This window comes from Oncorhynchus masou, chromosome 31, assembly GCF_036934945.1.
Source record: "Oncorhynchus masou masou isolate Uvic2021 chromosome 31, UVic_Omas_1.1, whole genome shotgun sequence".
Classification (NCBI taxonomy): Eukaryota; Metazoa; Chordata; class Actinopteri; order Salmoniformes; family Salmonidae; genus Oncorhynchus; species Oncorhynchus masou.
This window is the reverse complement of record NC_088242.1, coordinates 11,747,457-11,802,215: the sequence shown is the minus strand read 5'-3', so window position 1 is coordinate 11,802,215 and position 54,759 is coordinate 11,747,457. Positions and strand designations below refer to the sequence as shown.

The 54,759-nt window shown below is 43.4% G+C and overlaps 1 protein-coding gene, 2 non-coding genes and 1 pseudogene across 3 annotated transcripts; all 4 read right to left on the bottom strand.

The window, feature by feature from the left end:
• Positions 1-2,224: 2,224 nt before the first annotated feature.
• On the bottom strand, positions 2,225-2,295 carry LOC135525368 (U5 spliceosomal RNA; annotated as a pseudogene).
• Positions 2,296-8,762: 6,467 nt separating this feature from the next.
• LOC135525363 (U5 spliceosomal RNA) lies at positions 8,763-8,878 on the bottom strand. The gene has a single exon (XR_010453134.1). It is a non-coding gene; the product is annotated as a U5 spliceosomal RNA (small nuclear RNA).
• A 4,274-nt stretch (positions 8,879-13,152) lies between these two features.
• LOC135523418 (alpha-N-acetylgalactosaminide alpha-2,6-sialyltransferase 1-like) lies at positions 13,153-51,745 on the bottom strand. Its single transcript, XM_064950077.1, has 9 exons — positions 51,513-51,745; positions 48,196-48,547; positions 47,754-47,919; positions 40,770-40,929; positions 17,622-17,760; positions 15,446-15,549; positions 15,231-15,314; positions 14,613-14,712; positions 13,153-14,286 (listed from the first exon to the last, which is right to left on the bottom strand). The coding sequence occupies exons 1-9, from the start codon at positions 51,686-51,688 to the stop codon at positions 14,074-14,076; spliced, it is 1,494 nt and encodes a 497-aa protein (XP_064806149.1). The 5' UTR covers positions 51,689-51,745; the 3' UTR covers positions 13,153-14,073.
• Positions 15,032-15,155, bottom strand: LOC135525396 (U6atac minor spliceosomal RNA). Its single transcript, XR_010453163.1, has one exon. It is a non-coding gene; the product is annotated as a U6atac minor spliceosomal RNA (small nuclear RNA).
• Positions 51,746-54,759: the final 3,014 nt, after the last annotated feature.

The window sequence follows — 54,759 nt, the reverse complement described above, 5'->3', positions numbered from 1 at the left end:
TGATTCGGGCTAGACCCCATAGATCCAGTGAAGGGAAATATTAACACTATAGCATATAGCATACATGTTAGATGATTTTGTGCTTCAACTTTGTGGCAACAGTTTGGGGAAGGCCCTTTCCTGTTTCAGCATGACAATGCCCCCGTTCACAAAGCAAGGTCCATACAGAAATTCTTTGTCAAAATTGGTGCGAAAGAACTTGACTGGTCTGCACAAAGCCCTGACCTCAACCCCATCGAACACCTTTGGGATGATTTGGAACCCCAACTGCGAGCCAGGCCTGATTGCCCAACATCAGTGCCCGACCTCACTAATGCTCTTGTGACTGAATGGAAGCAAGTCCCTGCAGCAGTGTTCCAACATCTAGTGGATGAGTGGATGCTGTTATAGCAGCAAAGGGGGACCAACTCCATATTAATGCCCATGATTTTGGGATGAGAGGTTCGACGAGAAGTTGTCCACATACTTTTGGTCATGTAGTGTATTTAGTATAGTCTTATCTAAAAAGGATAACTTTTTTCATGTTTTTTTATTTTATGAAATTCACTGAGGAGGACGGTCCTCGCCTTCCTCCTCTGAGGAGCTTCCACTGATATTGAAATAAATATTAAGATAAAGAGGCATATAGGAAGACATTTTTTTTTGCTGATACTCATAATGCTCCTCTCAGAGGAGGCTGGTGGGATGAGCTATAGGAGGACGGGCTCATTGGAATGGCTGGAATGGAATAGGTGGAACGGGGTAAAACGTGGTTTCAATATGTTTGATCTGTTTGATACTGTTTCATGGATTCCATTCCAGCCATTACATTGAGCCCATCAATCAATCACTCAATCAATCAATCACATTTATTTATATCAGCCGATGTCACAAAGTGTTGTACAGAAACCCAACCTAGAACCCCAAACAGCAAGCAATGCAGATGAAGAAGCACGGTGGCTCGGAAAAACTCCCTAGAAAGGCTGGAACCTAGGAAGACGCCTGGAGAGGGGTGGCCAGTCTTCTTCTGGCTGTGCCGGGTGGAGATTATAACAGAACATGGCCAAGATGTTCATAGATGACCTGCAGGGTCAGATAACAATAATCACAGTGGTTGTAGAGGGTGCAACAGGTCATAGCTGATCATTCAGAGTTAGAGACAGCAGGTGCGGTAGAGAGAGGGTCCAAAACAGCAGGTCTGGCACAAGGTAGCACGTCCAGTGAACAGGTCAGGGTTCCATAGCTGCAGGCAGAACAGTTGAAACTGGAGCAGCAGCATCACCAGGTGGACTGGGGACAGCAAGGAGTCATCAAGCCAGGTAGTCCTGAAGCATGGACCTAGGGCTCAGGTCCTCTGAAGGAAAGAGAGAGAGAGAGAAGTAGAAAGGGAAAGAGTGAGCGAGAGAAAAAGGGAGAGAATTAGAGGGAGCATACTTAAATTCACACAGGACACCAGATGAGACATGAGAAATACTCCAGATATAACAGACTGACCCTAGACTCCCGACACAAACTATTGCAGCATAAATACTGGAGGCTGAGACAGGAGGGGTCGGGACACACTGTGGCCCTGTCCTACGATACCCCCAGACAGGGCCAAACAGGCAGGATATAACCCCACCCACTTTGCCAAAGCACAGCCCCCACACCACTCGAGGGATATCTTCAACTACCAACTTAGACAAGGCCAAGTATAGCCCACAAAGATCTCCCCCACTGCACGAACCCGAGGGGGGCACCAACCCGGACAGGAAGATCACGTCAGTGACTCAACCCACTCAAGTGACGCACCACTCCTAGGGACGGCATGGAAGAGCACCAGTAAGCCAGTGACTCAGCCCCTCTAATAGGGTTAGAGGCAGAGAATCCCAGTGGAGAGAGGGGAACCGGCCAGGCAGAGACAGCAAGGGTGGTTCGTCGCTCCAGTGCCTTTCCGTTCCCCTTCACACCCCTGGGCCAGACTACACAGTCAATCATAGGACCTACTGAAGAGATGAGTCTTCAATAAAGACTTAAAGGTCGAGACCGACTCTGAGCTCTGTAGGAGGAAGCACTACCTCCAGCTGTTTGCTTAGAAATTCTCAGAACAGTAAGGAGGCCTGCATCTTGTGACCATAGCGTACGTGTAGGTATGTACTGAAGGACCAAAAAAAAGAAAAGATAGGTAGGAGCAAGCCCATGTAATGCTTTGTAGGTTAGCAGTAAAAGCTTGAAATCCCATCCTCCTATAGCGCCTCCCACCAGCCTCCAGTGGTTCCTGTTCATGGAAATCTTAAGTAAAAGGCGAAAGATTTATTCCATATGAAGAGAAACCAGATTGTTGGCACTGGCAGCACCAGGATTTCCAGGAGAGGGTAATATGTTGTGCTGATGTGTGTCTCTGCTGCCTAATCAGAGAAGGGCTATGAGAAGGGCTACACCTCACTACAACCACCCACTGGGCCCGGTGTCGTGGTAATTTCCTGTATTACTAAACATTGAGAGAGCAAACCACACACAAGTTAGAGTTATATTATAAAGTCCATCTTTAATTATATGAGCTTCACCATAGCCCTGTTTGACTCTCAGATCAATTCAGTGTCTATAAATGAATTCTCTGAGAGTGTTTACAAAATGGCAACTGAGATCTTTTATAGCAAAGATCCACCCCCTCGTCGACATGACAAACCACAGATAATAGGAACTTCACAAAGTGCCTTTTACTTAAAAGAGGAGTATCCCATAGCCAGATAGCATTAGCTATAAATTATCGTACAGTTTGGTCTCCTAAACAAAGTTCTTATCTCGTTCTTGGTACAACATAGTACCAAACCATTACCTCATCCAATGGCAAATATCAATTGTTAATTCTAGATACTCCCATGTCAAATACACCCCCTCCTGGACAAGATCAGAAAAGACAGTGAGCCTCTTAGGTTATATACGAAATCAAGATAAGGGCAACCTCAGAGGGGACATACAATAGTTACAGACACCTTCCCATAAGAAGACAAGCCTCCATTCTGTCCTCCTCCCATTCTGATATTCTTCATAGCATCACATGGTTTAACAGATACATTGACATATGAAGACAAGCCTGACCTCTCCCCTCTCTGGGCCCCAAGTGACTAAGCCCTAGCAGAGAAGGGATAACTGCAAACTGCCAACTGTATTATCCAAAAGAAGACATTCTAATGACATATCTCACATAAGCATTATTATGTTTTATTTACATCTTATTTATCAATGTTACCTAACTAATTCTGATTCAGCCATGACACCGGCCACAGTCCACACTCACCCTATAGCCGGTTCAAGAGTCCCACAGTCTAGAAGATTTGCATCAAAAAGTTTAAATACAATTTAGTAATTTATTTTGTTTGCTACATTTCCAATGTTCCAATGACTTTTTCATTACATTAAGATCAGTTTGCTTTGAAATGACCAATGCAGCTGCTTGTCTCCAACACCAGCTACAATGTATAAATAGTTTTGGGTCATTTGCAAATGAACGGCTATTTTTGAGCGGATCATTTAATTAACATCAGGAACCGAATCACATCGGGAGAAAGTGCCGTTTGTTTGGCTCCCAAATATGCACACGGCTAACTATGGCTTTATGGGCACAAAACGTTTTTCTGCAGATAAGTTACAAAATAATTATCTGAAGCAGGTGAATCCTCACTTTAGTAAACAGTGGTGACTTGTCATTCAGGGCAGGTGGGGCTGTTTGATACAGCCTGTGATCGAACCAGAGTCTGTAGTGACACCTCTAGCACTGAGCTGCAGTGCCTTAGACCACTGTGCCACTCAGGGGTTTGCAAACAATGTCAAAAATATACAGTTGAAGTCAGAAGTTTACATGCACTTAGGTTGGAGTCATTAAAACTCGTTTTTCCAACCACTCCACACATTTATTTTGAACAAACTACAGTTTTGGCAAGTCGGTTAGGACATCAACTTTGTGCATGACACAAGTAATTTTTCCAACAATTGTTTACAGACAGATTATTTCACTTATCATACACTGTATCACAATTCCAGTGGGTCAGAAGTTTACATACACTAAGTTGACTGTGCCTTTAAACAGCTTGGAAAATTACAGAAAAGGATGTCATGGCTTTAGAAGCTTCTGATAGGCTAATTGACATCATTTGAGTCAATTGGAGGTGTATCTGTGGATGTGTTTCAAGGTCTACCAAACTCAGTGCCTCTTTCCTTGACATCATGGGAAAATCAAAACAAATCAGCCAAGACCTCAGAAAAAAAAGGTAGACCTCCACAAGTCTGGTTCATCATTGGGAGCAATTTCCAAATGCCTGAAGGTACCATGTTCATCTGTGCAAACAATAGTACGCAAGTATAAACACCATGGGTCCACGCAGCCATCATACCGCTCAGGAAGGAGACGCGTTCTGTCTCCTAGAGATGAATGTACTTTGATGCGAAAAGTGCAAATCAATCCCAGAACAACAGCAAAGGACCTTGTGAAGATAGTGGAGGAAACAGGTACAAAAGTATCTATATCCACAGTAAAACCAGTCCTATATCAGCATAACCTGAAAGGCTGCTCAATAAGGAAGAAGCCACTGTTCCAAAACCGCCATAAAAAAGCCAGACTACGGTTATCAACTGAACATGGGGACAAAGATTGTACATTTTGGAGAAATGTCCTCTGGTCTGATGAAACAAAAATATAACTGTTTGGCCATAATGACCATCGTTATGTTTGGAGGAAAACGGGGGAAGAACACCATCCCAACCGTGAAGAACGGGGATGGCAGCATCATGTTGTGGGGGTGTTTTGCTGCAGGAGGGACTGGTGCACTTCACAAAATAGATGGCTTCATGAGAAAAGGAAAATGATCAAATCAATCAAATCAAATTTTATTTGTCACATACACATGGTTAGCAGATGTTAATGTGAGTGTAGCGAAATGCTTGTGCTTCTAGTTCCGACAATGCAGTAATAACCAACAAGTAATCTAACAATTCCTAAACTACTGTCTTATACACAGTGTAAGGGGATAAAGAATATGTACATAAGGATATATGAATGAGTGATGGTACAGAGCAGCATAGGCAAGATACAGTAGATGGTATCGAGTACAGTATATACATATGAGATGAGTATGTAAACAAAGTGGCATAGTTAATGTGGCTAGTGATACATGTATTACATAGGGATGCAGTCGATGATATAGAGTACAGTATATACGTATGCATATGAGATTAATAATGTAGGGTAAGTAACATTATATAAGGTAGCATTGTTTAAAGTGGCTAATGATATATTTATATCATTTCCCATCAATTCCCATTATTAAAGTGGCTGGAGTTGAGTCAGTGTCAGTAGCCACTCAATGTTAGTGGTGGCTGTTTAACAGTCTGATGGCCTTGAGATAGAAGCTGTTTTTCAGTCTCTCGGTCCCAGCTTTGATGCACCTGTATTGACCTCGCCTTCTGGATGATAGCGGGGTGAACAGGCAGTGGCTCGGGTGGTTGATGTCCTTGATGATCTTTATGGCCTTCCTGTAACATCGGGTGGTGTAGGTGTCCTGGAGGGCAGGTAGTTTGCCCCCGGTGATGCGTTGTGCAGACCTCACTACCCTCTGGAGAGCCTTACGGTTGAGGGCGGAGCAGTTGCCGTACCAGGCGGTGATACAGCCCGCCAGGATGCTCTCGATTGTGCATCTGTAGAAGTTTGTGAGTGCTTTTGGTGACAAGCCGAATTTCTTCAGCCTCCTGAGGTTGATGCTGTCTGTGTGAGTGGACCAATTCAGTTTGTCTGTGATGTGTATGCCGAGGAACTTAAAACTTGCTACTCTCTCTACTACTGTTCCATCGATGTGGATAGGGGGGTGTTCCCTCTGCTGTTTCCTGAAGTCCACAATCATCTCCTTAGTTTTGTTGACGTTGAGTGTGAGGTTATTTTCCTGACACCACACTCCGAGGGCCCTCACCTCCTCCCTGTAGGCCGTCTCGTCGTTGTTGGTAATCAAGCCTACCACTGTTGTGTAGATGTGGATATATTGAAGCAACGTCTCAAGACATCAGTTCAGGAAGTTAAAGCTTGGTCGCAAATGGGTCTTCCAAATGGACGTTGACCCCAAGCATGCTCCCAAAGTTGTGGCAAAATGGCTTAAGGACAGCAAAGTCAAAGTATTGGAGTGGCTATAACAAAGCCCTGACCTCAATCCTATAGAAAATCTGTAGGCAGAACTGAAAGAGTGTGTGCGAGCAAGGAGGCCTACAAATCTGACTCAGTTACACCAGCTCTGTCAGGCGGAATGGGTCAAAATTCATCCAACTTACTGTGCGAAGCTTGTGGAAGGTTACCCAAAACATTTGACCCAAATTAAACAATTTAAAGGCAATGCTACCAAATACTAATTGACTGCATGTAAACTTCTGACCCACTGGGAATGTGATGAAAGAAATAAAAGCTGAAATAAATCATTCTCTCTACTATTATTCTGACATTTCACATTCTTAAAATAAAATGGTGATCCTAACTGACCAAAGACAGGGACTGTTTACTAGGATTAAATGTCAGGAACTGTGAAAAACTGAGTTTAAATGTATTTGGCTAAGGTGTATGTAAACTTCCGACTTCAACTGTATATATCATTGAGTTGATTAAGCTACATACAAACATGGTCTCTTTTTTTGTTTTGTTGAGTAAGTCAGCTCCAAAATGCAGGCGTTTCAGCTTCGCTCATGGCTTTCTGTGGTGGTGGGGCAAGCCAGCAGCAAACACGGAGAATTGCATCATAATTGGCTCAGTGTTCTGTTTCTCATGGGGACACTATGTCACCACCAAGTCTAAGGGTAGAGATAGAAAATTCTAGCCCCTTGAGTGCTGCCATAGAGTTACATTAGAAGTGCCCATCCAAGAAGGCTCAAGGCCATTGGCCACAGTTAAAATGACATCAGATCACATTATATCTACAGTAGCTTTGATTGGACTGATCATGTCAACATCATACTTTCAAAATCTTAGCTAGCAGTCATCATGAATCAAGTCGACAATTTACTGGCAAATCATTTTTAATCCTTGCCATATGAAGATAAATAATTAAGAGAAATTATAGTTAAAACATATCGGTGCTCATCGGCCATTGGACATAAACATTACACAACAATTTGGAAATCGCAAATTCAACAATGAGTGGTTTGGAAGGAATCAGTGACAGTGGCTAACTGCAAGCATTGCAAAGCAATCACTAGCCTGCTATTCAGTAGAGTGGCTGTGTGGTCCCAAATCTGGGCTTAAGGAGCTTTTTTCCAAGTTTAAAATGATAAACATTCAACATTGGCCATGAAGTATGATTTGTGCCGCGCTCAAACTGACTTTAGTTAGTTCAAGACAACCGTGAAGTCGGGAATAAATTTGCTCTGACTGGGAAAATACGTTTTTAACTGTCATCCAACTCTGAATTGTAAATCAGGCCTCTTTCTAAAGCTATGAACGGAAGATCAATGACGTCATCATGATTCAACCTTGTTTTTTTTCCAGAGTTCCCAGTTGTTTTGAAAGCACCATAAATCCAGAGAAGGCCAGACATTGATGACAAAATTTGCCCTCGAAGGAACGCCGCGCCACCTATATTAAACATGCATAGGAAATAGAACGGGCCCAGGCATAAAAACAATGACAGAACGGGCCCAGGCATAATAACAATTGTTGACACTCGTAATGTTACTCTCCACGGAAATCCAAATGCATTCCAATTTAAAACGTTCAACAAGTAAAAAATGTAATCCATCGTTAATTTAAAATTCCAAATAATCAAACAGTATGAAATCAATTCAAATTAGGCAAACCAAATGGTCGTCCAGCCCCCCCCCCCAAAAAAGCAATCAATCGATCAATAATCAGATAAATCTGTCAGTCCATTCAGTCAGTCAACAAAAGGTCTGTGACTTTATGTTGGGAGATGGGTGGGGTCTAGACTAGTGCTGCAAGGGATTGGCAGTTGTGGTTGGTCTGTGCTGTATCCAGAGTTGGTGTTGGTGTTGGGGCTTGGACCGGGAAAACCTGGGTTGGTACATTTGCTGGGTCCGGGACTGAAGGTCAACGGTTGGTGTTGGGGACCAGGAAAAAAACAAGAACCGGGAACTAGGGCTGTTGCAGGTGCTGGGTCGGGATCTGGGTCTGTCGAAGGGAGGAAGGACAACTGGAGGAGCAAGCAGACACACAAGCGAGCCCTAGACCCAGAGGTCTAACCTTAAATTAAGACCCCAAAAATAATTTGGATTGTCATTCATTTTCATGATACAGACCATTTTCCCTTTGTGGCTATGGTAACTAGTGAAAACCGATATCCAGAGGACAGCAGCAAGACAGCGTTCCTCAATGCAGTGGTATTACCACAGAGTTTCTGAACCAGCTTTTGCCTTTTGGTGGGCCGTCATTGTAAAATAATTATTTGTTTGTAACTCACTTGCCTAGCTAAATAAAGGTTAAATAAATAAATGATGGTTATATGATTTTTTTTAAACAAATAAAACGCTGTGCCAATCAAGAGTGTGGCAGCACACGCTCATAGTGGGCTTAGCAATAAATATAGCAAGACATAACTTTCAGCAACTATATGTCTCTAGATTTCTGGCTACTTAATCAAGTGTTCCAAATCACATTTCTTTAGGTAGATAAACTCTGAATGAAACTGCACGTTGAACACATCTCCAATACAACGTATTGCATGTAGTGTCCAACGCCTCTAATTACAAGCATGACGAACTTCATGACGAACTTCTTAAGTCTCGTACATCACGATTATATTTAAACAAGTGTAGGAAGCCCAGCCGTGAAGCCGGGCATCAAAAAATTAGTTGATACTCATAATGTTCCTCTCCACGGAAATCTTTAGTAAAAGGCGAAAGATTTATGCGATCTGAAGAGAAACCAGAGTGTACTAGCGATGTTAAGGGGGTGAAACCATCTAGATTCGCGGCACTATCATTCCCGGTAACGGATTAATATTGTTGCGCACAACAATAACGTGTGGATATAGACGCATAAATAAGGCGTCCACTACCATGTTCATGTAACTCTATATGTAAATATTTTGGGTGAAATTACGATTAAAAAAAATCAAATACCGTTTCCTAATACACATGCGAAGGGGACTCTGGGTAATATAGCATTCACTACTTCCTGATTGTTACAGCGTTGACGTCTGGAATGGCGCTTCACTGTTTACAAATTTAAAAAACCTGCTGAACGAAATTAAACGTTTCTTTTTTTTTACTTTATAAGAGTAGTCTGCATTTCACAAAAACAGAGACCGATTTGGCAAATAGGCATGCGCAGTTTAGACCCACATACATTAACAGCTCAAAAACACTTTCCAAACTTGAAATATTACTTTGCCAAAGAGGAATGCACAACTTCAATACCGGCAGGTACATCACAATCATGGCTCAAACTGTGGTGGTGTATTACTCATTACTAGGAATAGGTAGAAAGAAACATACACGGGCATGAGAACAGCAGTTTAGCCTGGTCGCACCGACAGACTTGTACCAAAGACAGTACAGTATGTGCTTGTACTATGATGGAAAACCTGGAATTGAAAATATATTGGTTCCCTGCAAAACATTTTTTTTAAACAAATTATAACGGAACTTGAAAGGAGAAGAACCGCATACACGAAACGTGGAACGGGTGAACAATGGGACGTTCTTGACTTTTGATTCTCTTAACAATTTGTTTGGGGGGGGGGTTCAAATCAAACTTTATTTGCCACATGCGCCGAAAACAACAAGTGTAGACTTTACTGTGAAATAATTACATACAAGCCCTTAACCAACAGTGCAGTTCAAGAAGAATAAAATATTTACCAAGTAGGCTAAAATAAAAAGTAATAATGTAAATGTGATGTAATGTACAATGCATGATATTAACCCCCCCCTCCCCAAAAAAAACAGTAAAAAGTGAAATAATAATAAAGATATACAATTTTTAAAGCAAAGCATGGAAACACCTGAAAGCGACAACAGCGCTCGTGCAGGAAAATCGACTTTCATTAACACCTTTCTGTGTTTGCAAACATTGGCGCAGGAGGGCGATGCGGGCAAATTAGTGGCAGAACAAGGGGTGGTGCTTATAGAACGCCAGCAAAAAACATCCTAATTTCACACTCGTTTTGGAATGTAATTCAATTTTAAGGCACGTATGAATGTCCTGCTTAATTTAATGTTTGTATCATCATCGCAATTCAACTGCATTATACTTAAACCAGTGGCTAGCATTAGCTACAGCCTATAGCAATGAGCATTAGCATTCTACCTTACAACTGATGCATCCAAAATAGCTATTTTGCAAATATCACAACCAAATATATTCTTAGCGACTGTAAAAGCAAGAATAAAAACATCGGTGTAAGTGTATGAGAACCCCAAAAAGTGATTTTGTTTAAGTAATAAAAAAACGTAAATCGAGGCTATGTTGAATGGGCGGTGATGGATTTCTTACTGCCGCCAAGAGTCCGTTTTTCGTGTACTGGAAAAATCTGTAGAAAGAAACTTGACATTAAACCATGCCCAAATGCTACAGTACAGTACAGCTACCAACAGTGGCTCACGGAGAAAATTTACCATTGCGACACACAGTGGTAGTAGAAGCTAGCACAGCGAGGCAGTCGCGGGGCGTGTAACTGTCCACCGGCAATTACTGATGCTGCGTTCAAGACAACTGGGAACTCGGAACAAATCTCAGACTGGCAAATTTGTTTTGCCTAGCTGGAACTGTTTTATTGCTACAATTTCCAAAATAAAATCAAACATATTTACTTTTACAGACATGTAAAATGCCGTCATGTGCATTAGTAGCACAATTTCTAGCTTATTTGCATTCGTTTTTACTTACACTTGTATGTTGACGTCTCCGTTGATGTTGTTTAAGTTTTCGCAGACTTTTCTTAGCATATGTATAATCGTCGTGAATTGAATTATGGGGAATTTCAGCCCCGGGGTGAAGATGATTGTACACTCGCAAAGCCGACTAAATACGAGGGCTGAGGGGCTTACATTGCAAACTTCCCTTGCTTGGCTAATCATTTGGACCGCCCTCCAAGGTGGTGACGGGGATTCCCCAAAGGGCATACCGCGAGGGTAAATGGACGAGGGTGTGTCTTTTAAGTGTTTGGACCATAGCCTTGGAATTTCAAGTCGGGAACTCGGGCCACTTTCTGGAGCTCCGTCTTTCCTACCTGAAGATCACTAATGTCATGATTTGACCTCATATTTTTCAGAGTTCCCATTTGTCTTGAAAGCATCATTACTACGGATCCCGGGTGTTGATGGCGCATAAAGAGGCCCATAAAAACTACAAGTAACCTCTGTACTGTACATACAGTGCCTAGTTCCCCCTATCTGAGATACCTACTGCAGCCCTTATCCTCCACATACAACATCCGTTCTGCCATTCACATTCTGTTAAAGGTCTCCAAAGCACACACGTGAAATTTGATTTGATTTTTGATTTGATCCCTGTGTCTTTTCAGTTCGCTGCAGCTAGCGACTGGAACAAGCCGCAAAAAAACACTCAAACTGGACAGTTTTATCTCCATCTCTTCATTCAAAGATTCAATCATAGACTGACTTTCTTACTGACAGTTGTGGCTGCTTCACCTGATGTATTGTTGTCTCTACCTTCTTGCCCTTTGTGTTGTCTTTGCCCTATAATGTTTGTGCCATGTTTTGTGCTGCTACAATGTTGTTCTCCTGCCAAGTTGTGTTGCTACCATGTTGTATTGACAACAATGCTACAATGCTACCTTATATAATGTTACTTACCCTACACTATTCATCTCATATGCATACGTATATACTGTACTCTATATCATCGACTGCATCCTTATGTAATACATGTATCACTAGCCACTTTAACTATGCCACTTTGTTTACATACTCATCTCATATGTATATACTGTACTCGATACCATCTACTGTATCTTGCCTATGCTGCTCTGTACCATCACTCATTCATATATCCTTATGTACATATTCTTTATCCCCTTACACTGTGTATAAGACAGTAGTTTAGGAATTGTTAGTTAGATTACTTGTTGGTTATTACTGCATTGTCGGAACTAGAAGCACAAGCATTTCGCTACACTCGCATTAACATCTGCTAACCATGTGTATGTGACAAATAAAATTTGATTTGATTTGATTTGCTACTAGGCTGTGTTGTCATATGTTGTTGTTGTCTTAGGTCTCTATGTTTTTTTATTATTTTTATTTGTTGTTATTAGCCTTAGCCTATTTAGCTATCTCGAACCAGCTAATCTGCCATGATGGATATCAGAAATTGGCTTCACCAAAGTACCCAAACAAAGGAGACTGATGAGCAGCCGCAGCAGCATCACACCACGAGGCCGCCGCCAAGCTTCAGCTAGCTCCGTGTGCAGAGCCTACCCACCCTTCCACAAGTGCCGCCAGGATAATCGCTCCTCCTCCAACTTTTTCTGATCATCTTGGAACAGAGGAGCCAGCCCAGGTTAGCCTAGAATCCTACCCTAGCCGCCCGCAGGATTTTTTTGTCAAAAAACATTCATTTAATAGGCTGTTTTGGTTATTTGGATCCCCGGTTTTGTTCTGTTTGCATTCATTCGTTCCAATTCGTGGTTGTGTTGGTATTCTAAGCCAAACTGCAGTTCAGTATTTTTGTTTGCAAAAATAACTAGGCTACTACTTTCAGCATTTTATTTGCATTAGTTTGGTAAGACGGTTGTGTGTGCAACTGCATTCACATAGGTTGTTTGTAATAGGTGAATTTCCCAATCTATCTTGTAGCCTGTATGGATTACCAAAATGGCCTTGCTGTAGGGCGTTGTCCATTGTGCTGATACAGCGCAGCAGAGATAGGCTACAGATTTCAAAAGCACTCAATGATCTCTGAGTCTTGGCATTTGAACTTTGTTTATTGTCCCATCGCGCTCTTGCGACCCCTTGTGGCGGGCAGGGCGCCTGCAAGCTGACTTTAATTGCCAGCTGGACGGTGGTTCCTCCAACACATTGCTGCGGCTGGCTTCCTGGTTAAGCCAGCAGTGTGTCAAGAAGCAGTGTGGCTTGGCAGGGTCGTGTTTCGGAGGACGCATGGCTCTCGACCTTTGCCTTTCCCGAGTCCATAGAGAAGTGGCAGCGAAGGTCCAAGACTAACTACCATTTGGGGTAAAAAAAAATAAAAGATTGGTCCAGCCATGTCTCAGTCAGGCAGATGGCAAAGCATTCCCCGTAATCTCTTAGTTAATATCAAAAGCAGGAGTTCATAAATGTTGTGATCGGACATTCGATAGTAGCAAGGCAGGCAGAGGGGGCCAGCTCACCTTCCATGTCCGGGTGTATTCTCACCTATAGGCAGTGACCAGGTACGTTGTTAGTCAATTCCACAGGTAAAGAACGATGTTGTGGACCAGAAACACTAATACGATTTCTCCCTGATGCTTAGTAGTTCCAAACAACTGTATTTGTGTAAATATTTAGACCTCCGTACAAATAACACTGACAAAAGTGAGAGACATAGAATCAGCGCTTGTACCGTGGCAAGCCTCACGGCCACCATTTTCGATAGACAAGACTTGGAAGACCATAGAAATAGGAAATGGAAACAAAACGTAGTGGCTTTGCCAGGTGCTTCATAATCACAGTGTTTCACACAATACAATAATAATCAGTGTGTCTTGAGTCCTTGTACCTCCAGTCTGGCGTCAGTCACTATCAACAATTATTTGAGTTTTATTTGTATTTTTTTTTTTTACAAGGATAGTGCACATTAATAATCAACGTTTCTGTGAAAGTGCAGGTTTAGCCAGCCGGCTAATTTTCAACCACAGTCCCTGGGTTGACTATTATGAGTTTAAACCATAACATACAGCAACGAGTCTAGTAACCACCATCAACGCGAGATTCACAAACAGAACACTGGAAATCATGTATATTACAGAAAGGAACAATATATCAATTTGCTAACATTGTGTTAACCACACAACTAAATATGAACGTTATTGATCTTACATTTCCCCATTACAATTGTTCTTTAGGGTATTTTGTAACAGACACATTTTGATGTATCTTTGTCCACCTCTACAGACAGACAGGGTTTTATGGTTGTTTTGTTTTGCCTGTCTCTCCCTCTGGGTCCTCCTGTCTCTGATAAAGCCGGATGATCTTGGTGTCATGTAGTTTCTTCCAGGTCTTAATCTCTAGGTTGTAGTCGTGATTAGAGTAGAAGATGACTTTGGTTTTAGAGTTCCTCTCAACATAGTAGTTGGGATATTTATCGTGGTCCTCTGTGATAAATCCATACGCATCCACCTGAGAGGGGAAAGAGGGAGAGAGAAGAGGATCTCCGATGACACCATGTGACCTATATGTAGACTGTAGCCCCCAAGTTCAATAAAGAGCTAATGTACCTAGTCATTTCTATGGTACACTACCCCATGTTGTGTGTCTTCTTAAATATAATATATGCCATTTAAGCAGACAACTTTATCCAAACGATTTGCAGCCATGCGTGCGTGCACACACTTTCGTATGGGTGGTTCCAACTGGAATCGAACCCACATAAGGTCAGCAAATAATTCAATGGTGATCACATTAATGTCTCCTCCATTGTGTGTGTTCGTGGCGTACAGACTCACCATGTCACAGGTGTGCAGGGCCAGGAAGAGTGTGAATGCTCCGTTGGTAGGTCTGAATATAGACCACAATGAACTCTTCATCTCCTGGGACCACATGAACCTACAGATGAGGAGCACACACTCACAGTTTCATTTCAGAAGTCACTTGGTTGCGACTCCTGCTCTGCAAGCACTGAATGTGATCACAGGGTTCTGCGTAGCTAGCTTGGCGCTATGACCTTGCTAAGCTAACTTGACTAGTAATTTCTATGGGAAATGCCCCATGTGTGTCTTCTGAAATATAAAATATGCCATTTAGCAGACAACTTTATCCAAAGCCATTTACAGTCATGTGTGCATACACTTTCGTATGTGTGGTTCCAGCTGGATTCAAACCCACAATTATCGCGTTGCAAATACTGTGCTCTACCAACTATGCCAGAATGGACCACATTCAAGATGCCACGAAGTGCCTTAACCATGTGTGTGTTGAAGGCCAGTAGACTAGAGCTTTTTCCATCCTTGTCAAAGGGAGTGCTAACCTTCTCTCCTGTCATACAACACCTATTGGACAACACGTTAGGACAAATATTAGCACCCACCAAATGATTATTATTATTATTAGACACTTTGTTATACCTTTTGCGGATGTATCTGAGAAAGTCAGGGTGAAGAACATAGAAGCGGGTCTCATCAAACTGTCCTGAGTAGTCCTTCCACGGCCTGCAGATAAGACAGCAGAGACAACACTGAGCAGTGTAGAGGGAGTGAGTGTGTATGTGTGTGTGGGGGGGGGGGGCAAATAGTGTGTGTGTGTGTGTGTGTGTGTGAGACTATCCACGTCCCAGGCTTACTGTCTGTCCTTGTACGGTCCTTTAGAGACTAGTGTCTTCCCAAATAGACCCTGTAGCCACTGGAAATCCCTCAGCCCCTCTGGAATCATCACATACTTTATACCCTGCACAGAACAGAGACACTTAGCAGTCAGCAGAGTGTGTGTGTGTGTGTGGCTGCATGTGTGAGAACACAATGCCATCTGTCATGACTCTTACAGCCCACATGCAGTCTTTTATTATATTTTTAAATCATCACTTTGTCTAATAAATCACAGTTTATTTTTATATTAAAAAAAATTTAAAACATGTTTTTGATTTAATTCCCTTTTCCTCCTTGGGCCACTGAATTGCTCAGTCCGGCTGTGTGGGCGTAAGTATACAAATGTTTATATATTTACATACAGCCCTGATTGGGGCCCACCCCCTGCCTGCCATCTATTCAGGGCAGCATGGCATGATTATCTACAGGGCAGAGGCCCTAACCCGGAAGCCAGACGCATCAATGTGTCAGAGGAAACACTGTTGAAATGACGACTAATGTCAGCTTGCAGGTGCCCGGCCCGCCACAAGGAGTCGTTAGAGCATGATGAGAGAAGGACATCCTGTCCGGCCAAACCTAATCCGGGTGAAGCTGGGCCAATTGTACGCCGCCTCATGGGTCTGCTGGTCACAGCCGGCTATGACACGCCTGGGATCGAACCCGGGCTGCAGTGGCGCCTTAGCACTCATTGTTGAATTTGAGATTTCCAACTTGTTGTGTAATGTTCATGTACAATGGCCGATGAGCACAGATGCATTTAATCTATAATTTCTCTTCATATGACAAGGATTAAAAGGATTTGCCAGCAGATTGCCGACTTGATGCATGATGTCTAGCTTGCTAGCTAAGATTTTGAAAGTATCAGTCCAATCAAAGCTACTGTAGATAAAATGTGATTTGATGTCATTTTATCTGTGGCCAATGACCTTGAGCCTTCTTGGATGGGCACATCTAATGTAAGTCTAAGGCAGCACCCAAGGGGCTTGAATTTTCGAGCTCTACCCATAGATTTTGCGGTGACATAGTGTCCCCATGAGTGAGAGAACACTGAGCCAATCACGGCACAACTAGAAAACATTACCAACCCCGACACTCCGTATTTTCCCCTGGCTGCCCCACCACCACAGAAAGCACTGAGCTAGGCAGAAATGCATGCATTTTGGAGCTGCCTTACTCAAGAAAGCAAAAAACAGACCATTTGTATGCAGCTTTATTAACTCAATGGTAATAGGTTTTTACATTGTTAGCAAACTGATATGTGACACGCATTAATTCCAAATAACATGCAACGCAGGCACCACACAGGCTCTGCGCCACCTGCCCTGAATGACGCGTCAATTCAATAATTTATTTAGAATTTATCAGAATACATTTTCCAGAAATATTTTTACGAGCTCCCGTTTATTGTCAAATTGAAATATCATAATTTTTCCATGTCACTATAATGCACTTTGGAATAAATCTCCATCAGAAAGTTTATTCGGGCGGCAATCCTCAAGAGAACGTAAAACAAAATGTGAAGAAGCATCCAAACCATGAATAGCATGTCCTTTACTTATAATAGAAAAATAACTCGACATTTACTTCATGAATGGTTGCTGCTGATCGAAGCCAAATCAGATGACTGTCTTCCATCCAAACAATCTCTCTTGCTTTTGGGCGGGACCACTACCAGAACTAGGATATATGCAAATGAGCGTTCATTGGTCTACTATAATCAGATCACTTTGTGACTCCATGCGGCGTGCCAAACACTCCGTGGCAGGTAGCCTAGCGGCTATGAGTGTTGAGCCAGTAACTGAAAGGTCACTGGTTCGAATCCCCAAGCCATTCTACCCTTGTGCAAGGCAGTTAACCCCTAACAAGAACAACCCCCCCCCACCACACACATTTCGGTTGAATGCATTCAGTTATGCAACTGACTAGGTATCAAATTTCCATCCCACTTGAAAAGGCTGCAATTTAAGGCTCTTACACAAAAAAGGGCATTTTCATAATTTCCACAATTTCAGAGTGTTATTTCAAACCCATATAAATCATATAATCAATCATATAGATATCACCAAACGACCAGGACAATCTAGCTTTTTACTGCTCTGGGCCTTTAAAAATGTTGCTGTGGTCTAGTACAACAGAAGGACTGTGGTAACCTACCTCGTCATGAGGTGCATTGTTGTAGCCATATTCATGGAATAGATAAGGAGATGATGTGATGGCGTGGGCAGTGTGAATGTACACCGACGTTCTATTACCTACATCCTCCTCATAACCCTTGGTTACGGCACCATTCATCCTAACAGACACAGAGACCGAGACAGACACAGAGACAGGAAATGGGACAGATACAGCAAGAGAGACAGGGACGGGTACATAGACGAGGAAAGAGAGAGACAAAGTCATTCATCACTCTTCATGAGCAATCTCCATTACATTATCATGGTCACTGGTATGTACACTCGTTGAAAAAAGGGTGCTAAGTAGATCCATTTAGGGTTCTTCCATTTGTTCTCATATGAGAACCCTTTTTGGTGCTAGGTAGAACACTTTGGAGAGGGTTCTACCTAGAACCCTTTATGAAGGGTTGTTTCTAGAACCCTCCATGAATGATTCTACCAGCCTTATTTGCATATTTTTTATGACAGTACATTTCATATATCGTAAGAGCTTTCTTTCAGGGCCTAGTTATATCCCAACACAGTGGTAGGACACTCCTGGTTTACAGGCCACATCAGGACTGAAAGTCACATTTCAAAGCCTTGCAAAGTGATACATAATTCCTATTGAAACCCATGAGGCGGGGTTTCAATAAAGGATGTCCTTGTCTCATCGTGCTCTAACGACTCCTTGTGGCGGGCCGGGCACCTGAAAGCTGACACATTTCTTGTTAACAAATTATAGTTTTGACAAGTCGGTTAGGACATCTACTTTGTGCATGACACAAGTAATTTCTTCAACAATTGTTTACAGACAGATTATTTCTGTGAGAATGTTGCGTTAGGAGGTAGGTGAAGGAGTCAGGCGCAGGAGAGCAGAGAAGCGTACTTTAATTGTCAAGTCCACCAACACAGGTATGGCACAATCAAAAAGGTGAAACGCCCTCGACAACAGATAACAAACGCACGGAGGAACAAACAAAGCTCCGACAATAACACACTCTTATTAAATCCGTGAAAACAAGAAATTGGGCATAACCTCACAGAGTTACATCACAATAAAATAATAATCCCGCACAAACCTAGGCAGGCAACAAGGTAAATATATACACACATAAATTAAGGCAAATGAAACCTGGTGTGAAATGAACCAAAGACCAAAACAAACAGAAGAGGAAAAAAGGGAGCGCCGCCCGGAGAGGGAGAGGAACTACCTTCGGTGGAAGTCGTGACAATTTAACTTATAATTCACTGTATCACAATTCCAGTGGGTCAGAAGTTTACATACACTAAGTTGACTGTGCCTTTAAACAGCTTGGAAAATTCCAGAAAATGATGTAATGGCTTTAGAAGCTTCTGATAGGCTAACTGACATCATTTGAGTCAATTGGAGGTGTATCTGTGGATGTATTTCAAGGTCTACCTTCAAACTCAGTGCCGCTTTGCTTGACATCATGTGAAAATCAAAAGAAATCAGCCAAGACCTCAGAAAAAAAATTGTAGACCAATTTCCAAACATCTGAAGGTACCACCTTCATGTGTACAAACAATAGTATGCAAGTATAAACACCATGGGACCACGCAGCCGTCATCCCGCTCAGGAAGGAGACGCGTTCTGTCTCCTAGAGATGAACGTTACTTTGGTGCAAATCAATCCCAGAACAACAGCAAAGGACCTTGTGAAGATGCTGGAGGAAACAGGTACGAAAGTATATATATCCACAGTAAAACGAGTCCTATATCGATATAACATGAAAGGCCGCTCAGCAAGGGAGAAGCCACTGCTCCAAAACCGCCATAAAAAGCCAGACTACGGTTTGCAACTGCACATGGGGACAAAGATGGTACATTTTGGGGAAATGTCCTCTGGTCTGATGAAACAAAAATAGAACTGTTTGGCCATAATGACCATTGTTATGTTTGGAGGAAAAAGGGGGAGGCTTGCAAGCCGAAGAACACCATCCCAACCGTGAAGCACGGGGGTGGCAGCCTCATGTTGTGGTGGTGCTATGCTGCAGGAGGGACTGGTGCACATCACAAAATAGATGGCATAATGAGGAAAGGAAAATTATGTGGATATATTGAAGCAACATCTCAAGACATCAGTCAGGAAGTTAAAGCTTGGTCGCAAATGGGTCTTCCAAATGAACAATGACCCCAAGCATACTACCAAAGTTGTGGCAAAATGGCTTAAGGACAACAAAGTAAAAGGTATTGGAGTGGCCATCACAAAGCCCTGACCTCAATCCTATAGAAAATCTGTAGGCAGAACTGAAAAAGCGTGTGCGAGCAAGGAGGCCTACAAACCTGACTCAGTTACACCAGCTCTGTCAGGAGGAATGGGCCAAAATTCACCCAACTTATTGTGGGAAGCTTGTGGAAGGCTACCCGAAACATTTGACTCAAGTTAAACAATTTAAAGGCAATGCTACCAAATACCAATTGAGTGTATGTAAACCTCTGGCCCACTGGGAATGTGATGAAAGAAATACAAGCTGAAATAAATAATTCTCTCTACTAATATTCTGACATTTCACATTCTTAAAATTAAGTGGTAATCCTAACTGACTTAAAACAGGGAATTTTTACTAGGATTAAATGTCAGGAACTGTGAAAAACTGAGTTTAAATGTATTTGGCTGAGGTGTATGTAAACTTACGACTTCAACTGCATAAGCTCATAGTCGATTAGTCTATTCAGCCCTTTGAACAGGATCACAGACTTTAGCACACATCCTTTAATAACCCCTACAAAGTCCAACCAGGTGAACCAGAAAGGAACACTACTGTGTGGTTGGGGTTTATTTATTCTTAATACATCGTATCAGACTACAGTACATACAGAAATGAGGTGTCTCTCTCACATTCTCTATGTGGGTTGCTAAATGAATCCCATTGTATGGATCCACACCTTAAGACAATATTGTACAACAAATATTTGATGTTGAAAATGTCTGCGACACACTGGAGGAGCCAATTATGATGCCAAAGACGTTGTCACAAACAGTACTGCAGAGATCATACATGTACTTGGACTATCCTGTTGGTGTTATAATAATTCACCCTGCTTGGACTAAAACCTTACTGGGACAAACACATCCAGTACAGAGCTGGCCAAGAGTAAGGCAGCTTTACCTGGTAAGGTTAAAGGGACAGGGGCAATTCCATGGCAACGGAATTACGCTGAGACTCAGCCTTTCTCACTTTGAAAGGTATACCAACAAAAAAAACAATTCATCTCAAAATGTAACTATGCACGAGGACTACTTTTAACAATATCCACTGAACATTTTACAAAAACCCATTTACAGAAAGAAATGTGCAGATACAAAGTTTGGTAACTGAGGTAGATTTTACCGTGCTTCTGTTACCAAACTTTGCATTTGCACAGTTTTTGCAGTAAACGTTTTTTTTTTAAATGTAGTATGTAAATTGTTCAAAATAGTCATTGTGCATAAGTTGTATGGTTTGTTAACCTTTGAAATCCTTTTTTGTTGTTGTTTGGAATACATTTTAAAGTGAAATAATCAAAGTCTCAGCATCATTCTGTTTGACGTGGAATTGAGGTTAAACTCATATGGGAGTCTATCTCACACAATCCTGATCCAGAACCAAAAATAGGGTCCAGCCGAAACATCATTATGGTTGCTGCCGGTTTCAAGATCCATGCGTCACGACCTTGACGGAGCGGCTGGGAAATCCTCCTGTGTATCTAGTCTGATTTGCGGTCCGATGCGAAGTGTGCTGTGCATTAGCAGAGGTTCGGACTGAACTCTTCTGACACTTAATTATGAAAAATAAATCGAAGCCAAATAAGACAAAGTGATTGTTCGGATGGAAGACAGTGCAAAGACAGCCAGCCATAATGCACAATCTCTCTTGCTTTTGGGCGGGACCAGCACCAGAACTAGGAGGATATAAGCAAATAAACATTCATTGGTCTATTATAATCAGATTTTTCAATTTTATTTGTGACCGTTATTTAACTAGGCAAGTCAGTTAAGAACAAGTTCTTATTTACAATGACGGCCTACACCAGACAAACCCGGACAACGCTGGGCCAATTGTGCACCACCCTGCCACGGCTGGTTGTGATAAAGCCTGGAATTGAACCAGGGTGTCTGTAGCAGTGCCTTAGACTGCTGCGCCACTCGGGAGCCCACTCAGATCACCTATGTGGTGGGCCAAAAACTCTATCCCTGAAATTCTAGCCATTTTGTTTCTAAACAGCTCTTACACAAAAAGGGCATAATTATAATTTTTACAATTTCAGTTATTTTTGACCTCATATCAATCATATAATCAATCAACCAAGGGGTGCACATTTTTCCCCCCCCCCCCCTAACACTACACATCTGATTCAAATGATCAAAGCTGGATGATTAGTTGATTATTTGAATCAGCTGTGTACTGGTAGGGCAAAAAACTAAATGTGTACCCCTTGCAGTCCCGAGTTTGGGAAACCCTGCCATATAGGTACAGTTTTAAATATCCTCACACTTATCTTTTTAAATTGATCAGATTACTCAACCTCTGATGTTAAAATGTAAACACTAATGCTCAGGCACAATTTAAAAGAATGAACAAGACAATAAAAAAGCTTATTCAGAAAGGTTCTATGTAGAACCCTTCTTTCCTTCCAAAGAATAGTCAAAGAATCCTTTCTTGGAAAAACAGTTCTGAAGATGAAAAGGTTCTAGGAAGACCTCGATCCCTCAACAAAGGCCCCTTTTGGAACACTGTTTTCTAAGACTGTATGCATTGCACACATAACAGCTATTTTGTCATATTATATTGTTAGTAGGTCCTTGTCATCTCCCGTCTGGATTACTGCAACTCGCTGTTGGCTGGGCTCCCTGCCTGTGCCATTAAACCCCTACAACTCATCCAGAACGCCGCAGCCCGTCTGGTGTTCAACCTTCCCAAGTTCTCTCACGTCACCCCGCTCCTCCGCTCTCTCCACTGGCTTCCAGTTGAAGCTCGCATCCGCTACAAGACCATGGTGCTTGCCTATGGAGCTGTGAGGGGAACGGCACCGCAGTATCTCCAGGCTCTGATCAGGCCCTACACCCAAACAAGGGCACTGCGTTCATCCACCTCTGGCCCGCTCGCCTCCCTACCACTGAGGAAGTACAGTTCCCGCTCAGCCCAGTCAAAACTGTTCCTGCTCTGGCCCCCCAATGGTGGAACAAACGACGCCAGGACAGCGGAGTCAATCACCACCTTCCAGAGACACCTGAAACCCCACCTCTTCAAGGAATACCTAGGATAGGATAAGTAATCCTTCTCACCCCCCCCCCTTAAATTATTTAGATGCACTATTGTAAAGTGGCTGTTCCACTGGATGTCAGAAGGTGAATTCACCAATTTGTAAGTCGCTCTGGATAAGAGCGTCTGCTAAATGACTTAAATGTAATGTAATGTAGTAGAGGTCTATCCTATTTGGCAATATCAGCTTCTGACTGTCGATCCAATATGATTTCACCTACCAATCTACATATAAGCTCATAACCAAGCAGTAGCGGTGCGTGTGTAAAATGACTGGGGAAGCCGAGCAAGGAAACAAAAAAGTGATATTGCAACCTGTTGTGAAAATTGAATTGTTTGCTCTATAACCTGTTATTTCATATGCCGTGTGACCGTGATTTACAGGCCTAAGGCCAAGACAATAAAAAGACACAGTAGTAGAATAAATTCAACCACACCTTTGTTTCATCACAAAACCGGAAAGCCACTTCTGTCTGGTGAAGTCCACAAAGCATATTGCATGTAACAAACAGTTACTGTAAATGACCTACAGCATGGTCAAGCAAGTTAATGTTTTCAACATTTTTGGACTACTAAACAACTATTGATTTAGAAGCACGGAGATATCACAAAGAAAACGGGAGCTGCCTCCACTATTCCAGCACCATTTCAACATTTCATCATCCTCAAATCACGTATGCCTAGTCTAATACAGTGACAACTAAAATATACCAAAAACAATTAAATCCAATCAATGTAAACTAAATATGTGGCTGTCCGTGGCTCTCTTTTGTGGGTGGGTGCGTTCGTTCGTGCAAGTAGAAACAACATGTTGACTCACCCATCCTCCTCTCTATCATGTTGATGAAATGGTCTATGACTATCATACAGTACACGCTTTTCTTTTTTGTTGTCCTAAACTACCTGGCTAAAATGCTTGCTCGCTAGCCTGTCTTCCTTTCATGAGCAATGTTTGATAGTTAACATTAGCTTTCTACATCGAGCTACATATTGAACTTCCATCCTCTCAGGCCAGGGGCACCATTGGTTGGATCAGAATCTCTGTTATAATCATCGGCCAGTACAGAGAATTAAGCAAAAGTCCAAATCCCCATCTCCATCCATGGCTCATTTAGGAAAAGGCCATTTTAGCTAGCTAGCTAGCCACCGGAAGACAACAATACAACGAGATGTAACAATTTAAAGTTGTTTCTGTCAATGGTGTATTGCGCTCGATGTGATGTAATTGCAGTGAAGCCAAATCCAAACTGGCTTCCCTTGACACTTTTTGTTGGTGCGCCAGGACCAATCACAGCGAGTTCACTCAGTTTAGCTCAATGCTGATTAGCTATTATTTTATAGGTTTTTTTAATCAAAAGGAGGCCAAATGCTCGCTGGCTTCTCTTGAATTCGAGCTACAGGTGGTAACAATGTCATACTCTTTTGGACTAGACATCATCAGATAGATGGCCTACACATACAGAGACAGAGGGGCACTGTTTAGCACACTTGGATGTTTTCTCCAGTGAGATACATTGAAAGAAAATTATGAAACACAGAGAGACGAAGTATTCATAATTGTCTTTTTGTCATTTTTTCCTGGTACATTTTTTGGGGGAAGCCTGGTTTCCCTTGGCATCCATTAATACACAGTGCCTTCGGAAAGTAGACCCCTTGACTTTTTCCAAATTGTTTTAGGTTACAGCCTCATTCAAAAATGTATTAAATCGTTTTATTCTCTCATCAATCAACACACAATACCTCATAATGACAAAGCAAAAACAGTGTTTTAGACATTTTTGCAAATGTATAAAAAATAAAAAAACTGAAATATCACATTTACATAAGTGTTCAGACCCTTTACTCAGTACTTTGTTGAAGCACATTTGGCAGCGATTACAGACTTGAGTCTTCTTAGGTATGACGCTTCAAGCTAGGCACACCTGTATTTGGGGAGTTTCTCCCATTCTTCTCTGCAGATCTTCTCAAGCTCTGACAGGTTGGATGGGGAACATTGCTGCACAGCAATTTTTAGGTCTCTCCAGAAATGTTAGATTGGTTTCAAGTCCGGGCTCTGGCTGGGCCACCCAAGGGCATTCAGAGATTGTCCCAAAGCCCTTCCTGCGTTGTCTTGACTGTGTGCTTGGGGTCATTGTCCTGTTGGAATGTGCTTCATAGCCTATCATTAAGAGTATCTCTATCGCTCCTGCTGTCTCTAGAGAGTTGAAAATAGCAGGTCTGGGACAGGTAGCACGTCCGGTAGCACGACCGCAGATGACCGTCTTTAGGCCACCACTCATAGCCTGGTCCAAATGTGCTTCAACAAAGCTAGGGTCAGTCTGTTACATCTGGAGTATTTATCCTGTCTTATCCGGTGTCCTGTGTGAATTTAAGTATGCTCTCTCTTTCTCTCTCCCGAAGACCTGAACCCTAGGACCATGCCTCAGGACTACCTGGCATGATGACTCCTTGCTGTCCCCAGTCCACCTGGCCGTGCTGCTGCTCCAGTTTCAACTGCTCTGCCTGGGGCTAGGGAACCCTGACCTGTTCACCGGACGTGTTACCAGTCCCAGACCTGCTGTTTTGGACCCTCTCTCTACCGCACCTGCTGTCTCTAACTCTGAATGATCAGCTATGAAAAGCCAACTTATATTTACTCCTTAAGTGCTGACCTGTTGCACCCTCTACAACCACTGTGATTATCGTTATCTGACCCTGCAGGTCATCTATGAACGTTTGAACATCTTGGCCATGTTCTGTTATTATCTCCACCCGGCACAGCCAGAAGAAGACTGGCCACCCCTCATAGCCTGGTTCCTCTCTAGGTTTCTTCCTAGGTTTTGGCCTTTCTAGGGAGTTTTTCCAAGCCACCGTGCTTCTACAACAGCATTGCTTGCTGTTTGGGGTTTTAGGCTGGGTTTCTGTACAGCACTTTGAGATATCAGCTGATGTAAGAAGAGCTATATAAATAAACTTGATTTGGAAGGTGAAACTTCGCCCCAGTCTGAGGTCCTGAGCACTCTGGAGCAAGTTTTCATTAAGGATCTCTCTGTACTTTGCTCCATTCATCTTTGCCTCGATCCTGACTAGTCTCACAGTCCTTGCTGCTGAAAAACATCCCTTATGCTGTCACCACCATGCTTCACCATAGGCATGGCGCCAGGTTTCCTCCAGACGTGACGCTTGGCATTCAGGCCAAAGACTTCAATCTTGGTTTCATCAGACCAGAGAAACAAACTCCAAGCGGGCTGCCATGTGCCTTTTACTGAGGATTGGCTTCTGTCTGGCCACTCTACCATAAAAGCCTGATTTGTAAAGGCCTGATTTGTGGAGTTTTTAAAAACATTTTTGACATTTTATTTCACCTTTATTTAACCAGGTAGGCCAGTTGAGAACAGGTTCTCATTTACAACTGCGACCTGGCCAAGATAAAGAAAAGCAGTGCGACAAAAAACACATCTGATAAACAAAAGTACAGTCAAATCCAATTGGAGTAAGGAGGTAAGGCAATAAATAGACTATAGTAGCGAAGCTATTACAATTTAGAAAATTAACACTGAAGTGATAGATGTGCAGATGATGATGTGCAAGTAGAAATACTTGTGTGCAAAAGAGCAAAAAAGTAAATAAAAACAATATGGGGATGAGGTAGGTAGTTGGGTGGGCTATTTACAGATGGGCTATGTACAGCTGCAGAGATTGGTTAGCTGCTCAGATAGCTGATGCTTAAGGTTCGTGAGGGAGATATAAGTCTCCAACTTCAGTGATTTTTGCAATTCGTTCCAGTCATTAACAGCAGAGAACTGGAAGGAAAGGCAGCCAAAGTGGGTGTTGGCTTTGGGGATGACTAGTGAGATATATCTGCTGGAGCGTGTGCCATGGGTGGGTGATGCTACGGTGACTAGTGAGCTGAGATAAGGCGGAGCTTTACCTAGCAAAGACTTATAGATGACCTGGAGCCAGTGGGTCTGGCGACGAATATGTAGCAAGGGCCAGCAGACGAGAGCATACAGGTCGCAGTGGTGGGTGGTATATGAGGCTTTGGTGACAAAACGGATGGCACTGTGATAGACTGCTTCCAGTCTGCTGAGTAGAGTGTTGGAGGCTATTTTGTAAATGACATCGCCAAAGTCAAGGATTGGTAGAATAGTCAGTTTTACGAGGGTATGTTTGGCAACATGAGTGAAGGAGGCTTTTTTTGCGAAATAGGAAGCTGATTCTAGATTTAATTGTGGATTGGAGATGCTTAATATGAGTCTGGAATGAGAGTTTACAGTCTAACCAGACCCCTAGGTATTTGTAGTTGTCCACATATTCTAAGTCAGAACCGTCCAGAGTAGTGATGCTAGTCAGGCGAGGGGTACGGGCAGCGATCGGTTGAAGAGCATGTATTTCGTTTTACTAGCGTTTTAAGAGCAGTTGGAGGCCACGGAAGGAATGTTGTATGGCATTGAAGCTCATTTGGAGGTTTGTTAACAAAGAGCCAGATGTATACAGAATGGTGTCGTCTGCATAGAGGTGGATCAGAGAATCACCAGCAGCAAGAGCGGCATCATTGATGTATACAGAGAAAAGAGTCGGCTCGAGAATTGAACCCTGTGGCACCCCCATAGAAACTGCCAGAGGTCCGGACAACAGGCCATCCGATTTGACACATTGAACTCTGTCTGAGAAGTAGTTGGTGAACCAGGCGAGGCAGTCATTTGAGAAGCCAAGGCTGTTGCGTCTGCCAATAAGAATGTGGTGATTGACAGAGTCAAAAGCCTTGGCCAGTTCGATGAATACGGCTGCACAGTATTGTCTTTTATCGATGGAGGTTATGATATCATTTAGTGAACAGCTCGGAAACCGGATCGCACAGCGGAGAAGGTACGGTGGGATTCGAAATGGCCAGTGATCTGTTTGTTAACGTGCCTTTCGAAGACTTTGGAAAGGCAGGGCAGGATGGATATAGGTCTGTAACAGTTTGGGTCTAGAGTGTCTCCCCCTTTGAAGAGGTGGATGACCGTGGCAGCTTTCCTACCTTTAGGAATCTCAGACGATACAAAAGAGAGGTTGAACAGGCTAGTAATAGGGGTTGCAACAATTGTGGCGGATTATTTTAGAAAGAGAGGGTCCAGATTGTCTAGCCCAGCTGATTTGTACAGGTCCAGGTTTTGCAGCCCTTTCAGAACATCTGCTATCTGGATTTTGGTGAAGGAGAAGCTGGGGAGGCTTGGGCAAGTAGCTGTGGGAGGTGCTGAGCTGTTGGCCAGGGTTGGGGTAGCCAGGAGGAAAGCATGGCCAGCCGTAGAGAATGCTTATTGAAATTCTCGATTATTGTGTATTTATCGGTGGTGACAGTGTTTCTTAGCCTCAGTGCAGTTGGCAGCTGGGAGGAGGTGCTCTTATTCTCCATGGATTTTACAGTGTCCCAGAACTGTTTGGAGTTTGAGCTACAGGATGCAAATTTCTGTTTGATAAAGCTAGCCTTTGCTTTCCTAACTGACTGTGTGTATTGGTTCCTGACTTCCCAGAAAAGTTGCATATCGCGTGGACTATTCGATGCTATTGCAGTCCGCCACAGGATTTTTTTTGTGCTGGTCGAGGGCAGTCAGGTATGGAGTGAACCAAGGGCTATATCTGTTCTTAGTTCTACGTTTTTTTAAAGGGGGATGCTTATTTGACAGTGATGAGGGGTGGCCGTTTGACCGTGGACCCATAACGGATGCAGGCAATGAGGCTGTGATTGCTGATATAGTAGGTTGGTCAGTATAATATCTATGAGGGTGCCCATGTTTATGGATTTAGGGTTTACCTGGTGGGTTCCTTGATGATTTGTGTGAGATTGAGGGCATCTAGATAGATTGTAGGACGACCGGGGTGTTAAGCATATCCCAGTTTAGGTCACCTAACAGAACGAACTCTGAAAATAGATGTGGACAATCAATTCACATATGGTGTCCAGGGCACAGCTGGGAGCTGAGGGGGATCTATAACAGGCGGAAACAGTGAGAGACTTATTTCTGGAGAGATTCATTTTTTAAATTAGAAGCTCGAACTGTTTGGGGATAGACCTGGAAAGTGTGACAGAACTTTGCAGGCTATCTCTGCAGTAGATTGCAACTCCACCCCCTTTGGCAGTTCTATCTTGATGGAAAATGTTGAAGTTGGGGATGGAAATCTCTGAATTTTTGGTGGCCTTCCTAAGCCAGGATTCAGACACGGCAAGTACATTAGGGTTGGCAGAGTGTGCTAAAGCAGTGAGTAAAACAAACTTAGGGAGGAGACTTCTGATGTTAACATGCATGAAACCAAGGCTTTTACAGTTACAGTCAACAAATGAGAGTGCCTGGGGACACACAGGGCCTGGGTTAACCTCCGCATCACCCAAGGAACAGAGGAGGAGTAGGAGGGTATGGCTAAAGTCTATCAAAACTGGTCATGTCGTGCATTAGGGACAGAGAATACATGGAGCAGATTTATGGGCGTGGAAGAATAGATTCAGGGCATAATGTACAGACAGGGGTCGGTATGGTAGGGTGTGGGTACAGTGGAGGTAAACCTAAGCATTGAGTGATGATAAGAGAGATTGCATCTCTGGAGGTACTAGTTATGCTAGATGAGGTCACCCCATGTGTGGGAGGTGGGACAAAGGAGGTATCTGAGGCATGTTGAGTGGGGCTAGGGGCTCCGCAGTAAAATTAAACAATGATAACTACCCTAAACAACAGTATACAAGGCATATTGACATTAGAGAGAGACATAAAGCGAGGCATAAAGCAATCACAGGTGTTGATTGGGAGAGCTAGCTAAGACAATGGGTAAGACAGCAACAGCTGATCAGCTAAGACAACAACAACAACAACCGGTAAAATGGTGATGAATGGGCAGAGAGGGTCAGTTAACTACACACAGGGCATGAGTTCGAGGCTGGGGCCAAGATGGCGTAGCAGTAAGACGTGTCATGTCCCTTGTCCCGTGTATATATCGTCTTTTTTCGTTTTTACATATTTTTTCTTCGCATATCTTTTAAAACATTTTGCTAAACCTCAGCTTCCAAATACTCTCCTGCAACCCGCCTCACCCAGCTATTTTTTTTTTCCTAAAGTATTTATATTTACTTCGGAACCGGAACCCCTCAACTGAAGCTAGCCAGCTAACTACCAGCTATGCTAGCGGTCTTCAGCTAACCGGTCATCAGCTAACCTTTAGCGCGGAAAGCTCTCGCCAGTTCGAACAACGCGACTCTAACCAGAGCATAACGGACCTATTTATTTTTTATCCCCGGATTCCCACCGCAAACGGAACATCTTTCAGCTGGATCTTCACAACTAGTTATTTAGCTAAACCGCAACCCCGGACGATTACTGCTGGCTAGCGTTTCCACCCACTTAGCCTGAAGCTAGCCCCGCCAGAGCCCCTGTGCTACCACCGTAGCATACTCCTGGGCTACAATACCTACCACCGTAGCATACTCCTGGGCTACAATTACCCGGACCCACGACCGGTCTATCGATGTCACCGCATGAAGAGGAATAACCAGACTCACCCCATCGCGACGTCCCCCAAAGGCTAACTCTCTAGCCCCTGCTATCTCCTTGCTTGCTATTTCGGCCTGCTAACTGCCAGCTTGTTTAGCCCCGGTCCGCTAACTGCTACCTTGTTTAGCCCCGGCCTACTAACTGTTAGCTTGTTAGCACAGGCCTGCTAACCGTCTGAATCGCCTCGTCCCAAACACTCACTGGACCCATATTTACTCTCTTATCTCTTTTCGATTTTTAATTTGTTTATACCTTCCGGTAACCTGCCTCACCCAATGAGATACGGAATCGCTATTATTTTTAATTTTTAGAACACACTCAAGAACCTCCAGAAGCTAACCAGCTAACTAGCTACAAGCTATTTATTCATTGTTAGTTATTTTAACCTGGATAACACTCACTAATCCAGCTTCCCTGCCCCCTGGACACTGATCACTTGGCTACATAGCTGATGCACGCTGGACTATCCATTAATAACGGTACTCCATTCTGCTTGTTTATGTTTTATCTGTTGGCCCCGTTGCCTAGTCAACGCCATTTTACCTGCTGTTGTTGTGCTAGCTGATTAGCTGTTGTTGTCTCACCTACTGTTTTAGCTAGCTTTCCCAATTCAACACCTGTGATTACTGTATGCCTCGCTGTATGTCTCTCTCAAATGTCAATATGCCTTGTATACTGTTGTTCAGGTTAGTTATCATTGTTTTAGTTCACAATGGAGCCCCTAGTTCCACTCTTCATACCCCTGATACCTCCTTTGTCCCACCTCCCACACATGCGGTGACCTCACCCATTACAACTAGCATGTCCAGAGATACAACCGTTCTCATCATCACCCAGTGCCTGGGCTTACCTCCGCTGTACCCGCACCCCACCATACCCCTGTCTGCGCATTATGCCCTGAATATATTCTACCATGCCCAGAAACCTGCTCCTCTTATTCTCTGTCCCCAATGCTCTAGGTGACCAGTTTTGATAGCCTTTAGCCGCACCCTCATACTACTCCTTCTCTGTTCCGCGGGTGATGTGGAGGTAAACCCAGGCCCTGCATGTCCCCAGGCACCCTCATTTGTTGACTTCTGTGATCGAAAAAGCCTTGGTTTCATGCATGTCAACATCAGAAGCCTCCTCCCTAAGTTTGTTTTATTCACTGCTTTAGCACACTCTGCTAACCCTGATGTCCTTGCCGTGTCTGAGTCCTGGCTCAGGAAGGCCACCAAAAATTCAGAGATTTCCATACCCAACTATAACATCTTCCGTCAAGATAGAACTGCCAAAGGGGGAGGAGTTGCAGTCTACTGCAGAGATAGCCTGCAAAGTAATGTCATACTTTCCAGGTCCATACCCAAACAGTTCAAACTACTAATTTTGAAAATTACTCTCTCCAGAAATAAGTCTCTCACTGTTGCCGCCTGCTACCGACCCCCCTCAGCTCCCAGCTGTGCCCTGGACACCATTTGTGAATTGATCGCCCCCATCTAGCTTCAGAGTTTGTTCTTTTAGGTGACCTAAACTGGGATATGCTTAACACCCCGGCAGTCCTACAATCTAAGCTAGATGCCCTCAATCTCACACAAATCATCAAGGAACCTACCAGGTACAACCCTAATTCTGTAAACAAGGGCACCCTCATAGACGTCATCCTGACCAACTGGCCCTCCAGATACACCTCCGCTGTCTTCAACCAGGATCTCAGCGATCACTGCCTCATTGCCTGTATCCGCTACGGAGCCGCAGTCAAACGACCACCCCTCATCACTGTCAAACGCTCCCGAAAACACTTCTGTGAGCAGGTCTTCCTAATCAACCTGGCCCGGGTATCCTGGAAGGACATTAACCACATCCCGTCAGTTGAGGATGCCTGGTCATTCTTTAAAAGTAACTTCCTCACCATTTTAGATAAGCACGCTCCGTTCAAAAAATGCAGAACCAAGAACAGATACAGCCCTTGGTTCACTCCAGACCTGACTGCCCTCGACCAGCACAAAAACATCCTGTGGCGGACTGCAATAGCATCGAATAGTCCCCGCGATATGCAACTGTTCAGGGAAGTCAGGAACCAATACACGCAGTCAGTCAGGAAAGCTAAGGCCAGCTTCTTCAGGCAGAAGTTTGCATCCTGTAGCTCCAACTCCAAAAAGTTCTGGGACACTGTGAAGTCCATGGAGAACAAGAGCACCTCCTCCCAGCTGCCCACTGCACTGAGGCTAGGTAACACGGTCACCACCGATAAATCCATGATTATCGAATACTTCAACAAGCATTTCTCAACGGCTGGCCATGCCTTCCGCCTGGCTACTCCAACCTCGGCCAACAGCTCCGCCCCCACCGCAGCTTCTCGCCCAAGCCCTTCCAGGTTCTCCTTTACCCAAATCCAGATAGCAGATGTTCTGAAAGAGCTGCAAAACCTGGACCCGTACAAATCAGCTGGGCTTGACAATCTGGACCCTCTATTTCTGAAACTATCCGCCGCCATTGTCGCAACCCCTATTACCAGCCTGTTCAACCTCTCTTTCATATCGTCTGAGATCCCCAAGGATTGGAAAGCTGCCGCAGTCATCCCCCTCTTCGAAGGGGGAGACACCCTGGACCCAAACTGTTACAGACCTATATCCATCCTGCCTTGCCTATCTAAGGTCTTCGAAAGCCAAGTCAACAAACAGGTCACTGACCATCTCGAATCCCACCGTACCTTCTCCGCTGTGCAATCTGGTTTCCGAGCCGGTCACGGGTGCACCTCAGCCACACTCAAGGTACTAAACGATGTCATAACCGCCATCGATAAAAGACAGTACTGTGCAGCCGTCTTCATCGACCTTGCCAAGGCTTTCGACTCTGTCAATCACCATATTCTTATCGGCAGACTCAGTAGCCTCGGTTTTTCGGATGACTGCCTTGCCTGGTTCACCAATTACTTTGCAGACAGAGTTCAGTGTGTCAAATCGGAGGGCATGCTGTCCGGTCCTCTGGCAGTCTCTATGGGGGTGCCACAGGGTTCAATTCTCGGGCCGACTCTTTTCTCTGTATATATCAATGATGTTGCTCTTGCTGCGGGCGATTCCCTGATCCACCTCTACGCAGACGACACCATTCTATATACTTCCGGCCCGTCCTTGGACACTGTGCTATCTAACCTCCAAACGAGCTTCAATGCCATACAACACTCCTTCCGTGGCCTCCAACTGCTCTTAAACGCTAGTAAAACCAAATGCATGCTTTTCAACCGATCGCTGCCTGCACCCACTTGCCCGACGAGCATCACCACCCTGGATGGTTCCGACCTTGAATATGTGGACACCTATAAGTACCTAGGTGTCTGGCTAGACTGTAAACTCTCCTTCCAGACTCATATCAAACATCTCCAATCGAAAATCAAATCAAGAGTCGGCTTTCTATTCCACAACAAAGCCTCCTTCACTCACGCCGCCAAACTGACTATCCTACCGATCCTCGACTTCGGCGATGTCATCTACAAAATTGCCTCCAACACTCTACTCAGCAAACTGGATGCAGTTTATCACAGTGCCATCCGTTTTGTCACTAAAGCACCTTATACCACCCACCACTGCGACTTGTATGCTCTAGTCGGCTGGCCCTCGCTACATATTCGTCGCCAGACCCACTGGCTCCAGGTCATCTACAAGTCCATGCTAGGTAAAGCTCCGCCTTATCTCAGTTCACTGGTCACGATGGCAACACCCATCCGTAGCACGCGCTCCAGCAGGTGTATCTCACTGATCATCCCTAAAGCCAACACCTCATTTGGCCGCCTTTCGTTCTAGTACTCTGCTGCCTGTGACTGGAACGAATTGCAAAAATCCCTGAAGTTGGAGACTTTTATCTCCCTCACCAACTTCAAACATGTGCTATCTGAGCAGCTAACCGATCGCTGCAGCTGTACATAGTCTATTGGTAAATAGTCCACCCATTTTCACCTACCTCATCCCCACACTGTTTTTATTTATTTACTTTTCTGCTCTTTTGCACACCAATATCTCTACCTGTACATGACCATCTGATCATTTATCACTCCAGTGTTAATCTGCAAAATTGTAATTATTCGCCTACCTCCTCATGCCTTTTGCACACAATGTATATAGACTCCCCTTTTTTTCTACTGTGTTATTGACTTGTTAATTGTTTACTCCATGTGTAACTCTGTGTTGTCTGTTCACACTGCTATGCTTTATCTTGGCCAGGTCGCAGTTGCAAATGAGAACTTGTTCTCAACTAGCCTACCTGGTTAAATAAAGGTGAAATAAAAATAAATAAACAGAACAAACTAAATGGAGTACCGTGATTAATGAACAGTCCAGCAGGCATCAGCTATGTATCCAGGTGATCTTAGGGTCCAGTGAAAAGCAATAGATGAAACAGGGAAGTCGTTACCACGCTGGCAAGCGGGAGACACGGCGTTAACGAAGATAGCAGGCCGGGGCTAGCAGGAGCGTCTTCATCGACGTCTGACAAAGGCCGGTTGAGGGCACATCAGATGGAATTACGTCGGCAGACCAGTCGCGGTGGAGCTGCGGGGCTCGGTGTTGACAAAGGGTCCAGGCCAATTGGCAAAAAGGGTCATGTAGTAAGTAATATTGTTTGCTAGCCGGAAGATGCGCCTGTTAGCTCCAGGCTAACTGGTGCTAGCTTCGGGACAAGGCTACCGAGTGGCTCCACTATGGCCACTCGGTAGCGACTCGATAGTATCGATGATCCGATGACAAGGTCTAGAGCTTACGGCAAGAATCCGGCGACGTAGTGGCTTCTAGTCGTGTTAGTGAAGAGTCCAGCAGGCATCAGCTGTGTAGCCGAGTGGGGTCCACTGAGCAGGCCAGGAGATGGGCCTGGTTCAAAGGCTAGCTTCGGGGCTGGGCCACTCGGTAGCAGCTAGCTAGCTGCAAGGATCCGGAATAATGGTCCAGTAATGGAGTAGTCTGGGGTAATGGTGGAGAAAAGCAGTCCTGATATACTCAGGATTGATGTCGCGTTGTGCAGACTGGCGGGTATTATCCAGGGTAAAAATGGATGGTGTCTGAGCTAGAGGTAAAAGCCGCTAGCAGTGGCTAACAATGACTAAATAGCTAGTAGCTAATTAGCTGGTTAGCATCTGATGGCTAGCTTCTGATGGAGGTTCTAGCTATAAGGTCTAAAAAAAGTGGATCCGTATTTCAATGGGTGAGACGGGTTGCCGGAAGGTATATTTCATTTCAAAATGGAAAAAGAGATTGAAATATATTCAAAAAATATGAAAAAAGACAACATTTACATGGGACAATAAACACGTCTGCAGAGATGATTGTTCTTCTGGAGGGTTCTCCCATCTCAAGAGAACTCTAAAGCTCTGTCAGAGTGATCATTGGCACGGCGGCCAGCTCTAGGAAGAGTCTTGGTGGTTCCGTACTTCTTCCATTAAAGAAAGATGGAGGCCACTGTGTTCTTGGGGACCTTCAATGCTGCAGAAAGCTATTGTTACCCTTCCCCAGATCTGTGCCTCGACCCAATCCTGTGTTGGAGCTCTACGGACAATTCCTTCGAACTCACGGCTTGGTATTTGCTCTGACATACTGTGGGACGTTATATAGACAAGTGTGTGCCGTTCCAAATCATGTCCAATCAATTGAATTTACCACAGGTGGACTCCAATCAAGTTGTAGAAACATCTCAAGGATGATCAAAGGAAACAAGATGCACCTGAGATCAATTTCAAGTCTCATAGTAAAGAGTCTGAATACTTATGTAAATAAAACCTGTTTTCGCTACGTCATTATGGAGCATCGCGTGTAATTCTGTTTGCGTCTCTGTTAGTGAGCATTTATCCTTTGCCAAGATAATCCATCCACCTGACAGGTGTGGCATATCAAGTAGCTGATTAAACAGCATGATCATTACACAGGTGCACCATGTTCTGGGGACAATAAAAGGCCACTTTAAAATGTGCAGTTTTGTCACACAACGCAATGCCTCAGATGTCTCAAGTTTTGAGGGAGCATGCAATTGGTATGCTGACTTCAGAAATGTCCACCAGAGCTGTTGCCAGAGAATTCTATGTTTATTTATTTTCTATAAACCGCCTCAAACTTTGTTTTAGAGAGTTTGGCAGTACATCCAACTGGCCTCACAACGACAAACCACGTGAAACCATGCCAGCCAAAGACCTCCACATCCGGCTTCTTGCAGGATGTGGACCAATCTCTTGCTGAGACCAGACCTGCAGGATCGTCCACCCGGACAGCTGATGAAACTGTGGGTTTGCACAACCGAAGAACTTCAACACAAACCGTCAGAAACCGTCTCAGCGAAGCACCTCTCCGTGCTCTTCGACCTCCCCAGGGCCTTGACTTCTTTTTTTTTACGGTTTTGCACTGTATCCAACTTCACCTTTGATAGCCACTGGCACGCTGGAGAAGTGTATTGCATTTTATCTATGGAAATTTGAATGCACAGAGAAACCTTGAAGAGATCCAGAAGCCCATTGTCATGGCCGATTGCCAGTGCCTTAAATTGTTTACTTCACTGACAGAGATAGCTAATTGAAACACAAATTGACATTTATAGTAGCTGGCTAGGCTAACTAACATTGGCTAGCTTTCAATACATTTGCCAAATGGTCAAGGAAGTTACTGTACCTCTTCATACGATCAAGACAGTTCGTACCCCAACCATTTATTTTGTAGGGACACTGTACCCCTGGCAGTTGAGCAAATTTGCAGACATGAATGTTGAAATCTACTTTTTATGAGGAAATGTGCGAGAATTGAAGGTACCAATAAACAATATCGTCATAAGAATCTTTTACCGTCATATATAAACTATCTACCTCTCCCGCGACCAGGACCGATCAACCTCACGTTATTTCTGCGTGAGCCCACCACCTATAACCCCTGCAAAGTCCAACCAGGTGAACCAGAAAGGAACACTACTGTGTGGTTGGGGTTTATTTATTCTTAATACATCGTGTCAGACTACAGTACATACAGAAATGAGGTGTCTCTCTCAATTTCACTGTGTGAGATGAATGAATCCCATTCCATGAAACCACACCTTAAGACAATATTGTACAACAAATATTTGATGTTGAAAAAGTCTGCAACACACTGGAGGAGCCAATTAGGAGGCCAAAGAGTTTGTCACAAACAGTACTGCAGAGATCATACATGTACTTGGACTATCCTGTTGGTGTTATAATAATTCACCCTGCTTGGACTAAAACCTTACTGGGACAAACACATCCAGTACAGAGCTGGCCAAGCTTTTCCTGGAAAAGTCAAAGGTAATGGTTCAATTCCATGGTAACGGAATTACGCTGAGACTGATTTTTCAGTTTAAAATGTACAATGCCTTCAGAAAATATTCATACCCCTTGACTTATTCCACATTTTGTTGTGTTACAGCCTGATTTCAAAATGGATTCAATTGATTTTCATCTCAACCATTTATTTACACACTATACCCCATAATGACAATGTGAATACATGAAAATTCAATGCAGAAATATCTCATTTACATAAGTATTCACACCCCTGAGTCAATACTTTGTAGAAGCACCTTTGGCAGCGATTACAGCTGTGAGTTTTTCTGGGTAAGTCTCTAAGAGCTTTCCACACCTGGATTGTGCAACATTTGCCCATTATTCTTTTCTAAATTCTTCAAGCTCTGTCAGATTGGTTGTTGATCATCACTGTCTTCTTGGTAAACAACTCCAGTGTAGATTTGGACTTGTGTTTTAGGTTATTGTCCTGCTGAAAGGTGAATTCATCTTCCAGTATCTGGGGTAAAGCAGACTGAATCAGGTTTACCTCTAGGATTTTGCCTGTGCTTAGCTTCCGTCTCTTTTTTTTTATCCTGAAAAACTCCCAAGTCGTTATTGATTACAAGCATACCAATAACATGATGCAGCCACCACTACGCTTGAAAATATGGAAAGTGGTACTCAGTAATGTGTTGTATTGGATTTTCCCCCAGCATAACACTTTGTATTTAGGACAAAAAGTTAATTGCTTTGCAACATCTTTTGCAGTATTATTTTAGTGGCTTGTTGCAAACAGGATGCATTTTTTGAAATATTTTTATTCTGTACAGGCTTCATTCTTTTTACTCCGTCAATTATGTTATTTTTGTGGAGTAACTACAATGTTGTTGATCCATACTTAGTTTTCTCCTATCACAGCCATTAAACACTGGAACTGTTGTCAAGTCAGCATTGGTCTCATGGTGAAATCCCTGAGGATTTTCATTCCTCCTCAGCAACTGAGTTAGGAAGGACACCTGTATCTGTGTAGTGACTGGGTGTATTGATACACCATCCAAAGTGTAATTAATAAGTTCACCATTTTCAAAGGGATATTCAATGTCTGCTGCCAATAGGTGCTCTTCTTTGCGAGGCATTGGAAAACCTACCTTGTCTTTGTGGATAAATCTGTGTTTGAAATTCACTGCTCGACTGAGGGACCTTACATATTATACTGTATGTGTGGGGTACAGAGACGAGATAGTCATTTAAAAAATCATGTTGACAACTAGTATTGCACACAGTGAGTCGATGCAACTTATGTGATTTGTTAAGCACATTTTTAATCCTGAACTTATTTAGTCTTGCCATAACAAAGGGTTTGAATACTTATTGACTCAAAACATTCCAGCTTTTCATTTTGTATTAATTTGTAAATATTTATAAAACATAAGGATAAACATTATGGAGTATTGTATGTACTGTAAAAATCTCATTTAAATCCATTTTAAAATTCAGGCCGTAACACAACAAAATGTGAAAAATTTCAATGTCAGGATTGGCAGGGGGAGTGGGCAGATTTTGTACCTTGGGCGGAGTACGCACAGAATTCCCTCCGCCATTCCTCTACTAACCTCAGTCCTTTCCAGTGCGTGTTGGGGTATCAGCAGGCCCTGGCACCTTGGCACCCAAGCCAGACCGAGGCTCCTGCGGTGGACGAGTGGTTTCGGTGTGCTGAAGAGTTCTGGAACGCTGCACACACTCGTCTCCAACGTGCCGTGCGTCGGCACAAGGAGCAGGCCGACCGCCACCACAGTGAAGCGCCTGTCTTCTCACCAGGCTACCGGGTCTGGCTCTCCACCCGGAACCTGCCCCTCAGCCTGCCCTGCCAGAAGCTGAGCCTGCAGTTTGTGGGGCCGTTTAAAGTCCTGAGGAGGGTTAATGAGGTAACGTACCGTTTACAACTCCCTGTTGATTACCGCATGAACCTGACCTTTCATGTGTCTCTCCTCAGGCCAGTGGTGCCTGGTCCCCTCGCTGAGGCTGGACCCAGTGACGCCCCGCCTCCTCCTCTGGACATCGAGGGAGGTCCGGCGTACTCCAGCACCTCATCGACTGGGAGGGTTACGGCCCAGAGGAGCGGTGCTGGGTTTCTGCGGTGGACATCCTGGACGCTTCGCTGACCAGGGATGTTCACCAGGGGGGGTCTACGTCACCAGCTTTCTAGGCTTCACTGAACGGGATTCATTATCATCAACCCCGGACTGTCTTGTCTGATTACACAAACCTGGTTCCCATTTCCCCTATTAGTAAGTCATATATTTGCCCTCTGTTCCCTCTGTCTTTTGTCGGTTATTGTTCCCATGTCCGTTGGTGGTGTGAGCACCTATGCGTTGGTGCAGCTGTTATGCTGTGTGCTACATATATTATTACGGGTATCGTCCCGTGTCGTTCACCGAGGTTTACCCTCACTCTTTTGTTTGGGTACAGCCCAGTGTTTTTGTATTCATGTTTGTTTTGGGTGTATTAAAAAACCCTTATTGTGTATTCCTGTCTCCAAATCCTTTATACCAGCGTGACAGTCAAGGAATGTGAATAACTTCTGAAGGCACAAACAAAAACCATTGATTTCAAAGTTGAACAAACTATTCAACTCTATGCACAAGGAATGCTTTTAACAATTTCAAATGAACATTTAAACAAAAACACATTTACATGAAGAACTGTGCAGATAAAACTTTTGGTAACAGAATAAAACAGGGAGATTTTGCACAGTTTTTGCAGTAAATTATTCTTTATTTATTTGCTGTGTAAATTGGTCAAAGCAGTCGTTGTGCATAGAGTTGTATGGTTTGTTAAACTTTGAAATCAATAGCTTTTTTTTGGCATACATTTTAAAGTGAAAAATCGGACACTCATAATTCCATTACCATGGAATTGACCACAGGTTAAACTCATAGGAATCTGTCTCACACATTCCGGAACCAGAACCAAATATAGGTTCCAGGTGAAATGTTATTGAAAAATCGACTTTGGTCTCTATGGGACTCCCTGCCTTAATAAAGGTTCAATAAAATGGCCTGATCATTGTGATGCACAGATGCATGCAGTCATAGGAATATGCACAGGCGCACGCACACAAACACACACACACTGACCGGAACACGTAGTCATGGTCATCGATCTCGTTCCCCATCCGAGAGCCATTGAGTATTCCTCCGTTGGCCACCACAGCACAGCGAATACACTTGAGGTTCCCCCGTGGCAGGAGCAGGGCCTCTCTTGGCTTGGGGATCAGGTCCACCACTGCCTTTATCTCTGCTTGGGGATCAGGTCCACCACTGCCTTTATCTCTGTAACCAACCACACACAGTATGTTTTACTTGTCTGTGTCTTTGGGATTCCATAAAGCAAGCATCACTTGCCTTGGCACCAGTCAATGGTATAAGGATCAGGAGGTACTGTACTACTACACATTGTAACAGGCCAAGTAGACCTTTTTTTAAATATATATTTTTGCAGTGGACTTCCTTCGGGAGATTCTAAATTGGTTTTGCTAATTCCTCAGTCCTCTCCACGCAAACTTTTTAAAAATGGTAAAGACGGTCATCCAATATGCTGTAATAGCATTAATGCTCCAAATAAATCAATCACCCCCCCCCCTCCATCTTAAATGGTATCGACCGCCACTGTAATACACAAATAATCCCCCCCAAACAAGAAAAATAATTGAAGAAATCAATAAATTAAGAAATATCAGAACGATAAATTTCAATGTCTGAATTCAGAATATAAATGTGTGGTGTATATTGACAGTATGGACAATATATAAGTAGGAAAAAGGTATGTACAGCAATAGATACATCTGGACCCTCTATTTCTGAAACTATCCGCCGCCATTGTCGCAACCCCTATTACCAGCCTGTTCAACCTCTCTTTCATATCGTCTGAGATCCCCAAGGATTGGAAAGCTGCCGCAGTCATCCCCCTCTTCAAAGGGGGAGACACCCTGGACCCAAACTGTTACAGACCTATATCCATTCTGCCTTGCCTATCTAAGGTCTTCGAAAGCCAAGTCAACAAACAGGTCACTGACCATCTCGAATCCCACCGTACCTTCTCTGCTGTGCAATCTGGTTTCCGAGCCGGTCACGGGTGCACCTCAGCCACTCTCAAGGTACTAAACGACATCATAACCGCCATCGATAAAAGACAGTACTGTGCAGCCGTCTTCATCGACCTTGCCAAGGCTTTCAACTCTGTCAATCACCATATTCTTATCGGCAGACTCAGTAGCCTCGGTTTTTCGGATGACTGCCTTGCCTGGTTCACCAATTACTTTGCAGACAGAGTTCAGTGTGTCAAATCGGAGGGAATGCTGTCCGGTCCTCTGGCAGTCTCTATGGGGGTGCCACAGGGTTCAATTCTCGGGCCGACTCTTTTCTCTGTATATATCAATGATGTTGCTCTTGCTGCGGGCGATTCCCTGATCCACCTCTACGCAGACGACACCATTCTATATACTTTCGGCCCGTCATTGGACACTGTGCTATCTAACCTCCAAACGAGCTTCAATGCCATACAACACTCCTTCCGTGGCCTCCAACTGCTCTTAAACGCTAGTAAAACCAAATGCATGCTTTTCAACCGATCGCTGCCTGCACCCGCTTGCCCGACTAGCATCACCACACTGGATGGTTCTGACCTTGAATATGTGGACACCTATAAGTACCTAGGTGTCTGGCTAGACTGCAAACTCTCCTTCCAGACCCATATCAAACATCTCCAATCGAAAATCAAATCAAGAGTCGGCTTTCTATTCCGTAACAAAGCCTCCTTCACTCACGCTGCCAAGCTTACCCTAGTAAAACCGATCCTCGACTTTGGCGATGTCATCTACAAAATTGCTTCCAACACTCTTCTCAGCAAACTGGATGCAGTTTATCACAGTGCCATCCGTTTTGTCACTAAAGCACCTTATACTACCCACCACTGCGACTTGTATGCTCTAGTCGGCTGGCCCTCGCTACATATTCGTCGCAAGACCCACTGGCTCCAGGTCGTCTACAAGACCATGCTAGGTAAAGCTCCGCCTTATCTCAGTTCACTGGTCACGATGGCAACACCCATCCGTAGCACGCGCTCCAGCAGGTGTATCTCACTGATCATCCCTAAAGCCAACACCTCATTCGGCCGCCTTTCGTTCCAGTACTCTGCTGCCTGTGACTGGAACAAATTGCAAAAATCGCTGAAGTTGGAGACCTTTATCTCCCTCACCAACTTCAAACATCAGCTATCTGAGCAGCTAACCGATCGCTGCAGCTGTACATAATCTATTGGTAAATAGCCCACCCATTTTCAACTACCTCATCCCCACAGTTTTTATTTATTTACTTTTCTGCTCTTTTGCACACCAATATCTCTACCTGTACATGACCATTTATCAATCCAGTGTTAATCTGCAATATTGTAATTATTCGCCTACCTCCTCATGCCTTTTGCACACATTGTATATAGACTCCCCTTTTTTCTACTGTGTTATTGACTTGTTAATTGTTTACTTCATGTGTAACTCTGTGTTGTCTGTTCACACTGCTATGCTTTATCTTGGCCAGGTCGCAGTTGTAAATGAGAACTTGTTCTCAACTAGCCTACCTGGTTAAATAAAGGTGAAATAAAAATAAAAAAAAGTACAGAATTGTATTTATTTACATTTATTTATTTAACCAGGAAAGGCTCATTGAGATTTTAAATCTCTTTTCAAGAGCATCCTGGCCAAGATAGGCAGCACCAAGTCATTAGTAAAAACTAGTAATCTAGTAAAAACCATAGAATTCACAAGAGTATAACAAAATCATAAAACAGCACATTAAAAACATAACATAAAAGCCCTTTTACCAAATTCAGTTCAGACATTTGGAACAGTTAACAGGATAAAGTCCTGCAAACGAAGAGAGTACCCACCACATTTCTGAACAATAAAAATGCCCAGATAAAATGGTAGTAAACCCAAGAATACAGTATGTACAGCAGTAGTTATGTAGGGTGAGCTACAGTGCCTTGCGAAAGTATTCGGCCCCCTTGAACTTTGCGACCTTTTGCCACATTTCAGGCTTCAAACATAAAGATATAAAACTGTATTTTTTTGTGAAGAATCAACAACAAGTGGGACACAATCATGAAGTGGAACGACATTTATTGGATATTATAAACTTTTTTAACAAATCAAAATCTGAAAAATTGGGCGTGCAAAATTATTCAGCCCCTTTACTTTCAGTGCAGCAAACTCTCTCCAGAAGTTCAGTGAGGATCTCTGAATGATCCAATGTTGACCTAAATGACTAATGATGATAATTACAATCCACCTGTGTGTAATCAAGTCTCCGTATAAATGCACCTGCACTGTGATAGTCTCAGAGGTCCGTTAAAAGCGCAGAGAGCATCATGAAGAACAATGAACACACCAGGCAGGTCCGAGATACTGTTGTGAAGAAGTTTAAAGCCGGATTTGGATTCAAAAAGATTTCCCAAGCTTTAAACATCCCAAGGAGCACTGTGCAAGCGATAATATTGAAATGGAAGGAGTATCAGACCACTGCAAATCTACCAAGACCTGGCCGTCCCTCTAAACTTTCAGCTCATACAAGGAGAAGACTGATCAGAGATGCAGCCAAGAGGCCCATGATCACTCTGGATGAACTGCAGAGATCTCTCTGAGGTCGGAGACTCTGTCCATAGGACAACAATCAGTTGTATATTGCACAAATCTGGCCTTTATGGAAGAGTGGCAAGAAGAAAGCCATTTCTTAAAGATATCCATAAAAAGTGTTGTTTAAAGTTTGCCACAAGCCACCTGGGAGACACACCAAACATGTGGAAGAAGGTGCTCTGGTCAGATGAAACCAAAATTGAACTTTTTGGCAACAAGGCAAAACGTTATGTTTGGCGTAAAAGCAACACAGCTCATCACTGTGAACACACCATCCCCACTGTCAAACATGGTGGTGGCAGCATCACGGTTTGGGCCTGCTTTTCTTCAGCAGGGACAGGGAAGATGGTTAAAATTGATGGGAAGATGGATGGAGCCAAATACAGGACCATTCTGGAAGAAAACCTGATGGAGTCTGCAAAAGACCTGAGACTGGGACGGAGATTTGTCTTCCAACAAGACAATGATCCAAAACATAAAGCAAAATCTACAATGGAATGGTTCAAAAATAAACATATCCAGGTGTTAGAATGGCCAAGTCAAAGTCCAGACCTGAATCCAATCGAGAATCTGTGGAAAGAACTGAAAACTGCTTTTCACAAATGCTCTCCATCCAACCTCACTGAGCTCGAGCTGTTTTGCAAGGAGGAATGGGGAAAAAATTCACTCTCTCAATGTACAAAACTGATAGAGACATACCCCAAGCGACTTACAGCTGTAATCGCAGCAAAAGGTGGCGCTACAAAGTATTAACTTAAGGGGGCTGAATAAATTTGCACACCCAATTTTTCAGTTTTTGATTTGATAAAAAAGTTTCAAATATCCAATAAATGTCATTCCACTTCATGATTGTGTCCCACTTGTTGTTGATTCTTCACAAAAGAATACAGTTTTATATCTTTATGTTTGAAGCCTGAAATGTGGCAAAAGGTCGCAAAGTTCAAGGGGGCCGAATACTTTCGCAAGGCACTGTATGTCCAGAATACAGTATGTACTGCAGTAGGTATGTAGGGTGAGCTATGTCCAGAATACAGTATGTACAGCAGTAGATATGTAGGGTGAGCTATGTCCAGTATACAGTACGTACAGCAGTAGTTATGTAGGGTGAGCTATGTCCAGAATACAGTATGTACTGCAGTAGTTATGTAGGGTGAGCTATGTCCAGCATACAGTATGTACAGCAGTAGTTATGTAGGGTGAGCTATGTCCAGAATACAGTATGCACATATAAAGTGTGTAATCAAAAACCTTAATTTCTCAGAGATCAAATTACATTTCAACAGAATAATGCTGATCTTATCTGTTTCTAACTACATAAATGATTTAAAAACAATAAACATTATACAAACATTTTTAGTGACCAGTGTTCAATGACTCAATGTACATAGGGCAGCAGTCTCTAAGGTTCAGGGTAGAGTAGCGGGTGATAGCCGGCTAGTGACTGTCACGGCTGGCTGAAGGACTGGACCAAGGTGCAGCATGGTAAGCGTACATTTCCTCTTTATTCAAAAAATAACGCCGACAAAATAAAGAACAAAAAAACAAACCGTGAAGCTTTGGGCTATGTGCCCTGAACGAAGACAAAGTTAACTTCCCACAAAACAGGTGGGGGGAAAGTATGGTTCTCAATCAGAGACAACGATAGACAGCTGCCTCTGATTGAGAACCACACCCGGCCAAACACATAGAAACAGTAAATCATAGAACATAGAACATAGACTGCCCACCCAAATCACACCCTGACCAAACCGAAATAGAGACATAAAACGTTCTCTACGGTCAGGGCGTGACAGTACCCCCCCCCTAAAGGCGCAAACTCCAGACGCAAAACCTGAACCTATAGGGGAGGTTCTGGGTGGACATTTCTCCGCACCTCTGGCGAGTGACGTAGACCCCACTCCACCTCTGGCTCGGCCCACTTAGGTGGCGCCTCTAGAGCAGGGACCCTCGCCGCCGACCCCAGAGCGGGGACACTCACCGCCGACCCTGTACTGGGGACCCTCGTAGCGGGCCCCGGACAGGAGGGAGACTCTGGCAGCTCCGGACAGGAGGGAGACTCTGGCAGCTCCGGACAGGAGGGAGACTCTGGCTCTGGGAGCAGGCACAGGACTCACGGGCTGGGGAGACATCCAGGAGGCCTCTTCCTTGACCGAGGCACCGGACACACTGGGCCGTGGAGGCGCACGTGTGGTCTCGAGCGCAGAGCTGGCCCCACCCGTTCTGGCTGGATGCCAGCTTCCACCCGGCAAATGCGGGACGCTGGCACCGAGCACACCGGCCTGTGAATGCTCCGCCTCGACACCGTGAGCATCACCCCATAGCAAGGGGCCAGACCAGTCCCATGCTCTCCACGGTAAGCACAGGGAGTTGGCTCGGGTCTGCTTTCTGACTCTGCCACACTCCCTGCCTCTCGGGCTTCCTTGCCAGCCGTGTTCCCAAATACCGCTGGTTCCTTTCTCCGGCAGCCTCTGCTCTCCTGTTCCCGTGGAAGGCGATCCCTTCCCGCCAGGATCTTCTCCCATGTGTAGACTCCCTTGCCATCCAGAACGTCCTCCCATGTCCAGGAGTCCACCTTACCATGCTGCTTGGTCCGTTGGTGGTGGGACGTTCTGTCACGGCTGGCTGAAGGACTGGACCAAGGTGCAGCATGGTAAGCGTACAATTCCTCTTTATTCAAAAAATGACTTCCACCATACTAGGCCGAACACAAAAACTAACATAGAAAAAGCAACATAGACTGCCCACCCCAACTCACGCCCTGACCATACTAAAACAAACAATAAAATAACAGAACTATAACAGAACTATGGTCAGAACGTGACAATGGTGCTATAGAGAACCATTAACAAAAAGGTTCTATATAGCACCAGAAAGGGAAGTTGATGCATGTCTGGGAATTCATTATTCTGCCACTCAAACCCAAACTAAGAACCCGTTTGTAATGTGTGTTTGTTCCTAATGCTCTTATTTAAACCTGGGGTAGCTGAGTATGGCAGTGAGACACAAATTCCACTTGCTTTCTCACTTCTCTTGCTGCTTCTTGATTTATGCCATGTTCCTGGTATTGCACACCCTTAGCCAATGTAGACCCGCCCTCTTTAATCGTGTGTTACTGTGTACTAAAGGATGAAAGTTTGTCATTGTGTCAAAAGTCTACATGGCTGAAGTGGGAGTTGGCCATACGAGCTGCGCTGCCTGCCAATAATTTTTTTAATTGTTTTCATTGAACCTTTATTTAACCAGGCAAGTCAGTTAAGAACAAATTCTTATTTACAATGACGGTCTACCACGGCCAAACCCGGACGACGCGGGTCAATTGTGCGCTGCCCTATGGGACTCCCAATCACGGCCGGTTGTGATACAGCCTGGATAGCCATACTCCTGGACACACACACACACACACACATGCGTGCGCATGCTCACACTCACACACCTGTGTAGTTTGTGTATTCCATGAAGCCAAAGGGGTTATTGAAGTGAGCTAGCCTGTTCCACTCTGGCACGTTGAGTAGTTCACCGTGGAGGTACAACTGGACGTCTGGTATAAAGGCCTGCTGGAAGCCTGGGTCCTTGGAGTTCCGCAGAGACTGGGGACAGGCCTGGCACACACACACACACACACACACACACACACACACACACACACACACACACACACACACACACACACACACACACACACACACACACACACACACACACACACACACACACACACACACACACACACACACACACACACACACACACACACACACACACACACACCACACATACCATACACACACACACACACACACACATAGAGTTTATTTGGGATGTTTGTTAATATTTGCAAATCCTTGACCAGTGACTGTCTAAAAACATAGTCTTACCGTCTGTCTCGTTTGCTTGTCCCGGACATAAACATCCTCAAAATCCCAGTTGGGATATTGCTCGAAGTCCTTTTTTTGCAGGGGGAGCATAGGGGTCTCCTCGTGTGCAGACCTAGGTCCACCTGTTGTCTGTTTTACGGTCTGCTTTAAAGTTGTTGGATCAGTCGTCACGGAATTACTTTTTTCTTTGTTTGTGATTGCTGTGAAGTTACCAGCTGCAGTTTTCCTAGTTATATTAATATTTAAGTCCACATTGGAGGCATAGTGGAAGTTCTTCAACCATGTGGGCAAGCTCAACCTTTTAGATGTGTCATAGACAGCCACAATGTTTCCATCACCGTAGAAACGGATCCTGGACCCAAGAATGAGAGAAATACACAATGTGTGTTAATGGATTATTTAAATATGTCCTTAATAACTTTGATTGATTGATTTGAGAGTGGTAAAAAGCCTATACTTCATGAATGTGTCAAAAACATCTGTTGTATTTTTACTATAGGAGATGCCGTCCCCTAGGAAGTAGCTGTAGTTTTAGAAAATGGCTGAATAAAAAAATAATAGATGACATCATAAGGGGTTTTCTGATCTTTTTTAAAACATAACATCTTGTTCTTTTCTCTCTAACTTATACAGACACCTACAGTGCCTTGCGAAAGTAGTCGGCCCCCTTGAACTTTGCGACCTTTTGCCACATTTCAGGCTTCAAACATAAAGATATAAAACTGCAAAATTATTCAGCCCCCTTAAGTTAATACTTTGTAGCGCCACCTTTTGCTGCGATTACAGCTGTAAGTCGCTTGGGGTATGTCTCTCTGGATAAGAGCGTCTGCTAAATGACTTAAATGTAATGTAAATGTCTCTATCAGTTTTGCACATCGAGAGACTGAATTTTTTTCCCATTCCTCCTTGCAAAACAGCTCGAGCTCAGTGAGGTTGGATGGAGAGCATTTGTGAACAGCAGTTTTCAGTTCTTTCCACAGATTCTCGATTGGATTCACGGTCTGGACTTTGACTTGGCCATTCTAACACCTGGATATGTTTATTTTTGAACCATTCCATTGTAGATTTTGCTTTATGTTTTGGATCATTGTCTTGTTGGAAGACAAATCTCCGTCCCAGTCTCAGGTCTTTTGCAGACTCCATCAGGTTGTCTTCCAGAATGGTCCTGTATTTGGCTCCATCCATCTTCCCATCAATTTTAACCATCTTCCCTGTCCCTGCTGAAGATAAGCAGGCCCAAACCATGATGCTGCCACCACCATGTTTGACAGTGGGGATGGTGTGTTCACGGTGATGAGCTGTGTTGCTTTTACGCCAAACATAACGTTTTGCATTGTTGCCAAAAAGTTCAATTTTGGTTTCATCTGACCAGAGCACCTTCTTCCACATGTTTGGTGTGTCTCCCAGGTGGCTTGTGGCAAACTTTAAACGACACTTTTTATGGATATCTTTAAGAAATGGCTTTCTCCTTGCCACTCTTCCATAAAGGCCAGATTTGTGCAATATACGACTGGTTGTTGTCCTATGGACAGAGTCTCCCACCTCAGCTGTAGATCTCTGCAGTTCATCCAGAGTGATCATGGGCCTCTTGGCTGCATCTCTGATCAGTCTTCTCCTTGTATGAGCTGAAAGTTTAGAGGGACGGCCAGGTCTTGGTAGATTTGCAGTGGTCTTATACTCCTTCCATTTCAATATTATCGCTTGCACAGTGCTCCTTGGGATGTTTAAAGCTTGGGAAATCTTTTTGTATCCAAATCCGGCTTTAAACTTCTTCACAACAGTATCTCGGACCTGTCTGGTGTGTTCCTTGTTCTTCATGATGCTCTCTGCACTTTTAACGGACCTCTGAGACTATCACAGTGCAGGTACATTTATACGGAGACTTGATTACACACAGGTGGAATGTATTTATCATCATTAGTCATTTAGGTCAACATTGGATCATTCAAAGATCCTCACTGAACTTCTGAAGATAGTTTGCTGCACTGAGAGTAAAGGGGCTGAATAATTTTGCACACCCAATTTATCAGTTTTTGATTTGTTAAAAAAGTTTGAAATATCCAATAAATGTCGTTCCACTTCATGATTGTGTCCCACTTGTTGTTGATTCTTCACAAAAAAATACAGTTTTATATCTTTATGTTTGAAGCCTGAAATGTGGCAAAAGGTCGCAAAGTTCAAGGGGGCTGAATACTTTCGCAAGGCACTGTATACATCCTGCCCCATACCAGTGTCTGTATAAGTGTGGGGGAAAAACAAGGATGTTCTGCATTAAAAAAAGATAAGAAAACCCCAAATGAGGTCATCTATGATTTTTAATATGATGTCAAAAAGTGGTGAAGTGTCCCTTGTAACTGGCCAATTTCAACAAGTTACAGACTATGAGCCAAAGCCTAACTTCCACTGAAGTGTAATTATCACTTAGTTATGCATTGATAAAAAAAAAATGTTTTGACGTAAGTGGAATCTAGGATTTGATCCTATAGGATTTAGACACACAATAATTACAAAAAAAACAGCACTTCAGTGTTCTTTTATTTGTTTAAAAAATATATACATTTTCAGATAAAAAACAATTTCCCTTCCGCTTCACAATTCTACCACTTTTCAATAATCAGAGCTTTTGGAGCATTTTGATTAAAAGTGATTATTATCCGTTTCCATAAAAACATTACATCACTGTCTTTATTTCTATGTAAGTAAGTATAAATGTAATAACAGTGTAACAAGTATTGTAATTAATAATTTTAAAACTAAGTACATGGTAAGGTTAGGGTTACTGCAATTAGCTTACGGTGCAATCCCTTAAAACAAAAATATTGCAGTTAGAGTGCAATATAACTGCATAATGCTCAAAATATGCATCCAAAATAACCCTTTTTTATACAGACATTTTGCAGTTTGACTGTAGTTACAGTGAATTATAACTACAAGGCAGTTATTCTGCAATTACTACGTCCAAAATTCCACAGTCCACTGCAGTCACTGAACTTTTACTGCAGTTTCAAAACTGCAATCTTTTTTGTATGGGATTACAGTGTAAAACGGAATAGTGTGTGAATAACTACATGTAATTACACTGTAATAACTGCACTATAATGTAAACTGTTTTCTTAACTTGTATGTGGGTCAAATACCTGCAATGGGCAACAAATACAACAATTGCAACAAGAAAAAATATATTTTGGAGTTTCAGTTTTTTATTCTTGTTGTGAATGTTCCCCACTGTTAAAAAAAAATTACTAACGGCTGAATACCGTCCTTTGACTTACTCAACAAGTCAAATATGTTGCCATTTGTTGGTGCAGAATACATACCCGATGCTGTCTTCAGAGATGTGTCCATACAGAAACACATAGATCAGTGCGCACATGACAACCACCAGCGCCAAGGGCATAACTCTCCGTAGTCGGGCTGTCATTTCCAAGAGAGATAAAGAGGATCTACCTAGGTACACTGAAAACGGAATATAGCAATATATTGAAAGAAGCATTTGGTCGTGGTGGGATGCGCTGAACTGTTTTGCGCTGATCTGTTTTGCCTCTCTCGTGCCCTCTTGGCCACTTGCCAGGTTTCACGCTATGGTGCGTAACGACGCATCTAGTGGCCAGAAAATAGGTTGGTTGAAAACCTTTGTAATTTTACCTCTCAAACACTACTGTACTTCCGAACCCCAAGATCTGTTCTCTAATTAAGCTTAAAGTAATCTTTTTAATAGTTAATAATAATGTTGCGCAGTATTTGAAAAGTTTATGGCTTTCAAAGCAAAATATAACACATTACAAAAAGCTAAGCACAACATAATTAAGACAGGCCCGGCAGACGGTTTGATTGGGATTAGGCTACTGTGTGACTAATTAACTAATAAACAGTGGTGGAAAAAGTACCCAATTGTCATACTTGAGTAAAAGTAAAGATACCTTAATAGAAAATGACTCAAGTAAAAGTGAAAGTCACCCAGTAAAATACAACTTGAGTAAAAGTATTTGGTTTTAAATATACTTAAGTATCAAAAGTAAATATAATTCCTAAAATATACTTAAGTATCAAAAGTAGAAGTATAAATCATTTCTAATTCCTTATATTAAACAAAGCAGACAGCCACATTTTCTAGTTTGTATTTACATACTGACAGCCAGAGGGCACACTCCAACACTCAGACATAAGTAAGATGCTGGCACTAAAACCGCACTCAATGAACTGTATACCGCCATAACCAAACAGGAAAACGCTCCTCCAGAGGCGGCGCTCCTAGTGGCCGGGGACTTTAATGCAGGGAAACTTAAATCAGTTTTACCTCATTTCTATCAGCATGGTAAATGTGTAACCAGAGGGAGAACAGCTGCATATTCTTGCTGCAGGACCTGAAGCAAGGATATGCCTATTCTAGGTTCCATTTGAAAGGAAACACTTTGAAGTTTGTGGAAATGTGAAATTAATGTAGGAGAATATAACACATTAGATCTGGTAAAAGATAATACTTAGAAAAAAAACATGATTTTTTTGTATATTTTTTGTACCATCATCTTTGAAATGCAAGAGAAAGGCCATAATTATTCACAACATTCTTATTGGCAGACTCAACAGCCTTGGTTTCTCAAATGACTGCCTCGCTTGGTTCACCAACTACTTCTCTGATAGAGTTCAGTATGTCAAATCGGAGGGCCTGTTGTTCGGACCTCTGGCAATCTCTATGGGGGTGCCACAAGGTTCAATTCTCGGGCCGACTCTTTTCTCTGTATACATCAATGATGTCGCTCTTGCTGCTGGTGATTCTCTGATCTACCTCTACGCAGACGACACCATTCTGTATACTTCTGACCCTTCTTTGGACACTGTGTTAACAAACCTCCAGATGCCTCAATGCCACACAACTCTCCTTCCGTGGCCTCCAACTGCTCTTAAATGCTAGTAAAACTAAATGCATGCTCTTCAACCCATCGCTGCCCGCACCTGCCAGCCCGTCCAGCATCACTACTACGGTTCTGACTTAGAATATGTGAACAACTACAAATACCTAGGTATCTGGTTAGACTGTAAACTCTCCTTCCAGACTCACATTAAACATCTCCAATCCAAAATTAAATCTAGAATTGGCTTCCTATTTCGCAACCAAGCATCCTTCACTCATGCTGCCAAACATACCCTCGTAAAACTGACCATCCTACCAATCCTCAACTTCAGCGATGTCATTTACAAAATAGCCTACTCAGCAAATTGGATGCAGTCTATCACAGTGCCATCTGTTTTGTCACCAAAGTCCCATATACTAACCACCACTGCGACCTCTACGCTCTCGTTGGCTGGCCCTCGCTTCATACTCGTTGCCAAACTCACTGGCTCCAGGTCATCTACAAGTCTCTGCTAGGTAAAGCCCCACCTTATGTTAGCTCACTGGTCACCATAGCAGCACCCACCCGTAGCACATGCTGTAGCAGGTATATCTCACTGGTCACCCCAAAGCCAATTCTTCCTTTGGCCGCCTTTCCTTCCAGTTCTCTGCTGCCAATGACTGGAACGAACTGCAAAAATCACTGAAGCTGGAGACTCTTACCTCCCTCACTAGCTTTAAGCACCAGCTGTCAGAGCAGCTCACAGATCACTGCACCTGTACATAGCTCATCTGTAAATTAGCCCATCCAATTTACCTCATCCACATACCGTATTTGTTTATTTATCTTGCTCCTTTGCACCCCAGTATCTCTACTTGCATATACATCTTCTGCACATTCTACCAGTCCAGTGCTTAATTGCTATATCTGAATTACTTCGCCACCATGGCCTATTTATTGCCTTACCTCTCTTATCCTACCTCATTTGCACATGCTGTATATAGATTTTTCTACTGTATTATTGATTGTATGTTTGTTTATTCCATGTGTAACTCTGTGTTGTTGTATGTGTCGAACTGCTTTCCTTTATCTTAGCCAGGTCGCAGTTGCAAATGAGAACTTGTTCTCAACTAGCCTACCTGGTTAAATAATGGTGAAATAAAAGAAAATAAAAAATTCCAGCCCAGGCGCAATTTAGATTTTGGCCACTAGATGGCAGCAGTGTATGTGCACATTTTTAGACTGTGGACCATTGCATTTCTGTTCAAAATGTTGTATCAAGACTGCCCAAATGTTCCTAATTGGTTTATTAATACATTTTCAAGTTCATAATTGTGCACTTTCCTCAAACAATAGAATGGTATTATTCCACTACAACTAATGTAAATTGGACAGTGTTGTTAGATTAACACAAATGGAAGTTTTCTGCCAATATCCAATATGTCTATGTCCTGGGAAATGTTCTTGTTACTTACAATCTCATACTAATCGCATTAGCCTACCTTATCTCAACCGCCCTGCGGGGGACCCCACCGATCCTGTAGAGGTTAAAGCGACTCAGGTCAATAAAAAAAGTGGTCAGATGAAGCAGATGCTAAACTACAGGACTGTTTTGCAAGCACAGACTCGAAAATGTTCCCAGGATTCTTCTGATGGCATTGAGTAGTACATCACATCAGTCACTGGCTTTATCAATAAGCGCATCGAGGACTTCGTCCCCACAGTGACAGAA

Coding starts and splice junctions, on each gene's coding strand:
- LOC135523418 (XM_064950077.1), bottom strand. CDS start 51,688: ATGCTTCTTTCAATATATTGCTATATTCCGTTTTCAGTGTACCTAGGT. Junction 48,548..51,512: donor ATCTCTGAAGACAGCATCGG/GTATGTATTCTG, acceptor TCTTGGGTCCAG/GATCCGTTTCTACGGTGATG. Junction 15,315..15,445: donor GGACCGTACAAGGACAGACA/GTAAGCCTGGGA, acceptor TCTTATCTGCAG/GCCGTGGAAGGACTACTCAG.